The 72,089-nt window shown below is 39.0% G+C and overlaps 2 protein-coding genes across 2 annotated transcripts; one reads left to right on the top strand and one right to left on the bottom strand.

Moving 5' to 3' along the window:
- The first annotated feature begins 47,768 nt into the window (after positions 1 to 47,768).
- LOC121642800 lies at positions 47,769 to 51,539 on the top strand. Its single transcript, XM_041989751.1, has 7 exons — positions 47,769 to 48,038; positions 48,869 to 49,067; positions 49,204 to 49,249; positions 49,382 to 49,473; positions 50,466 to 50,576; positions 50,952 to 51,228; positions 51,348 to 51,539. The coding sequence occupies exons 2-7, from the start codon at positions 48,976 to 48,978 to the stop codon at positions 51,537 to 51,539; spliced, it is 810 nt and encodes a 269-aa protein (XP_041845685.1). The 5' UTR covers positions 47,769 to 48,038; positions 48,869 to 48,975.
- Positions 51,540 to 51,853: 314 nt separating this feature from the next.
- On the bottom strand, positions 51,854 to 59,024 carry LOC121642799. Its single transcript, XM_041989750.1, has 15 exons — positions 58,978 to 59,024; positions 58,171 to 58,328; positions 57,812 to 58,025; positions 57,590 to 57,665; positions 56,778 to 57,028; positions 56,353 to 56,427; positions 55,491 to 55,564; positions 54,825 to 54,934; positions 54,436 to 54,639; positions 53,654 to 53,740; positions 53,186 to 53,439; positions 52,879 to 53,007; positions 52,653 to 52,793; positions 52,396 to 52,516; positions 51,854 to 52,325 (listed from the first exon to the last, which is right to left on the bottom strand). Exons 1-15 carry the CDS (start codon positions 59,008 to 59,010, stop codon positions 52,108 to 52,110), a joined length of 2,145 nt encoding a protein of 714 aa, XP_041845684.1. The 5' UTR covers positions 59,011 to 59,024; the 3' UTR covers positions 51,854 to 52,107.
- Positions 59,025 to 72,089: the final 13,065 nt, after the last annotated feature.

Below are 72,089 nucleotides of genomic sequence, written 5' to 3'. Positions count from 1 at the left end.
GCCCCTGCTGACCAACCTGCTGTTTAACTTCACAAACAACTGCAGTGATGATGATGGTTTAAAAAAAAAAATACACACCTTGTTTCTCTCTGTGGCAAATACATGGTTGGGGTCTGTGACCGCATCTTGTCAGCCCAGCTAGTGTTTGAAAGTGTGTGTGCTTGTGAATTGTCTGCTCCTGATCAGAGTTGATCTGAGAAGGGATGAGAGATCTAATCTTCTCGGCAGGACACAAACAAGGGCAACTTTTTGACCCTTTTCACCCTGACGTGGCTGTAGCTACCGAGGTGTTCCTGGCACTTTGTCCACCAACAGTGCAGAGATGAAACAAAAATTTAAGCATGCAAACAAACTAGATTTTGTCTCGTTGAATGTGTGAAAAATATTAATAGATGTAAATAAATTGTTTGCATGCAGTCGTGACAGCTGTCGCCCTCATCTGCTGTTTGCCCACCGAAGGTTGCTCACACTGAGAGATGTGTTTGTGTGCAAGCATCTGTGCCTCTGTTTACTGTTTACTGTAGGGATGAGGAGTTTCCATAATCCAGATCACTGCTGTGGCAACACGGAAACAGAGGTTAGACCGAGGTTAATCCCATGAGGAATAAGAAGAGGTGAAACAAAAAGGTCACCTACCAGGAAGGATGCAGTAAAAAGATACAATAAAAACAAGTCAAGGAGATTTTTGACACCAAGAAGTCATGTAGAACTGAGAAAAAGGCTGCTGCTTCCACTTTATGCCTGTTACTCATATTTAAAAAAGAATGCAAAATATCTTTTTTAGATTTTACCTCTGGAAGTTTTCCTAAAAATTAAACTAGCAGCTGACCAAGATGTTTTATAAATATATATGATTCTTTTCACAGTCTTAGTCTAGCTAACAAAATATGTCCCAGTGGATAAGTTTCACTTGCCCTTACATCAACTTTTGTCAAACCAGATTTGTCTCCTGTTTGTTAAACTAATTGGCCTTCATCTTAAACTTGAAAGAAATCATGCCATGCATTCAATTATGGATCTACCCCAGTGGAAGTTCTTGTCAATAACAAAGAGAGAAAAAGAGGAGTGTGTGTTGGAGGGAACGTGGTTGTGTGGTAACGGGGGCACAGAGCAGAAACACATCATAGTTGTTGTTTAATTTGATGATGTCTCCGGCGAGAGCAATGTGGGCGTGCAGCTGGCTCAGATCTATCTTCCCTTCTCTGTTTGCCGATGTGTTTTTAACCACTAGATCATTGTAGCAATACACTGGTGGCAGCGCTCAGGCGGTGCCCTGCCTGCTGCATCGATCCTCACAGCTTCATTTACAACAATATGGATTTCTTCATCAGAAGGGAGGAGTGAAAGACAGTGACTTAGACAGAAAGAAAGCAAAATAGTTTTTTTTTTTTAGGTGAACAAGTCTTAAAATTAAATTCAAACATATGGAAATGCGTTCAGGTCAACAAGTCACAACTTTTTCTAGGACAGTGAAATTTAAAGAGTCATTTTGGATTATTCAAAATGCACTACCATTATTTAAAGGACTTGTAAGCAGTAGATAAAAAGTAGATAAAAAAAAGAATAAAATTGAAGCAGTAGAGACCCTAACAGCCATGTTTTAACATGATCTACAATAGATCACACTATCAAATCTTCCTACATTCCTCATAATACACTTCTTCTTCTTTCTCTTTGCTGTTTATTTTCCTCTCTGGTATAACTTGGAACAAATTCTTTGTGTTGAAGTGGACAATTTTACACCCAACTGCTGCACAAATCAGAAAATAATTTGAAGACAATCTGCAAAATAAAATGTGAATTAATTAGAGCTTCTGTCCACTGTTGTTATGCAAAACAAGTGACTCGCTAAATCCTAAACCACTGTGCCATCAAATTATCACAAATGAATGGCACATAACGAGATATCTGTACCAGACTAGTGCCACAATTTCACTAAGTCTTATTTTTTTCCAGCTACCAGCCAGGCACTTAAACTTAGAGTTTTTAAGCCCCAAATGTAAACTATTTAACTATTATACAACTATACTTATCATTAAGAGATTCGGCTTTTCACCCTAAGCTCTTAACAAATTCTGTCATACATGCAAGTGTGAGTTTAAAGCAAAAAGGTTCCTGTCAACAGCATCAGAAAATAAGTGTGAAGATGGAGTGTGTTTCATAATGCATGGTTAAGTGATTGTAGGGGCACCGAGCAAACGCATAATGATCACCTTGTTAAAAGGCAACCGTGTGATGAGGAATTTTAGGTCCTCACATTTATGTTACCTTTACTTTAGCTACCTACCTAAAATTCGCTCACCAAGCATACACCCACATAACAACAGCACCATAAAATTGCCTAAGAATGGCTCAAAGTAGAAACCAAAAAGCCAGAAGTGATCACCAGATTGTCTGACTCTAACTCAGTAGGATGCAAGCATCCTTCACCCCCACATTTTATTGGATGACCACCCAGAGTGTACTCTGCGTTGGCTTCAGCACCTTGGCCTCCACAGGATAAAGCTGATGGAGCTAATAAGTGGATAATCAGTTACAGTGACAAACCCACAGACAGTTATCAGCAGATTTTTCAGCTCCACAGAGCGTTTTTGTGAGCAGTTGTAATTTCTGAGACAGCCCTCGCCTGTTGTGTTCTGTCAGGCAACAAATGTATAAACAAAAGAGGAAAGATTTATTAATCTACAAGCAATCAAAGTGATAAACAGGCAGGCACATATGTGGGCAGTGCAGTGTTTTATCTGTGGACTGACAAATGGTCAACATGTGTTTAAATTAGCTGGCGACCTTAAGCCAAAAATGTCGATGACTGCTGGTCATGATTCTGGTCGGCTACAGCAGCTGTTGTAAAACCAGAAGAAGCCGAGTGGCTGCCCTCATCAATGCCACAACACTAATGTTTCATTTCACTGCCAAGACATGTTTACCAGCCTGTTTGATTGTTAAATGGAATCTCGTTAAAATTAAGTCTGAAACGAACATTTAGTCACATTTTTATCTTCCCAAATCAACAGCAGCTGCTGAGAGCAGGACAATGGAAGTCACTGTTACCAGGAATTTAATTTTACTCAGATTTTTATTAAATTACAAAGTGGTTAATGGGTCCTATCCAAAGTTATAGCCTCTAAATCCTGCTGTGTGAACTTCAGCATAGCAAACATAAGTGGCAAGCTGTGTCATTAAAGTAAATAAAACCCTTATTAATATTATTTCAGATGCATCAGTCCATACCAGCAATAAAAAACAGCAACATTTTATAAATCCATAGTGATCGTTGTCCATGCAGACACTCCCATAGACAGTTCCATCACTTCATGTTAGCTCAGTCAAGACTATTATGATGTTATTTTTCCAATCCATTAATTGACACATGCATTTAATAGGCTATATAAAAATCATCAAAACAATATGAAACATAGGGACATTAACAAGTTGCCTGCACTTGTCATTCTTTGAATACAATATTCTGAATGCATCATGAAATGTCACCAGAAGCTTTTTCATTTTAGCTTTGCAATAGCTGCACCACAATGAAAAGTACATTGAGCTCTAAAAAGTTTTTTTTTACATCATCCTGCACATATGAAGCTTGTATGCCAGCACATTTGCTTGTATATACAGTTTACAGCACTGATGGTGGACGTCAACATCATTCATGATTATGTAACCAAAATATCTGACTTTGTTCACCACGTTTAACAATTGGTCGGCTAAATAAAATAAAGCCTCTGGTCACCCTTGATTCTTGCAATCATGATTGCACTATTTTCAGAATTAAAATAATGTGTGAGAGATCATTTATTTTTACTGTTGTTTTACTGTATTTTTACATCTTTCATTCAGAAAACCCTACCTAAAGACCTTGTTACTGGAATGAGCAAGCTGGCATGCAGGTGCTTGAATTTAACATGTTTTATCTTTGCTTTGCATTCAGTGATTTTATCCCTATCAAGTTTTGTCCTTCTAAAACATTTATTAGAACCCACATGTCTTTACTGCTAAATAGTTTACTACGAGATGCTTCAATATCCAAACGCCACATAAATGTACATCATATGTTGATGATTGACCTTCCTACTTTGAAAAACCGACATCAGTCATAGAAAAACCCATCTATAAGCCATCATCATGCATTTTCATATCGATCTAAGCATGTAAGCTAATTGTGACTAACAATTTACTTTCATCTACTAACCATTCTGGGTGAGGGTGCAGTAAAAAAGTACAACAAATGTACCCCCCCATCACTCCCTTTGTCCTTGTATGTGTCTGTGGCCAAATAAATACCAGCAAGATGTGAAAACTGAACGTCATTGTGCTGAAAGACTTATATTGATGTTAGATGTTGACATGCCAATGATGAATGTTGATGTGCTAATATAGAAGCATAGCCCATAAATCATCTACAAGCACTTGAGTGTGAATGCCAGTCTGAAAACTCTGAGTGTCCCGAGACCTGGACTAAAAATGGATGGTAAACTCAATCCCTGTTGGTTTAATAAAAATTTACACACAAGTCACATCCATTGTGGCTGAGTTGCCTTATAAAAAAGCAACTACTGCTAGGTCACAATAGAAGGTAGAAATATATAATTCAGGGCAGCTGTTGAATCAAAACAACATCTCGTCATGAGAACTTCTAGGATCAAAATTCCACAAAGAGGCTCATTAAAAATACTGCTGCACACTTTTCCTGAAAAATAATGACGTCACATCAATGATTTATAGACACTTTCACATGCACAAAGTGTATATTGATGGAATTTGAGTCTTTGCATGTGAAATGGGTCTAGTTAATGTCTCCTGGGGACTTATAATTCATTCATTCTGTAATGATTGAGGGTTAGCATTGAGGATGTGCCAGGAGAAGAGAGAGACAGGAGGTCAGAGAGCAGGAAGTCAGAGGTCAATCCACTGAAGCATAATATAACACAAGCAAATGATTGAACTCACTTCTTCCCCCACACTCTGTGTGGTTTTATGAAGCTTGGAGGTATTTCTCTAATCAGGGGGATCAGCGGGACTTACAAATGTCCACTACTTTGAACAGCAAACAGCATGTGTGTGAGTAGAGGTAAGCCTTTTCTTTGACTTGCCTTGTGGGGACATGTGTGCAATTATATGACTCGTTGCCTGTTACACATTACATTGTGAATTAAAGGGACTTAGAGTAGATGTAACTTGTCCACTCACATTTGTGTATTTTAGTCTGGCAATATTTTTCATATTTTGGGCAAGGGCAGTCAGGCTATTTAGTGGATAATGTGGCTCAAGGGCAAAGCTAATTTCTCTCGGTGGAAACAAGAGGTCATGCAAACAATACTTAATATAACTGTGGAAAAGCACTTGTCACTTCAAACACTGCCTGATGTAAACAGAATGCAGTCACCTGGAATGGCTTCTATGGCTAATTGCATCAGCATTGCTTCTAGTCTTTGTTTATTATAGGGAAGTAATTAGTAGTGGTAGGAAGTAATAAATGACTTCCTCCTAGTGTCAAGTCAAGCACTTTTTTGACAGCTGAGATGGTGAATGGAGAAGAGGGAGGTGTCATTTAAAAAATGAAAACAAAATTAGAGGAAAAATGCGTCGTTTCGGAGCAGGCAAACTCTGGTTTGACAGTATTACTATCATTTAAACTCAATATATCTGTAATGCATATACTCAATACTGGACTAGATCCAACTGGATAGAACTTAGCAGTCCCATTGGTATTCTGTATATGCTTATTTCGCTTCATCTATCAATAAATACATCACATTTCATGTCCGTTGCCATCTGTTTCGTGATCCAGTAGCCAATTTGTCGCTACAGTGCTCTGGTTCCTCAATGTATACAAATGTGAAGCATAATTTCAGCCTTCTTTAGCTTCTGGTTCGGTGAATCTTGGTCATAACGAGATGAAACTTACAGTTTTGGAATCTGTGAGATGAGATGTGCTTCCAGTAAAGGAGTCATTTGTCCGTGTTCATGCAGTTGGGTGGACACGGGGATCCATAATTAGGGTTTACATTTTGTTTACCTGCTCTTTCATTAACTGTAACTGTGTCATAAAAATGGTTAAAACAAGCTTTTAGCTGAGATTCTGGACTTTCTGTGGATACCACACATGTTTATAATACTGACCGGACGTTACAACCTGTGAACCAGTTGTTAACCCTCCGCCCCTGGACCCAGGGCTCTTGGGGCAAAAGAGGTTAAGAAACGTTAGTCTCAAAACTAGTGAAACATAAACCAATTAAACTGAAGAAATACAAATGTCATTCCGATTAATTTCTCAAAGACCAACTTTGGAACTAGGCAGATTTTTTCCTATTGACTGCTAATTCAGCATCCATCTTGCATCCTACCTGTACTGTGAGCTCTTTCCAGCCAGGAAAAGCCAGACGATATTCACTCTTGTCTTAGTTCATGCTCTGTTCCTTTCTTTCTTTTCTTCTGTTCCACTGACAATGTCTTCTTGTGTTTCTTTGCTGAATCAGCCATGTTTCACATTCAGAACATTCAGAAAGCGTGTCACGTGGCATCCCAGAAGCAAAAGTTATGAAATGTAGTTCCTCAGCCTCAAGACGCTGCTGGGCTGTGACGGCTTCAGAAATGTACATAACAGACGTCACTGTGCCATCAAATGAATCATGAATGGGGAGTTTTCAGGTTTCAAGAGACATAGTGTGTCTTTACATAAAAGAACCATTTTAAGTGCTAATCACAAAGATTAGCATTTAATTTTAAGGTGAAGTTAGAGAGGTCTCACTCTGAGAGCATTAAGATTATATAATGTAAAAGACTATGTGTCCACCATATGGAGAATACTGCCAGAGAGCCAGAGAGAATGTGACATTTGACCATGAAAATGGTGGTGGTAGTTTCAAAGTTAGTTTTTTTTTTCTGTTGTATCTGTGCAAGAACAATTTATCATTATCAGAACATTGGATGGTGAATCAGAGTACGATGCCAGGACCTCTGAACTAAAATTCAACAGAAAAATAATCATGTGAGACAACAGCATCAAACACACCAGTCATTCTTCTAAATATTGCCAAAGAAAAGATTTAATGCTTTAGAATGGACAATTCTTATTTAATCTAATAGAAATAATGTGGCAGGACCTGAAATACTCAGTTTATGTGAAGAACCCTGCCAACATTAAAATGTTGAGTCTTCTGTTTGACAAAAATGAGTTAAAATTTCTACAAGAACAATGAACAATTACTAGAAATATTTGGTTGTATTGCTGGGCATTAGGTTTTACATTATTTTATCACTCACAGATATGTCACATTTTATAAGCTGATATCCATATGAAAAAGATTTTAAGGTTTTCTAATCTTTCAAGCACCACTTTATTTTCAGCTTCTAAACCATGACCAAAATGACGTGACTTATTTTATGACTGAAGCAGCGAAGAGCTCACGCCACAGACAGCCACAGGTACTTACAGTATCGGTAATGTAATCAGGTCAATGCCTCAATGTTCAGTATCCATTTTTGGAAGAATGATCCTTGTTGGAAAATAGTGTGAGGACAGAGATATCCCTGGAGCTCCTATCAGCTCCACTTCTAGCTGATAGACAGTGACACACTTGCAGGCTTGCAGACAGATACACATACCATTATCCAGAAGAATTGCCATGGGTGAGATATTAAAAAAAGGGCTTCACACTGCCTCGTTCACTGTTGCCACATCATTTAACACAGTAGATTTGTGCTAAAGTACACACATACATGTGTGTAAATACAGATGGATACAAATGCTGGACCACATAGCCCCTTAGTCTCTTTTAATGTAACTTTAGGCTTCCATGTTTAAACGTAGTATCCTTTCACACATTTCTGCAGATTTGTACCTGAGCAGATTTTTATGGAAAGAGAAAGGACATCAGAGTCAGATCAGATTGGGGAGGAGAAAAAAGAAACAGAGAAATTCAGGACCACACACTGGAGTGAAACTGCGGAGCAGCCAGAGACAACGGGAAAACAGAAGCACTATTTGATATTTAATTGGAATTGATCCTATGGAGCAAATGAAATTTTTAACAGTGTCCAAATCCATACATTTTTAGCCATGGGGCGATGGTACGTACCTGTGTGTGCTGAGATACTGAGCCTTGAAACACAAAACAAAGCTGTGTGAATCATAGATTAGAAGGAAACAGACTAGCAGAAGGTCCAGAAAATGAGTTTTTAAAAGCTGAACAGTGAATGAGAGAGAAAGAAAGCGAGAAAGAAAGCCGAGCAGGGGAGAAAGAGGGTAGGAAAACAACAGACAAGTTTTAATATGTCTGCTAAGATGATTTATTTATCCATGCTATGGCAGCACCACCTGTCTGAGCCAAACAAACCAACAAGATCTTTAATAATGCAGGCATCAGAAAGGAGGAGGCATTTAGCTTGAGTATATGTTTCTCATATATCATATTTGAGCTGTAATTTGCTTCTCTGTCTTATATGTATTATAGGATACATATTCTGCACTGAGTTAAGCTAGCTTTGCACCGCCTCTGCTGCAAAGATTCAAGTAAGCAAGGAGTCACACAAATCTGTGAGTATTATAATTTTGAAGTTATCAAATAAATGCTTGTTTCTGATGGCTGATTTCCATGTTTATCCTGTGTGAAACTTGAAAATGAAAATTTGAAATAACATGTATAAATAATGGGTTGCAATCTCACCATACAAGTATGATTGCATGCTGTTTTTAACATCTTTATAGAAAAGCTACAGTGCAAAGCTATCGTGACCAGACATAGTGGCATTAAAGGGAAGCAGAGTGAGCTGGAATTATCCTTTAACTATAAACGTGGCATGTACTGTTTATAAGAATGACTGCACTGAGCGTGAGTGTGTGTAAATCTGCAGCATTGTGAAAGAAAACTTTTCCATTTTGTGCTGACTTGTTTCTCAAAAAAAAAAAAAAAAAAACAGCTGTAATGATCCCAGATGAAAGGAAACATGAAAGGAGGAAGGATACTGCATCACCTCTGTCCTTGTCCGTGTTCTTGCATGTCGGCATATATTCACATGTGCTTAGTGACTTGGAGACACACATGCCAACACAAACAGAGTGGCACGCAAACAAAAACCCAGAGAGTCCATGCCTAAAGACAAAAGCTGCGCAGCGGAACAAAAGAAGACAAAAAAAAAAAAAAAAAAAAGCCATCAAGACACCCACAGCAGGCACCCATTGTGATTAATGAAAACAAATATTGGGAGAGAGTGGGGCACAGGCACAGAAACAGCACAAACAATGGAGCAGACAGCATAATGCATTCGGGGTTCACTGACGGCCCTCTAGTGCAGAATGAGAATAATAGGAGGAGAGAGGGTGTGGGATGGAGGGACAAGAGAGGGAGGGAGAAGAAGAGGAAGAAGAGGAAACAAGGGCACTAATGCAAAATCCATCACACACACACACATCATTGGACCAACCAGATTTCAAAACCACCAGGCTGCAGAGCGTCTGTGTTTTTTATTTATTTATTTATTTATTTTTTTTTTTTTTGGGGGGGGGGGGGTAAATTAATTGAATATCGCATGTGTGTGAGTACCACACACACATCCATTTTGACAGACAGCCTTTCATTATCTATTATTTATTTATTTATTTATTTATTTATTTATTTATGTGTTAGGATTAGGTCATTGTTAATTATTTAACAGTTTCGTACATTTGCAAAATATTTAAAGCCTCTCTCACCTGAAGATATAGATTCTTTGATTAAGTGTGTAAAGTCCTGCTCACACAAACCCTGGATGACGACTTGAGATCTTTATATGTTTGCATCTTTTGTCAAGTTGTAATCACTGTTTTTCTAAACATTCTAGAAAAAGCCTATTAGGGTAAAGATTTTCTGACTGAAATGTTTATGTGAGGGTGGGTTTTTGGTGTGCAACAACTTATCATGTGTATTGTGTACTTATCTTTCGGTTTTCCAGTTTTGGTATTACAAATGTATTCTGCTCTGCCTTTTGTTTCATTGGAAACAGTTAATTTAGTTAAGTTAGCACAGGTTCTAACCTTGCTAAATAGACACTTTACATCTTTGCACAGAAACGTGCTGCAACTCGTCAACTATATTAAGGAACAGAGGTGTCGTAACACCTTATGGAGTTCTGCTACATAAACATTCCAATGACAGAGAAGCCAATTCCAACTTCAACAGTTTGGGACCCAGTGGGGGTTCGAGTTGGTGGGACAACTTTAAAAAAAAAGCTGATTTCAAGGAAAAAATGGTGAGAAAATCTTTCTACGTCCGGGATAGTGCTGTTGCATTTGACTGAGCTGAGGGTGGAAAACTGTTATGAGAACTGTTAAACAAAGTTGCATGCACACACGATCTGTGCATTTTCATTTGGGCATTATTGGGAGTACAGAAAAGGGAAAAAACACTATTCAGCGTGATGTGTTATATGTACTACAAAATGCTATGCGTTACAAAATGTATCATTAGCAGTTAATATTGTGGCTATGGATTTCAGCTTTGAATCAGCCAGACTACTGATGAGTAGCTAATTAGCATTAATATGAGGAACTGGTGAAATTAGAAGCTCCTACAAACTGCATGGAAACATTAGCTGGAGGCTAGTAGGTGCTCACTCCCCAGACTAAGTTAGTAGGCCAAAAAAGTAAGATGCAAGCTGTGATGACTGGGCTTGGCTGAGCGAACAGGCGTTAGCCACCATCTGCCCAGACAGAGCTGAGTGGGTGGGCACTAACGACCAGCATTAGGACAACAGCTACTGGTTAACTTCCCGTCCAGTTGGGTGGAGATGTTTGGGTCTTGTTAGCATTTTCATAGATTTATTCATTAAAGGAAAAGGAAAAAAAAGTTGAAGAGTCATTCCAAGCTATTTTAAGGGCAAACGAATTAATGGCAAAAACAAGTAAATGTATATTTCTGAGAAATACTGATGAATTTTTATGAAATTAAAAATTCCTGGAGTTGGAGTTTAAATAGGATTTGCTGATGGTACAGAACTCCGTCTCTGCCCATTAACTAACTTTAAAGGTATCTAATGTACATCACATGGACCGGATTGAATTTGTTTTATTTCAAATCTCATGCAGGAGTAAAACTTAATTAAAAGTTAAAGTAACGTAACTTATTAAAAGATTTGTCTTCTTTTTTGCTTCATAAAAACTTTTTAATTCACTGTCATAAAATGTCCAGAGGTATTTAAATTTTTGTATCATGCACTGAATACAACAGGTCAATAAAAGAAATGAGAAATTAAAGGTTTATGTTGTTTTCTTTGGGTTAATAGAAAACTGCAATGTGGTCTAAAAGTCAGTAATTTGTGCCAACATAAAATTAAATCAATTTATTTATTTTTTTTACTTTTATTAGAAATAATATAAAGATATCAAATACAGACAATCTAAATAATATGTCATATGAAATTGCAAAAAAAAAAAAAAAAAAAAGTATCAGCCTCTGGTAATACTCTTCTATTATTTTGACTTTTGATGATTAGATTCCCCTCAGCAACCTTATGTTCCTTAAGCAAATGAATAATATCTATTTAACGCTTCATTGCCTCTGCTAGCCCAATATGATGTAATACTAACAATTGTCAGACATAATCGCTTAGCTCTGATGTTCCATACATAGCTTTAAACTTCCCTGCTTGAAGCGGTTTCTGTGATAAGACAAACACAGGACTTCCAGTGGCCTGATTGCCCACTGGGAATCAACACAATTCATTTTCCTTCATCGACAGTCCCTAAACAAACAGAGCCAGTGGGACGGGGATGAAGGAACAAATTTATGTTGTGGGATAAAGAGTAGCCATGGGAGGACGGATGGAGGCAATGTTTGGGCCTGGCTATCTGGCTGGAGGCTTCCTTTGGTGGGCCGTGTTATTCCCATGTGGCTTCATTACCGTCTTATCTCCAGGCGAACCATACAGCCAGCAAGAACGGGCCACAGAAGCATTGCGAGGTTGTGGACCTGACACACCTGCCACCTCAGATAAAATAAACATCAGAAAAGGATACAACTTAGGCTCCTGCTTTTTGACGTGTTTTAGTTTTGCTTTCTCTGATATGGTTTCCTTGTTGATTAATCCCTCTCTTCCACTGTTGGTCTTTGTCTTCTTCTCTCTCCCACTCTTTTAACCCTGCCTTCGCCCATTCCCACTGGTCCTAATCCTGACAGAGTTGCAGTAATGGGACAGTAAATTAAGACCATCTCTATCCTTAACATACCATCCTCTCAGCCGTTGATGTGAACCCTCACCTGTAAGGTTAAAGGCTAATGGGTGTAAAGCAGTCAGTGCCATGGCCAGAATAATCAATCACTCCCCAAGGCAATACCACGGGTGTCAGAGAGCGCTATAAACATCACAGTGAAATTGTGCTCTGCAAATACTCCTGCTGCTTTTTTTGCTCGTTTCCTTAAACAAACAACAGCATGCAGTTTTCACTGATAGTATAGAGGATTGAAGGATAGCCACACATAAAGTCATGTAATTAAAATGCATAATATACAATCTATCTGAAGATCAGTTGCTGTTACCCCACTGTCAAATATCTCTGAATGTGTAGTCAAAAACAACTCCTGAGAATGTTGACGTTTTTCTTTTCTTGCCTTTCAATTCCCCTCTTTTGTCGGGAAATCTAATCACTCTCACAGGTTTTACTTAATCACATGAAAAACAAAATCTGAACTACTGAGTCTCTTTAATCCACTTTGTGAATACACATTAGAGAACACAGCTTCCAAATTCCAAAAGGGATTAGTTCTAAACAGCAGAGACAGAAAGGCCTTTGAGAGAAGCTAAAATTACAGGTGGAGTGATCCCTTCTAAAATTATCCAACTCTTTTATATTGCGCCTCTGAAGAATTCATGCTCATGTTTAATTCCCAAGCTCTGATAACGAATGTCTCCTCCAAGCACCTGAAGATTAATAGACTTTTACCAGGTGCTCTCTGTCTTTTTATAACACACTCCAGCTATTTAAACGCTCAGCTGTCTGACTGTCAGCTTACAGGATGAGGTCATTTAGGAGAAACCATCTTGAACCAGGAGTATGGCAAATACAATCTGACACAAGTAGAAAGAAAGGCAACGAGAGGTGTACCAGCTGATGGACTAACATTAGCATCACTAGAGCTGTGCCCCAGTGTTTAATTACAATATGTTTGGCATGTTTTATTTTTAAGCAAACAATAGTAATAAGAAATATTCTCAAAAGGGTGATGATACAGGTTTAAGTAATTCTTTACATTTTTTCTAAAATGTTTTGTTTAAATGTGCAAATCAGTGCTGAAAGGCCTGGTTCTTTTAAAAAAAATCTGGCTCCCTTAGAAAATTCGACTTATGCCTCCCAAATGGCTCTTCATTTATTATCACTGAGTACCTTCTATTTTAGCACAGTTTAGTAATTATAAATGATGTGTGCTGGTAAGTAGTTTTTTTTTTTTATTTGGTGCTTTCATAAAAGCCTTATTTTTATGTAATTTTCATTACGAAATGAAACAATTGTAAAAATCCCAGAGTTACTAAAGTTTACTACACTGTGACGACACTCACATGTGACAGGTCACATGGTGTGGCCATCCAACTTAAGTCGCAATCCTGCATGAACTGTCAGTAGAACTGAGCAGGAACGGTGAAGATTTGGCTCTTCTCATTCAATACAGAACATCATCTCTTAGAGCTGGCCCCTTGACAAATGACACATCACTAGTGCAAATAAGTTTTTCTTTTTTCTTTTTTTTATATGCACAAATTTGCACATAACCTGAATATTGCAAGTACAGATGCCTTGTTAAATTATTTTTTATTAATATTAGGCCAAGGCTGCATTCACACCAGCATTTCTAAATGAAAACTTGGCCTGGAAAGTTAGTTTATTAAGGGAGGTGTGAATATGCAGCAAACTACAATGCATAACAAAGAAACAGACTCCGGTCAGTCATAAAAGCAGAGGGCCCCTCCAACCAGCATTTGTTTAATATTTTATACCTATTGTTATAACATGTTAATAATACAATCATAAAGGCTTTGTTATCATAGTGTTAAATTACACAAATGCAACTTTTAAGAATAATAATAAGAATAAGAAACATTTATTAGTCCCCTTAGTGGGGAAATGGCTTTGTTGCAACAGTACAGGTGCAGTAAGCAGAAGTACACAGGCGATATCAAACAGAAACACACACACACACACGCACAAATAATAATAATAATATGTAGAGTATATGGTCTGACAGGGCGAGTATGTAAAGTATATAAATATATACATAAACATATATATAAATATGTAAAGACTGTTTCCATGTGTTCATTGTAAAGTCTGACAGCAGCAGGGAAGAAGGACCTGCTGTATCCTGCAGGGGGACTTATGGTCCAGCTTCGATGGTAGTTTTGCCAGGAACCTTTTGTTACCTACTGTACCTTCTGCACTGAGTCCAGAGAACAGCCCAGAAAAGAGCTTGACTTCCTGATGACTTTGTCCAACTTCTTCCTCCCCCTCTCTGTGATGCTGCTGCTCCAGCAGACCACACCATTCAGGATGGCTAATGCCACCATAGAGTCATCGACAGTCCGCAGGAGTTCTTCACTCCAAAAGACCACAGTTACCTACGAAGATCGAGCCTGCTCTGACCTTTTTTGTACAGTGCGCCTATGTTGAGTGTCCAGTCCAGTTTATTGTTTAGGTCAGTGGTTCCCAACCTTTTTTTCTTTGGGGACCCCCCTCATGCATACACTAAAATGCCTTGGACCCCCTGCTCCACCCTGTGCTGGAATCATGCTGGTTTTAGGCTTTCAAAAGTGAGATTCTCGCCACATTGGCACTGCTCTTTAGAAAATCAAAGCTGGAGCAGAGCCCCAAGTGTTTGCCTGGAATGCCTGTTGGCAAGCGGCCCCTCTGCTTAAAAGCTCTTTGCAATGCGGGACTACTACTTACAGTATAATACCTGCTGAAAGGTGCCAAAGTCTCATTGACAGTTACAGGAATCGTTTGATTGCAGTGATTGCCTCAAAAGGTTGTGCAATAAAATATTAAGTTAAGGGTACCATCATTTTTGTCCAGGCCTGTTTCATGAGTTTATTTTTTTAAATAATTCTGTTGAAGCATGGTTGAAAAGCAGTGTCTGACTTTCATTGGTTAAATTTCATAGAATTTTTATTTATCATTACTTTTGTCAGATTTAAGTTATTTCTGTGACCATTGTGAGTTTTTCTTTCATTAACCGAAGGTTACCAACACTTTTGTCCACGTCTGTATATGTGCAGAAATTTCTGGTGAGGCTAGGCTAATATAAAACACATCGATGAGGCTGTAAATCAGGCAATGATAAACCACATTTTCGTGTATGTGAGCTACTGAAATGGCTACTACTGCTTCAGAAAATTTATTAAACAAGCTTTTAAAATATAGATTTTATAAATTTATACATTTAAGTTTAAAATATCACCATGAATCCATCTCTGTTAATTGAACATGTTGAGAAAATGTCTATTTTCCCAATAATTTCATAAGCTTAATGCTTAAATATGTTAATTAGGCATAATCTTATTTATATATTTATTTATTTGCATAAAAGTACAGCAAAATAAATCCGACAAAAATTAAATTAAATATTTTGGATTTTTCTTAGCAGCAACAGCTTCTCAAAACTGACGAGTGAATGAAAAAAGAAGGAAAAGAAAAGCAAATTAAGTTTTGCCTGAATGTGTTAACCTTCAAAACAGACCAAAAGTTCAAATTCCCAAGAAGTGAGCAAGTGAGAACACAAATTTGGGCCAGCCACCAACATAAGACCAAACACTCTGCTGCTGCTGCGCCTCTCTGCAATAAGTCAAGCCAAACTTTGAGTGATGAAAAAGCATATTCAGATTTCACACTCCAATAACAACAAGTAATCAAGGCCAGTGGTAGAGCCGCCCCGACGGAGGCAGCAGACCGAGGCAGAGTGACGCTGCCGCAGCCCTCAGTCACATCTAAACACCTGTCACCAAATGGACACATCAATCCCTATTTCACAGCCCGCCTAGCCTCCTACACTGACACACGTGTGATATGCATTATAGATGCGCACATGCAGAAACCATGCAGACATTTTTACATATCTGTCCTGAGCAGATGTTTTGCCTTCTTTTTTTTATAATCAACACCAGGTTAAGACTTTTGGAAAAATATATTTACAGTACTAGAACAGGGGACATGAGAAAGATGTAGGTGAGAGGAGATGGGATGGAAAAGCAGAAGAGTTAAATCAGTCTGTAGCAGTGCGGCATGCGGTAATCTCCTCAGCAGAAGGGACTGATTCACAGCCCTGGAGTGGTGAGGGATATAGGTGTGGCATGTGAGAAAATGGTCCTGGGCCGAAAAGGGGTAGTGAGAAGCACTTAGCACCTGGGATAATACCCATTCTCTCCCTTTCTCTTACTATCTCTCTTACTCACACACATACACACACAAGCACTTTGCCTAATAGAGTAGCAGTAGTAGTCAGCGTTTCCCATGGCAGGCTGTAATCGCATGGCTGGACTCGGTGATGGATTTTGGGTTAGAGGCAGCATCAGCACCATTGCAATAAACATGCACACACACACACACACACACACACACACACTCACACACACACATATACCACTCACACATGTGTATACTTAGGAGTTTGCTGAAAAGGTTTTGTACACAGGATTAATGCTGATATGTCAGAGGAACATGGAAATGGCTTATGATGTCATATACAATATACAGAAGAGGTAAATTCCACCACTGTGACAATTACTAAAACCCTACAGAAAATTGCTCTTGCAAAGTTTATCATTTCAACAGAGGAGACTTAAAATGTAAAGGAATGTGGACAAATTAAATTTCTTCATTTCACAATATATATATATATATATATATATATATATATATATATATATATATATATATATATATATAATTCCAGCCCTAGTTTTTCCAACTATCCTGTATTTAAACTAAACCAAACATGACTCTTTATTTAGCCTCTCTTTAACTGTTTTATTAATAAAGATCAATAGTATATTGATTAAGTACAGATTTTGTGGGAATTTTATAAGAAAATCTAACAATGAATAATGATTTCATCTATTTTTTTAACTGCAGTAACAAAGTCAAGAAACACTCTTATGGGTGCAGTCTTTACCAAAAGATGTGTCATGCAGAAAATGAAGAAAATAAAGAATACATCTAATTTCTATACCCCAAACAAGCATGGCCACTGAGTAGGGGTGTGTGGTATTGGAATTCATCAATGGCCATCGCACTACAGTTGTTGTACTTTGGTGCATGGTGTCATAGTGAAAATACTTTGTGTTCAGTGATAAATGTTAGAAAACAAATACAGGTTCACAATAATGATCAAAGTCTAGTTGGTGTCCTAAATTTACTCCTTTCAGATGTTTGACTGGTTTTGTTGGATGATTGATTTAAGAGTTTGCTTCATTTTAGGAAACTTTCTGTTTCTGGAAATGAGATTTGTATACAAACTTCGATTTTTCTGAATCTAGACATAGTTTGCAAAAAAGTAAATAGACTCAAGGGCAAAAGTTTCATCTTCCAGCAGTCTTTCCCTGCAGATTTGGACAAAGCCCTAACTAATTCTACCCCTATAGTTAACTGGCTACACTTAGTCTTAAAAATAGTAGATTTAAGCATATGGTCATGGTGCTACTTGCCTGTTACTGACAAATTAACTCCAGGGCCTTTGAAAAGTGCTTGGGAGTAATACAAACCATTCCTACTGGCGCATTTCTAATGTTTGTTTAATTTTTGATGAGCCAGTGAGATTAATGGGCCACTGAGGTATTCTGTGTATACAACTACCTGCAACTTGCAGCATTTCTCTCTTCTATCAGCCCAAATTCTAATTTAAAGCAGTTATTGAAATGTGTCCAGAGGTGGGAAAATAACAAGAAACAAAATAACAACAAAATAACATAAAAATATTAATAAACAGAGACAAATGTACTCTAGTAAAAGTAAAAGTGCCACATTAACCTTTTTACTTAAATAGACAATAGAGGTTAGTAAATACTTGCTTTTAAATATATTTAAAATATACATACTTGTTGAATTACTAATGCAATGGTCTACAATATCATGTGTGCTGACTGTATGTGTATGTTAATATTATGGTCTGTACCATTTTAAATTAAAGCAATACAGATGATGTCACTGGGAAAACTGGGGAAAAAAAGTCTCATCAGTTATTTGAAAGGTTATTGTTCTTTTTGTGTTTAGCCTTGTGACACAGCTCCTATTTGGACTTATGATTCTGTGAAACACAATTACGTTTTGAGGGGCAACTAGTAGAATTTTATTAAATTAACAAAGAAGACTGACTCAGTGCTGGACTGGGAAAAAAAATTAGGCTGGGAGTCATACCAGACCACGACATCTCATATACTGCACATGTATGCTCACACGCAAGTGCACACATGACATGCATGTATGCTCAGACAAACACACGGGCTAAGTAATCACCAAAGCTCATTATTCTATAGGCTGACAATCACACACGACTATAAGCCACCAGTCCTGTTCTTTTCTCTCTCTATCAAAAGACTCAATAAAACGGTCACAAGACTCTCTTATTCACATTAGATGTTAATCTAAACAACATTATATTTTTATAGGAGATCATTTAGATGCCAGTTTACCATAAGTATAATACAAACATCTATATTCGTTGCAACAATAAAAACAAAGAGTGGTCAACAGCAACTTCATCTGATATGATTAAAAAAAACATTAGTAAATGAAAAAGTCAACCAACTAACACTGATAAGAAACTGTCCAACCTTAAGAGAGTTCCCAAACTTTTCCACGCAACAGCCCACCTGTGGAGGTATGTTTGGTCCAGCTGGACCCACCAAATATTTCATGTAGCAAAATAAGTCATGTTATTACTATGTTAGCAAAAACTCATCCACAAACACACACTATATATACAAACTAAACTAAACTAAACCCTCAGGTATCAACATTTAACCACCAAGAACAAAAAGTTGCAGATTTAAAGCAAGCAGATTACATGCCCACTTTAAATGTTTTAGTGGACCACTTTCCCATCAGATAACTCATTCCATTTGATTTTGATTTGATTCCATTTTTCTGCAGTGTTCTGAGGAACAATATAATAATTAAAACTAGAACAAACAATCAAACCCACAATGTGACTGCAACAATGCAGTGGAATAGAAATATATATATATATATATATATATATATATATATATATATATATATATATATATTTGCTGTAAAATGCTGTGAAGGAAAAGTTAAAAGTATCCACATCTAAACTCTTCTGAAATACTTAAAAAAAATACCTAAAAAACAATTAAGTACAATAACAAAGTACTTGTACTTTTTTATTTTCTACCGTTGATTAATTGTATTAAGTTTTTTTTTTTTCCCCTGTGGTTGTGTAACAAATAAAAAATCTATTAAATGCATCTAATGTATACAAAAGATTCAGCACAAAGATATATTTATCACTACAGATGTCAACTGAAGATAAAGTCAAAAGTGACCATTTCTGTGAAGTGCAGTCAAAAAAACTTGGCTGAGTATCTGATTTGAAAAACAATAAGGCATTTAATGAAGTTATTAAATAAATAAAAATGGTAGAGGGATCAGGCAGAGGGTGAAAATCCTGTGAATTCTCATGTTACATTAAATGCTCTCTAAGTACAAGTCATAGTGTGTTTATCCTCAATGCACTACAATAAAAAGAGAACAGAAATGTCAAGGATCTGGTAGTACCACTCAGGCGATAAGCCATAAACCACCACAGCAGGAGATAATGATCACTTAGAAACCATAGTCCAAGACCACCTGTGGGTAACAGATACTGTTTATATGACTTTCTGAAATAGTTAGGCCATTGTATTATTTTTGACTTAAACACTCAGGGTAAGATGCCAGATGTCTTGCAAGTAGATAAAAATTAATACATTTAGTCTCTTTTTTCTGAGTTATCAGTTTCAGAGTCTCTGTGTAAGACATTAAGGTTAATAAGAGTGAATATGTAAAGAAGAACTGAGCTTTACCCACTCATGCAGCCCTGAGAGTCCCATCTTTTAACTTGTTCCTCTGCAAGAACAAGAACAACGCTCGTTCGTGCTCAATTATTTCATTCCTCACAAGAAACTTTGTCCACCGAAGGGCATGTTCTTTTGCCGCGTGTGTTGTATAGATTTTTGTAACTCCTCACCACCTTAATGATTTCAGTAACTTAATTTTGTTCTGGACCTTTAAGACCAAGTACAAATTTCTGCAGAGTACGAAATGGCTGTATGCGGTGGTGTTTGCACTCGGGTGTTGTGCTGCCGTCAATGCCATTTGGAGCCAAAGTCAATTTGCAACTACAGATTTTATAAAAGGGTTTTGCAGAATTAAACATTTTGTTAATGTAAATGGTCTGTATTTATATAGCGCTTTTACCCAAAGCTCTTTACAATATACGTCACATTCACCCATTCACACACACATTCACACACTGATGGCGGAAACTGCCATGCAAGGTGCTCAACCACGAGCCATCAGGAGCAATTTGGGGTTCGGTGTCTTGCTCAGGGACACCTCAACATTAGCTCAACATGCCAAGGATTGAACCGGCTACAAGACGACCACTCTACCCACAGAGCCCACAATGCCCCAATGTACTCAAAACTCCGATGTTAGCAGGTTATCAATGGTATTTTGAGTGGGGAAAATGGCTTCAGATACCAAAAGTAACATTTTTTTATTTGGTCTCACACCAGCAGCCTTTGGGCTACTAGTTCTTCTCTCTAACCTCCATCCAGTTACCCTCAGAGGTTCTTGTTTATCATTACTACAAGCCCACTTTAACATAGCAGGCAGACATTGACCCTGTGTGAGAACATGTTGGAGTGGGATTCTTAGGGGGGAAAAATAGAGATGTGATTAGAATCTTGTACACTGTCTGGCTTCAGGTGGAGCAAGGGACGAGATAAAACATGTTTGCTTTGAGACATCTATGGCATGCAGACTGCTAAATTATTCACAAACCAGCACAAACTAAGCCTTAACACTCAAAAAAAAAGCAGACCTTGAGCAAATAGGCAAGCAGTTCACAAACTGGTGCGCACTTACAAATATGTGTATCTGGATCTACACATAGAATACACATTTAGCATTGATAAGAACAAATGAGAACATGCTAAAGGAACCACTATTTATGAGCTGCTGAGCAATATTGAGGGGCCCATAAGAACTCCCTGAGTACTGCATGGGTCTATAAATACCGGGTGAGGGTGATGAGGTGAAAACTGTTTGGAATACAAAAAAAGAGGTCATAAAAACGACAAATAGAAACAGTCATCTCCATCTTATTCAGCCTCACTTCCATTAGTGTGACAATTTCATTAAACAAACATAATGTACAAAATCATTTCCTCGACTTGGCTGGCTCCGAGAAATTAACAGCAACATGGAAGTCATGCATAATGAATGTGAACATTTGCCATCTACAAGTCTCCCACAGTCAAACATTAATTCAGCCTCGTGCAGGGTGTGGAGAGGGAGGAGGAGGAGGACAAATGGAACACTGGGAGGTGGGGAGTGAAAGAGAAACCTTTGGAGGTGGTCTGGCTGAGAGATACACTGCTGGGCTAAAGTTCTGTGAGTCTGGATTGATTGCATCGGTGGATAAAAATATCAAAGGCAAGAAGGCACAAGTCAGCTTAGATTCTGTGGTTATATAAACATTAAGCCATCATGCTGGCATCTAAAACTTACACCACAGACACTAATGGGGGATGATACTTATTTCAAAGAGAGGAGAAAGCTGTTTGTTGTCACACCCATGCCGCTTGGTAATGTTCTGTCCAAAGCACATCAGTAAGGCGAATATCACAGGTCACACGGGATGGAAAAGACCAATGACTAATAATTAAATTCAACTTGGCAGGGAGTTAAAAGTACACATCAAGTCAAGTCACTGCTCTTTTCCTATAGATCAAAACCAGTACAGTTTGACATGACTCTCGTGACCGTGCCAGAAACACTTGGTGTCATCCAATTCTCTTTGCATAAATCTCGTAATCATTTATCTAGACACAACACAACAAAATGCTAATGGTAACATTTTAGGGAGGGGAGCAGGGAAAAAAATAGCGTCCATCTCACAAGAAGTGATTTATTACCCAGTACAGCAGGGTCACGCATTAATTTTGCTCTTTAAATAAAAGGCCTGTTATTTCTTGCATGCATAAATAAAAGTCTCAGACAAGCACACATACACACGTCAGCATGCACATTTGCAGCCTCACTCCGCTTGCATTGAGGAAAATGTCACAGTGTCGAGAGGATGTTTATCTGGAGGGGACAGAGCTGATGCCTTGACGGGGTCCCTGCAGCTCCATTAGCTTTTCCATGATGCAACGTACATCTGTGTTTCAGCGTGTGCGCGTATATGAGAATTTCTGATTGTGATGTGGGCTGTCTTTGACTGACGTAGGACTATGGGAGATGCCAACGCATGGCGCTGCGCTCCAGCAGACACACATCAGATGTGACACCTCCGAGCCAGCGGTGTGACAGGCATGTGACAGGGCAGAGCTGGTCCTAAATAACTTCTTAGGCTCCATTACCCTGCCAAAACACTGGACACGCCATCTCCTATTTCCCTGTTCCCTTCATGGTCACAGAGTCCTTCACTACTCACAAATGGAGTGCTGATTGGACCCAACCTTTTGCTCAGTATAGATTAATCACACATAGATGCAGGCTTGCATGCACACAGGATAAGATAACCCACCCTCCCCTGCTGCAAATCAAAGAGAGGAGCTGAGCGGGGTGCTGAGTGCCAAGAGCAGGCCAGCAGAGGCGGTGATTATCCTGAAGGTAGCATCAGTTGTTGGTATTTACACCACCACTCTCCCTTCTGATTTTTTGACACCGGCGGCCTTGAGAAAGCAAAAGCATTTGTCATATCCGCTTTGAGAGGGTAGAAGGTGACCGAAGATGAATGTGTCATTAGCCAAGACACAAATTAGTAAAGGGGGAGCAGAGAGGGTAAAGGAGACAGACGAGGTGAAAACGGTGACTGTACCTGTGGGACAGGACAAGACAGGATAATGTAGATGTAAAACTGACAAAGGAATTTTGCTGTCATGCAGGAAATTAAAGCTAGGATTTCATTTGCAACTAAAGTGATTCTACACACATGCTGTAACCCATAACCATGGAGGTAGCTGTGAGCACAACTCTGAAGTGACAGTGGAGAGATGTGTCCAAAGGACATACAACCTTTCATCTCTCATGATGATGGAGAAAAAATATGACCCTCACGTGTACACAGACTTTGATGTGTGCACCTGTCACATTTTATGGTTATAAGAGTTTATGATCTGATGCACTACTAGCCTTTTGCGCTTCTTATATCATAAGAGACTTTGATGTCTTGCCTATTTGCCAAGCCGAATGTTCACATTAGCCACTCCTAATGAGGATCGTGAAGTGGATGTTAAACCCTGGAGCCTGTTAGCCTGTATGTCTGACAGGGGGAGTGCTTGTCATCGTTTAGCTGGGTTTAGTTCATTCGAGTGTGGTGACATTTCTACTATTACATCCCTGACTATTCTGCTAGCTTGTAATTGCAGCCTTGTATAAAAAGCCATATCTCATTTAAACAGGGGAGAAGTAAACAAGAATATGAATTCTGCCATCAGATGCAAAGATGCATGAATCATTTATAGCACCAAAGTATTTGCAGACATGTGTTGAGGCTGGATAAGATCTTTTAGATTTGCAGGCTTGTTGACAGAACAGGACCCTTTCTCTCGATTAGCAGGTGATGTGTGATAACTAGCAAATACGGACTACAGGAGAGGAATTGATGAGAGGGGTGAAGGCAGAGATAAAGACCAGAAGGCTGAAGAAAGGGGTTGCAGTAATTTTCTAAATTGTTTTGCAGGTAATTTTGTGTTAGCTGTAGCAGAGCTCCTGGCACATTGTCTTGAATGAGCTCTGGCGATTTTGCTGTATCCTGTCCTCTGAACGCCACATGACTCTCAATAAACACTAAAGCTCTTCTCATTTCATGCTTCCCAACGTGCAGCAGCAGACAGCAACACTGCGGCAAGCAATCACAAATTCAAATGAAAAGGGAGAGGGAGAAATTTCTCCTTCACAGCCTGGTTTAATTTGCCGCCTCCTGGGCAACTGAAACATCCCTCTATCGTGCTTTTGTATGAAGGTGTGTGAGCCTCAGAGAGGAAACCTTTCAGCTATTTAGGGAGTAGAGAAAAGGGGGCAGGAGAGACAAAAAAAGAGGCAAGAAGAGGCAGAGCCAAATAAAGACAAATTGGATAAACTTGGTGGTTGGTTTCTACCTTTGAACTAAAGTTGAAGCACATGCCCACACGTGGAGACCCACACACACCGAGATGGAGCAAAGCGTTGTGTGTTAATGCCTGGAGCTCTCCAGCCGTGCAGCTGCCTCTGGGGAAACATCCTGATAAGGCAAAATAACTCTAGCTCATGGTCCCAATGGAGAAACAAACAAAAGACAAGGCTCTATCTTATTTTATCTCATTAAACAGTCTATAACTTGCCTAATTGTTTACAGTGGGATTTAGAAGAATATCCCACCCAAGGTTTATGATTTTGGTGTGTGTGAGTGCATGTGTGTTTCTGATCAGTTCAACCTCACATGTAGAGGATGCATTTGTGATTCAGTGTTGTTGAGAATTGAGATGGGTTTTAATTAAGATGAGAATGGATCTGCAACCTAATAAGATGTGGTGAGAGATTAAGAGACAAAGAGGCTTATTTTATTTTTCCTCACTTCATCCGTCATTTCTTCTTTGGAGTTGCTGCTGCAATGTTAACAGTTTTAGAAAGCCTTTCTTTTTATTTAAAGCTGATATTTTGCTTTTGCAGCCAGTACTTGGCCACCTCCTTCCCAGCTTCCTCCATCCTCTGCTTTTTCTTTTTTTTTTTTTTCTTGGCTTGTTAGATATTCAGCCAGCAGCACCCTCCTCTGCCTTCCCCGACCCCGTGCTTTTCAATCTGTCCATTGGAACACTTGAGCTTTGATCTTCTCAACCAGGCCTACTCATTACAGCCCTGCAGTCTCCTTTGCTCCCTCCTTTCTAACTCTACTCATCTTTCTTACCTCCCATATCCATCTCCATCCCTCTTATCCCTTGCTTCATTCCTCTGCCCCTCCATCATTTTTCTCACCAGCCCACTCTCCTGCACCATGGCTATGCACGTAGTATGGACTATTGCTCCCAAGGTACTTATTAGCGCAGCGCTTTTAATTACAGTTTGTACATCGATCAGTTGTTGCATTACTAGTTGGTCCCTATCGTCCGGTTAGCATAGTGATGGATCACCTGTGGGGTTCCGGGCTGGTCATCTGTGGCACTCGGATGCAGATTGCTCAAGCCCCAGGAAAGCCAAGCTCATCTATGATGTTGACAGTGCAGGTATTAGAGTATAATGAACAGCATAAAAAGGTACATGAAAAAAAAACCACTAAGCATGAGAGTGTGTGGAGGTAAGAGAGTAAGAGGGAAGGAGAGAACCTAATTTGTTAAAAGACCAAGTTATCCACGCTGCAGCAATCTCTGTTGCTGCATTCCTGTAGCTCACTTCATTTGAGACGCACTGATTTGCATTAATGAAAGATAATCTTGAAGTCTTTTAAGTGTTACCCTGTCCTCTGGGAACAAGAAAGAAGCTCATTTACACACACATATATAAGACATATCACACATCTGATGTTTCTGCTCAGCATGCAGAATAAGAGCTCCAGCACCTGTATCTCCCTGCCTGAAACCTTGCAGCAACCTTCTACTCCAATAAGATGTGGAGGAAGTGATCTTTGAGAAAAGAAACAATAATGCTTTAATGAGCCTTACAGTTCAGTAATAAAACAAGGATGTGGTGGTTGCCGTCTCGTCATCTAATTGTGTTATTTTGACTCACAGATGACAACCTGTGACAAAAAAAACTTAATGCTGGGTTCATTGACATGCAGACTCCGATGCACATAAAGACTGATGCACTGAAACTTGAAGAGTCACTTGAAGACAGAGACTGGATGAAGTTGTTACCACAGATCAAAGTATAAGCTGGTCTGATCATCACTTTTATTGAGACACGACAAGGAAGAGCCACACGTACTGAAACTAGAAGACCTTTTGTTCCAGAGAGGAGTGAGATAAGCATGAGATAAGCACTCCCACGGCATCTGCGTACAGTCAGCTACGGCGTCGCCACTGTAGACTCTGCATAGTTTCATGGAGACTTGACGTGCACCTCTTACAGACCTGACATGCACCCGTGCTTGCAGTGTGGTTATGCGGAAGTACTCCTTTGTGATTGGTCAGTTTCTGATTACATGTTTTTGGATTTTTGGAGCTTCTTCCGGCATTTGTGAGATAACCACGAAAGAGAAACTACAACAAGACACCATAACTGTACTCGAGTGCAAGAGCAGTACACCAGCATCAGCTACACTGGCTCTAATGGACTGGATCACTGTAATGGTCTTTTAACAGGACTTCCTAAAAAGAGCATTAAACATCTGCAGCTCATCCAGAACGCTGCTGCTAGAGTTTTAACCAGGACTAAGAGATCTGAACACATCACACCAGTTTTAAAATCTTTACACTGGCTTCCAGTCAGTCACAGAATAGATTTTAAAACCCTTCTGATCATTTACAAATCCCAGAATGGTTTAGGCCCAGAATACATCTGTGATATGTTCAGAGAATATAAACCTAGCAGAGCTCTTAGATCCAAAGACTCTGGTCAACTAGTCCAGGCCAGAGTCCAGACTAAACATGGAGAAGCAGCATTTAGCTGTTATGCTGCAAACAAATGGAACAAACTGCCAGTGGAGATTAAACTTTCCCCAAATGTAGACATTTTTAAATCCAGGTTAAAAACTTTTCTTTTCTCATGCGCCTATGCATGAAATCTGCACGGTAACTTTTTTTTAACTTATCTTGCTTTTAATCATTTTAATGTAATTTATTATTTTATTGTGATTATGTGTTGATTATGTGTTGATGCCTTTTACTATTCTAAATATCTGTAATGTCTTTGTTTTATGTAAAGCACTTTGAATTGTCCTGTACATGAAATGTGCTATACAAATAAACTGCCTTGCCTTGCCTTGCCTAATGTACACAGACGCCAAATGAGTAGAAATCCAGCTAAAGGCTGAAGCTGTGTGTTGTGTATAGCAAGGGTCCCCAAGTCCAGTCCGCAAAAGCTAATATGCTGCAACTTTTATTTGCATCCATTCTCCAACACACATGAATTAAGTGAATACCTCAGGCCTCTGCAGAGCTAAATGACATGTGGATGACAGAATTCAGCCATTTGATTCCGGTGTGTTGAAAGGATGCATATAAAGTTACAGGATAGTAATTCTATTCACCTATGGTCATGAGCTGTGGGTAGTGACCGAAAGAACAAGATCGCGAATACAAGCGGCCGAAATGAGTTTTCTCAGCAGGGTGGCTGGGCTCTCCCTTAGAGATAGGGTGAGAAGCTCGGTGTTTCGGCAGGGGCTCAGAGTAGAGCTGCTGCTCCTCCACATCAAGAGGAGCCAGATGAGGTGGCCTGGGCATCTGGTTAGGATGCCTCCTGGACGCCTCCCTGGTGAGGTGTTCTGGGCACGTCCCACCGGAAAGAGGCCCCGAGGAAGACCTAGGACACGCTGGATGGATTACATGTCTCGGCTGGCCTGGGAACACCTCGGGATCCCTCCGGGAGAGCTGGTGAATGTAGCCGGGGAGAGGGAAGTCTGGGTTTCCCTGCTTAGGAAGCTGCCCCAGCGACCCGAAGTGGAAGAAAATGGATGGATGGATGGATGGATAGTGATTCTTGAGGACTGGACTTAGGCACCTTTGGCGTATAGCTTGTTACCACCCACATCAGGGGTATGACTGGGTGCAACACAAAAGTACGTCGGGACAGATACAATAACAGATATAAAATACAACACATTTTATTGACATAAACACAAACACCGGATAAAACCTGGAACAAAAGTTAAACAAGTTAGTGAAACTGCTGAAAATAAATACAAAAGGTTTAACCCAGAACCAAATACACAAACCACCAAATAAAATGAAGGAGTGTCCATAACTCAGGGTGAAAACTAAACAGACAGAAAGAACAGCAGTTCCAATAAACTAAGTAAGTCCGTCACAAACAAGAGCCTAACCTAGTCCAACACAACGAAACCTATAATACAAAGAATAACAAAATGGCAGAACACAAACTAAAGTGCAGCAAAACCTGAACCAAAACTGGGTGGATAACGAAGGTGAGTCTAAACTAAACAAGACTAGAACTAAGTCCCCTAAAAGGAACACAAACAGCCAGGGGGTAACCCTACTGTGGATACAAAACAGTCTTGCACCAAAAGGACTACCATATAGCACAGCGAAAAGCCATGCCACCATACATCTGCCAAACCGAGAGAAGAGACCACCTGCGCCAATCAGCCTCTCTCATCTAAAGTGAGGGGAAGCAGACTGTGCCGTCCGCTTCTCCCTCCCAACTGAACACTGCAGCAGCCGCAATGAGTGGCACTCATAACATAGCTAGCTTATTTGAACGCCCTTCCAAAAGCTTACAAAGACAGTCTTTCAGTGCTATAGTGTGTGTGTGTGTGTGTGTGTGTGTGTGTGTGTGTGTGTGTGTGTGTGTGTGTGTGTGTGTGTGTGTGTAATCTCATTACCCGTCTTGTTGTCTAATGTAGCCCACAGTGCTATGATGTGTTGACATTACTTTGATTAAAGCAGGTAAAAGAGCTAAGTGGAGAGAGAAGAAGAGAAGGTATGGGCCAAGTTAACAAAATGTGTGTGTACCCGTGTCCATGACTTAGGCACTTATTGGTATTAAAGAGCAAACTTTGAAAGGCATCCATCTTGAGTGTGGAGCAACATTTCATTCAAAGTTATGCCAGTGTTTGACTTTGATGTGCCAGCACAAATTAACAGGAAAAAAAAATCACTGAAAGGGGGATAAAAATGCCCCTTTGGATTGAACCTAAGGTCATTAAGAAGCAAATAAATAAACACAGAAAGTTTGCATATTGGAAAACTGTCAGCTCTAGGCCAGCATGTGTTCACTTCTAGCTTGATGGAGGGCCTTCTTTCCCGGGCAGGCCCCTGGACTCAGGGCCAATGAATCAAATGGAGTGGACACATTGGCAGTTGTCATGTAATGATATTGCCTGAGCATTAGCTGTGGAAGAAACAGTTACACACATATGCTGACAACCTGTAGAGGCCCACAGAGCACACCCTTTCATTCCTAGCAGAGTTTTACCAAATACTGAAAAACTGCTGCAGATGTGGCTCACCCACACTGAACTGGATACGAAATTAGAGCCGCATAAAATACTCTATTTTTATGTAGTCAGATACCAATTATCTAATATCCTATAACATTTAAAATCACAGAGCTGTGCAGGGCACAGAGTACAAGATGATCAATGTTTTCTGTGTTGGACTCAGTTGGAATCTAATTATACTCCATGTGAGTTATTTTATAGATATATCTTATCAATCTAGAGCTTCATTAGACACATAGAGCAGTCAGCAGGTCAAAGTTTACCATATAAATTAGATTAAAATGAATACATATTAATTCACAAAACATACAATAAGGGCAGATGATAACTCAGTTTAATCATTTTATTCATACTTGTGGTTTATGATGATTATTTATTTAGGGAAATTACAGTATATTCTCATTAACTGCCACTAGTAAGTTTCACCAATTTTTAATACTCTAGACAAAACCCCCTTGTTTCCACTAGAGATGGTTAAGGAGATAAGCACCAGAGGTGTGCAATGAAAAGTCAGGTGGAAACTGTTCCTCTGATTGGCTGTTACCAGGAGGGAGGGGAAAGGAGCCTCACACGGGCACCTCCATCCTTTGCACCCTGCCTTGTTACAGGCAAAGACCTGCTGTGATGGACATGGGGGCAGGGGAGACAAGAGATACAAGTGGCGGTGGAAAGCTCAGGAGACTCAAAGTGAAATCTCATACTGAGTGACAGGGGGTGGTCATCCTTTACTCAAGATTCAAGATTCAAAGCGTTTATTGTCACATGCACAGTAAGGAAACAGGTTTCCCTGTACAGTGAAATTCTTACTTTGCCGTCCACACCGAATGCCATAAATATTCAAAGTATATAGAAAAGACTAGTTTAAGAAGAGCATGCAAAAGAGTAAACATAAATATAAACTATAGGTAAAATATAAGTAAGTAAAGTAATCTATGTACATAATGTGCAGGGTGCTACATAAACTGTGCAACATTCAGCATTAAATGAGTAATTGTGCAAAAAAAGAACTGTCATGAGGTATACGGTATGATACATGTGCAAATACCGAATAATAATAATAAGGTGCATTGATAATGTAAACAGTCAGTATGTGTAAATGTACAGTCCATTGTTACAGACTCCAGTCTGCTGTTAACTGTTAAGAAGTCTGATGGCTGAGGGAAAGAAAGAGCTTCTGAGTCTACTAGTCCTGCATTTCACACTCCTGTACCTCCGGCCTGAGGGGAGGAGAGTGAACAGTCCATGTTGAGGGTGGGTGGGGTCTTTGATGATGGAGGCAGCTCTCCTGAGGACTCTGTGCTGGTAGATGCTCTGCAGAGAGGGAAGGGGAGTCCTGGTGATCTTAGATGCAGTCTTCACCACTCTCTGCAGGCATTTGCGGTCCCTGACAGTATAGCTGCCGTACCACACAGTGATGCAGCTGGTCAGGATTGACTCAACGAGGCAGCTGTAGAAGTTGCTGAGGATCTTCGGTGACATGCCGAACTTCCTCAGCCTCCTCAGGAAGTACAGCCGCTGCTGAGCCTTCTTCACCAGGTGTGTGGTGTTAAGTGTCCAGATGAGTTCCTCACTGATGTGGACCCCCAGATATTTGAAGCTGCTCACCCTCTCCACTTCCAGCCCTCGGATAAGCAGTGGATGATGAGGGTTCCTCTCCTTTCTCATGTCCACTATCATCTCCTTGGTCTTGTCTGTGTTGAGGGTGAGATTGTTGTCTTGTCACCAGAGAGGCCACCTCCCTCCTGTAGGCTGCTTCGTCCCCACCTGTGATGCGTCCTATCACAGCGGTGTTGTCTGCAAACTTCAGGATGATGTTGTCCTTGTGGGAGGCTGCACAGTCGTGGGTGAACAGGGTGTAGAGGATGGGACTGAGAACACACCCCTGTGGTGTGCCAATGTTTGTGATGATACTGGCTGAGGTTCTGTTCCCTATCCTGACAGACTGAGGCCTGCCAGTCAGAAAGTCCAGAAGCCAGTCACAGAGGATGGGGTGTAGTCCGAGGGAGAACAGTTTGTGGGTGAGCTTGTGAGGGATGACCGTATTGAATGCAGAGCTGTAGTCAATAAAGAGCATCCTGATGTAGGAGTCTTTATTCTCCAGGTGTGAGAGGGAGATGTGCAGTGCAGCGGCAATGGCATCTGAGGTGGACCTGTTGGGCCGGTAGGCGTACTGCTGGGGGTCCAGTGTGACTGGTAGGCAGCTCTGAATGTGGGTCAGCATCACTCTCTCGAAGCACTTCATAATGATTGGAGTGAGTGCTACTGGCCTGTAGTCATTCAGGCAGGTGGGGGGGCACTTCTTGGGAAGAGGGACAATGGTGGTGGTCTTGAAGCAGGAGGGAACAGTTCTCTGGGTAAGGGAGAGGTTGAATATGGAGGTGAGAATGTCTGTCAGCTCGTTGGCACATGCTCTGAGGGCTCGTCCAGGGATGTTGTCTGGCCCCGCCGCTTTGCGTGGGTTGATCCTCCTCAGGGCTTTGTTTACCTGGGCTGGTGAGACAACTGGTGAGGGGGAGGAGGGTGTGGAGGTCCAGGTGTCTGTGTCCCTCCTCTCTGTGTGGGGGGAGGAGGTCTCAAAGAGGGTGTAGAATGTGTTGAGGTCATCAGGCAGGCTGTCTGTGGCGCTGGTTGTACTGGAACTGCTCCTGTAGTCGGTGATGTGTTGCAAACCCTGCCACATGCGCCCGGACTCAGCAGTGGAGTAGAAGCCATCCAGCTTCTCTCTGTACTGCGTCTTTGCTGCTGTGATGGCCTTTCTCAGTCCGTACCTCGCCGCTTTGTAAAGCAGTGGAGCGAGCAAGCAGCATGTGACGTACCTGACTGTTTATCCAGGGCTTCTGGTTGGGAAACTTCCTGACTTGTATCGTGGGCACGATGTTATCCACACAAGTGCTGATGTACCCAGTCACATAGTCAGCATAATCCTGTGCACTGACAGAAGAGTCCTCCAGAGTAGCTGCAGCTTTGAACACATCCCAGTCTGTAGTAGCAAAACAGTCCTGCAGTGTTCCCTCAGTCTCAGGTGACCAGAGCTTCACCTGTTTGGTGACTGGATTAGATTGTTTGAGTCTTTGTCTGTAGGCCGGGTACAGGAACAAAGAGATGTGGTCGGAGTGTCCGAAGTGGGGGCGGGGTGCGGCCCTGTATGCACCCTTTATGTTGGTGTATACATGATCCAGAGTGTTCTTATCACGGGTGGGAATGTTTACATGTTGGTGGTATTTAGGAAGTACAGTCCGTAGGTTGCACTGATTCAAATCGCCTGCAGCAATAAAAACAGCGTCAGGGTGAGCCGTCTCCAGTGAGCTGATGACGTCATGGAGTTTACCAAGTGCTGCCGTAGAGTTAGCTTGGGGAGGAATGTAAGCAGCGGCCAGAAACACGGATGTAAACTCCCTTGGTAGGTAGACAACAGTGTCTATAAACAGTCCATACATCTTCACACCAGGCATTGTTGATAAACACACACACACCGCCCCCTTTTGCCTTACCGGAGGCTGCTGTCCGGTCTCCTCGGTGGATGGAGTGAGTCTGTAGCTGAATGGCGGACTCTGGGACGTTGTGTGAAAGCCAGGTTTCAGTGAAAATTAGAGTGCAGCATTCTCTTATTTCCCGCTGTGTTGTAATCCTGGCTCTTAGCTCGTCCAGCTTGTTTTCCAGAGATCGCACATTAGCCAGCAGGAGGCTGGGTATCGGTGGTCGGCTGGCATGGGTCTTAAGCCTTGCATGGAGCCCTCCCCTCTTTCCTCTCTTGCGACGCCGTCTCCAAAGCACTCTCCTCGGGTCAGCTGGCTCGCTTGAATACGGTGTGCTGGGGCCTTCCTGGTGTTGCTGGTGGTTGCGCGGGCGCACAATGAGTTGCAGATCTGGTGGTAAAAATCCACTAAACTCAAACTTGTGCGATCTAGCAATGTCCAGTAATGCCTGCCTGTTGTAAGTTAGCAGTGCATCGGTTCTGCGCAGTGCAATAAAAACAAAAAACGCACAAAAAAGAAGAAAAAGCCGGCATTCGCGAGCGACACGAGCAAACACGTCTGCCACGGGGGGCGCCATGTTATGTAAAAAACTTCTCAACTGCCAAGGGTTTAAACAGCCTGTATGATGCTACAGAAGCTGCAACGTGATGTGAAGTTTGATCATATTTATCCTTAAAATTGGGAAATTATCTGTTTTTGAAACCACATCAAACCTGTTAACTAATTAATCTGTTAAAGTTTTGGTGACAAAAGTGTTCAGTTCATCAGAGGCACATTTATTTTGGTGTTAAGGTGTTATGGTCACAAAGATCCATACATTTTCTTAAATGACTTCTCAACACAGTAAATTAACTTGATGAAAATTGGGACATTACATTTGCAGAAAGCCATTGAAGAAGCATTATTTCTTGGCTTTTTGTTTTACATAAATTCTGTTGCATGTATTAATCTCAGTCGGGGAAAAAAATCACTTATTTTAGTCATATTATTGCTAAGATCAAAGTAAATAAAAAAAAATTTAAAAGAACTCATTTTGCATAATTCCTTGTGTTTTTAAGGAGGAAAACATAAATCGGCCAATATCTAAAAAGCAGCTGAAAGGAGGTGAAGCAATTTTTGCATGGCCCCTAGGCTCATTTTGAGTACTCATTTTAATTATGGCTGTATGGACATAGACCTTGTTAACTTGTCATACCTTTAATCACAACTGAATGCTGTTCTGACACTAATAGTACAGTAAATCCTCTCTTGTGCCTATGCTATCTTTTAAAATAATATGCAAGATGTGTTCAGTTGACAGCTCAATCTCCACTCTAAATAAGATTATGCAAATTACTTTGACTATGTCGATGTTGTTAAAAAATGAAGTAGTAATCTGAAAAATAAAAGCTAATTTTCCACTTGTTCCACAGCTCTGACAGTTTAAATCACAAATAACTGTGTTATACTTCAGCATGACCCTACTGGAAATTGCCACATTGCCATGTTTTTGTGAAAGAAGCTGAAATCTACTTCTTTCTTTTCACTATGATTGTACTGATCTAACTGACCATAGTAATAATAATAATAATAATAACTTTATTTGTATAGCACTTTTCGAAACAAAGTTACAAAGTGCTTCACAGCATTTAAGAACACATACACAAAGGTAAAACAATAAAACATGAATTCAAAAGAGACAATAAAATTATTAAAAACAAATTCACAATAAGAAAGCCATTCTATAAAAGTAAGTTTTTAATTTAGTTTTAAAAGTGCTTAAAGTGTTGGCTACCCTGAGGTCCTCAGGCAGAGAGTTCCAAAGTTTAGGAGCTCTGACTGAGAAGGCCCGGTCTCCTCTAGTGAGGAGACGGGAGGGGGGCACAGTCAGGAGGCTCTGACCTGAGGAGCGCAGGCACCGACCCGGGACATAGGGGGAGAGCATGTCACAAATATAGGTGGGGGCTACACCATGGAGGGCTTTAAAAGTAATTAATAAGATTTTAAAATCAATTCTAAAATTGACCGGTAACCAATGTAGGGAAGCTAAGATAGGGGTGATGTGTTCATGTTTTTTAGTGCCTGTTAAAAGTCTTGCTGCAGAGTTTTGGACCAGCTGGAGACGACTGAGCAACTTCAGACCTAAACCTGCGTATAGTGCATTGCAATAGTCCAACCGGGAAGAAATTAGTGCGTGTATCACCTTTTCCAGGTCAGACTGGGAAATAAAATGTTTGATCTTGGCTATGTTACGAATCTGATAAAAACAAGATTGGACAACCTTTGTAATCTGAGGGCTAAAATCAAATTGTGAATCTAAAATAACCCCCAGGTTACGGGCAGATGGTTTTACCAGATTGGATAAACTATCAAGAGAAGAGAGATTTTGAGTGACTTGAGGTGGACCGAATAGAATTATTTCTGTTTTTGATTCATTGAGTTCTAAAAAATTTTGGGACATCCAGACCTTTATGTCAGAAAGACAGTTAAAAATGGGAGTGAATGATTCAGGGTCGTTCATAGCCAGCGGGACGTATAGTTGTGTGTCGTCTGCATATAGATGGAAATTTATATTGTGGTTTTGAATGATTTGACCTATGGGAAGCATGTAAATGGAAAATAAAATAGGTCCAAGGATGGAACCTTGTGGAACACCGTATGATAGGGGGGCAGAGGAAGATGAAAACTCTCCAAGTACTACAGAGAATGACCGGGATGAGAGGTAAGAGGAAAACCAAGATAATGCAGAGTCAGTAATGCCAATAAAATTTCTGAGACGCTTTAACAGAGTGGCGTGGTCAACTGTATCGAATGCTGAACTTAAATCAAGTAAAATTAAAATTGAACATAGACCAGTATCAGCGGCTAAGAGCAGGTCATTGGTGACTTTTATAAGGGCAGTTTCGGTACTGTGGTGTGAGCGAAAGCCGGATTGAAACTTTTCAAACATATTGTTATTTTTCATGTGCTCAGTCAGCTGGGTGGCAACAGTCTTTTCTAAAAGTTTGGCTAAAAAAGGCAGATTTGATATAGGTCTGAAATTGTTCAGGTCCAGAGGATTAAGTGAGGGTTTCTTTAGAATCGGTCGAACTACAGCACTCTTGAGACCAGGGGGGACACAACCAGACGACAATGAACTGTTAATAATAGAGAGGATGTGGGGACCCACGGTGTCGAAGATGCCCCTCAAAAATCTAGTGGGCAGAATATCTAATTTGCAGGTAGTAGGATTTGCATGCTGAATAAGATCCTTTAAGTTGGATAAAGAAATTTGTTTAAAATGTGTCAGTGAGGACCCAGTTTGGTTCGGGATATCAAAGTTGCCAGGGGCAGGTGGAATGTTATTCCTAATGTTGGCAATTTTATTAACAAAATGAATGAGAAACTGCTCACATTTTGCAGCAGAAGCATCGATAGGAGGGGTAGGAGGGCAAGTAACTAAGTTTATTGTTTTAAATAATATTCTAGAGTTGTTGCTGTTTGAGATTAACTCTGAGAAATACAATTTGCGTGCTTCTTCCACTGCCAATTGGTAGGCAAGCATATGGTGTCTAAGGTTTTCTAAAGATACCACAAGTTTATCTTTTTTCCATTTGCGTTCTGCTTTTCTGCATTGTTGTTTTAACTGCCTCGTATGATGATTAAGTCAGGGTAGGAAATTCCTTTTGATAGGTTTTGTTTTATACGGGGCAATAATATCTAGAATTTCCTGGCATGTATTATTGAAATTGTCCAGGAGTTCAATTACTGATGACACATTTGTTTGCAAATTGCTAATCGGTGCAGCCAGAAACATGGTGCTAAAACTGTTTGTTGACTTGGGTTTGAAACTGCGAGTACAGCTGCTTGATGTAAGCTTTTGTATGGTAGAATGCAAATTAGTTTTGAATGAGACACCCTTATGGTCAGAAACACAGAAATCCAAGAGGTTTACATTATCAGTGTCAACTCTGAGGGAGAGGACAAGGTCAAGAGTATGTCCTCTGTTATGGGTTGGATTTTTTACATGTTGGACTAAGTTAAAAGAATCTATAAGACTAATAAAATCAGTGGTAAAACTAGAAGAACTGGGACAACACACATGTATGTTAAAATCACCAACAATGATCACCCTATCATATTTGGCAACAGTGCACACAAGAAAATCTGAGAATTCTTCAATGAATTCATTGGTGGCTTTAGGTGGCCTATAGATAACTGCACAGAATGTTGGTGGTGGGCCACAGAGAAGAAAGACCAGGGATTCAAATGAAGAAAACGTATCATTAGGGAGGGCAGAGCATTTGTAATCAGATTTATAGATCACCGCAATTCCACCTCCACGACCAGACAATCTTGGGTGATTAAAGCTAGAGTACTCAGGTGGACAGGCTTCAGTTAAGGGGATAGTACAGCCAGGTGTAAGCCACGACTCAGTAATAAATAAAAAATCAATATTATTTGACATGATGAACTCTTGGCAGAGAAAGGACTTATTTGTTAGGTACGGAAGCGTATTGCTGTCATGGAAGAAAATAAATTTTCGAGCACTATCACGTTATAACGTGATACGTATATTGTACAAACGTGTTACCTATATTGTACAAACGTGATATTATATTGTACAAACGTGATAATATATTGTACGAACGTGATAATTATATTGTACGAACGTGATAATATATTGTACAAACGTGATAATTATATTGTACGAACGTGATAATTATATTGTACGAACGTGATAATTATATTGTACAAACGTGATAATATATTGTACAAACGTGATAATTATATTGTACAAACGTGATAATATATTGTACAAACGTGATAATTATATTGTACAAACGTGATAATATATTGTACAAACGTGATAATTATATTGTACAAACGTGATATTATATTGTACAAACGTGATAATTATATTGTATAAACGTGAAATTATAAACTTGATCGTAGATGATTGCGGTTGCGGATGTATGCTTTGCGCTTGTTTGCTTTCAGTGAAGCCTTGCACAATGGCTAATTTACATATATATATATGTGTGTGTGTGTGTGTGTGTGTGTCTATGTATATGTACAATGCACATATACATGGTACATGTTTGTATGAAATGTCACGGGAGCATGCTAGTAAAAGCATCCGGTGGTGTCTAGCTGTCTAAATGAATCCGATCTGTGGTTGCAGGACATCCAGCGTATGAAATACACCAGGCTGATCCAGACTGGGCATCATCCTTGCATCTGGGGCACACATCAGTTCAACCCACCAACACTCTGCGCTACCTGGCTATCTTTGTGGCATTATTCCACTTCTTGCTTCCTCTCATGCCCAGTTAAAACAATATTCTCATTCCCTTTCAGATGCTTCTTATAACCTTTATGCACCTGCAGTTGGATCTGCCTGCGCAACACTCAGCTCACTTGTTTCCCCAACACCGTGTTTAGAACATCCAATGAGATGGTGCCTTTTTTGTATGCAAATCTGAGTATAAGGTCTTAATAGCAACCATCCCTGTAAACATGATTATTCCTTGTGAAGGTGAAGAAGCTGCAGTGCTGGATAAATTCGGTACTGTATGTGTGCCTTACTGTTGTTTAGACAAGATATGATGAATTGAGTATGAGCAGTTACACTAGTGATTCACACAGTCAAGCCTTTTCAGAAGGCATAGGAATGCCTTTTACACTTAGGATTGTCTTCAGTTGCCTTACTTTTTGTAAAACCCAAGGTTTTAAAAGTTTTTGAACATGTTTAAAATGTTTAATGTGGCTGTTCTGTGCAAAAGTAACTTCAAAAGTTCCAAAAAGGGCACTATTGGGCAGGTTTCGTACGCATCAATCAAATCCATTTTCCATGAGGTTCCATTCAGGTTAAAAAGATGTTTATTTTTTGCGCAGCAAGCAAGCAAACATTTTACGTGCCTCTTTATGCTATGCCACGCTATCCAATGATGATGTTGATGATGGTAAAAACCTTGTGCCACCCCAGTGTATGCCGGTCACCCCAGGTGACCTATTTATAAACTTTCATTTGCCTGTGGCTGTGATTAAACAGAAAAAACAAATAAATATTGCTATATAATCAAAAATATTTTCTCAAAAATAAATAACAAAAATAACCTAAACTAAATTAGCCAAAAAGTTTAACTAATACTGTGTTGTAATAAATAGCTCCTACATTGTGCTTAATAAAATGAATCTATGATGTTCATCTCGCACATTAGGCACCAGTAATAGGAAATGTGTGCTAACAAAACAGGCATGACAGTTTAATTTAAATGGGTTGGTTTGTCTTTTTTTTTACACTGAAAGTGACAATGAAAAGACAGCAACAACACAAAAAATACATAGTAGTCAATCAACACTGGAACATGGAGAGCAGTTTCAACAGTCCTCTGTAGTCGTATCATGCTGTAGACCAGGGCTTCATTGGTGCGTCACTCAGACGTCGGGAGTGCAAAACCTTTAGGCAGAAATGAACACATTAGCATAAAGAAAACAAAAATGAACATGTTTGTTTGATTTGTTAAGACTGTCTACACCGGTTTCTGATTTACAGAGGTGGAAAAGGACTGAGAATTTCGAACGAAGTGAGAGTATCTTTACTTAGATTCTACTCAAGTTAAAGTACCCATCTAAGCGCTTCTCAATTACACACACCAGGGGCCTCATTTATCGACAGTGCGTACGCACGGAACTGTGCTAAAAGCGTGCGTACGAGCATTTCTCAGCAAAGTATGGGATTTATCAACTTGTACTTGTGCATTGAAAAATGTGTTAATTGAAGCACATGCTAAGATCTTCGTAGCGTTAAGAAACGAATAAGCACATTTTCCATGCGTAAGCACAAAACCTAGCAGTAGAACAGGGAAACAGCATCTTTTCTGCAGGTTCTGCTGCATCTGTCAGTCATTATTTTTGTCCCACTACTGGGACAGGGTCCCTGTCCATCACGGAGCTGTGTTACATAATCAATAACTGATGCATCTTTTCACTGGACTGAAACACGCTTTTCAGTCTGGAATTATATGACAGCAGCGCGGCTATAATGCAAGAAATGATGCTGGGAATAATGGTGAAATATGTGTGCAAGTCTCTATAAACATCTAAAACCAGCCGATCGTCATGATAATAAAACATTCAGGAGGAAGTTTTCTTGGTTCTGTCTGACAGCAGCATATACGGCTCGTTTTAAAAGTGCTGTGGGTTTTAAAAGATTTATATTTTTCTTAATCCTATTTCATTCCTTGAATGGGGCAACAAAGCATTTTCTTTTTTTCTTTTTCTTAAATGACAAAGAATCTCCTCTTCATCCAGACGTAGTTAGTGCTCAAATTTCTCTCTGCAGCGTTTATTTACTTTTTTTCACGTTTATTTTAATGAGATCTTTGGCAGCAATTCCTTCTTTCTTTCTCTCCACCACTTCGAGGAGAAACGAAAGCGATTTCTCTTTCACTTCTAAAGCGAAGTGTTGTCTCTATATATGGTTAAATGAGGGCTTTTCTGATTGCAAATGACCATGCTTGGGTACGGGCATGGTGATTTAGAACAGAGAGTACTTACAGCTGTGTGCACCCACGTTTGATAAATCCGGATTTTTTTTGTACTCAGGACAACATTAAAAATTTTAGTCCTACTCAAAAATTTGGAACCTTATGTAGAAATTTGGAACCTTTTGTACACATGGTTGATAAATGAGGCCCCAGGGGTCACCTTTAGGTCACACTACATCGACTGTTTTGGGAAGCTGTTTTCTAGCATGATCATGATGAGACTGTTGATGTGTGTAGTGAGTTTCTATACTGTATAACAGTGGAGTTATTGATCAATATTGGTATTATTATTGAAATCGCAATAAAAAAAATTATACAAAAGCATATTTTCCCAGAACTGCTGTTGTAGTCTAATCATGAGGAGATCATTGATGTGTGTAGTGAGTTGTTACTTCCTCACTCTGCTGCTGACTGTTCTCTTCACTCGGGTCAGATGGATTCTCCGTCTGTAGCTCTCTGATGTCTGCCTCTTTCTGCATCTGCTCCCGTCTGCCTTGTCTTGCAGGGCGCACAGTGTTGGTGGGTCGAACTGATGGGTGCCTCCGATGCAAGGATGATGTCCAGTCTGGATCAGGCTGGTGCACTTCATATGCTGGTTTTCCTGCAACCACAAGATCGGTTTCATTTGGACAGCTAGTCACCACCGAATATATATATATATATATATATATATATATATATATATATATATATATATATATGAGCTTTAGACTACTAAATAGACAAACAGTATATTGTTGGCCTGCTTTACTACCATCTGCTCTCTCAAATCACAAGTGGAAATCGCATACATAAAACTTTGTGTCATATTATGCTTACTTCTTACCTTTAGTTTTATAATAATTCGCTCAGCAATGTTTTTCTTTGGAATAAAAAACACCTATGAAACGATCTCTACCGACCTCCCTCTTTGTTTACAAGAGAGGCTAGTTAGGAAGCTAACTAAGGTTAGCTAAAAGGGAGACAGTGACTTTAAGAAGCAAACGATAGCATATTCAGCATCACTATTATAAACTACAACAACAAGAACCTTACGTACCTGTATGGAAATCCCAGGAGCAAGCACATGAAGGGGGATGCAATGGGAAAAGTGATGTCCTTCCATCTCAATGCTGCGACCGAGGCTATTCGACGCCTCTTTGTTATTTCCTCAACCTGCTGTCCATGTTTTCTTTTCCGGGTGGGAAACATCGAATATTGTTGTCATATTCATTTCCCCTTTTGTCATTTGACTTTGTATGTGTTGCCTAGCTCAGCAAGCTAAGACGTTGAGTCGACCAGAGTTTTTCTCCCGGATACACTCGGGACCACAATGCATTGGGAACTAGCGGAGGCGCTACGTCACCTGACAAAGACCCATTATCACGTTTGTACAATATAATTATCACGTTTGTACAATATAATTATCACGTTTGTACAATATAATTATCACGTTTGTACAATATATTATCACGTTTGTACAATATAATTATCACGTTTGTACAATATATTATCACGTTCGTACAATATAATTATCACGTTTGTACAATATAATATCACGTTTGTACAATATAATTATCACGTTTGTACAATATAATATCACGTTCGTACAATATAATTATCACGTTTGTACAATATAATTATCATGTTTGTACAATATAATTATCACGTTTATACAATATAATATCACGTTTGTACAATATAATTATCACGTTTGTACAATATATTATCACGTTTGTACAATATAATTATCACGTTTGTACAATATATTATCACGTTCGTACAATATAATTATCACGTTCGTACAATATAATTATCACGTTCGTACAATATATTATCACGTTTGTACAATATATTATCACGTTTGTACAATATAATATCACGTTCGTACAATATAATTATCACGTTTGTACAATATAGGTATCACGTTTGTACAATATATTATCACGTTTGTACAATATAATATCACGTTTGTACAATATAGGTAACACGTTTGTACAATATACGTATCACGTTATAACGTGATAGTGCTCGAAAATTTATTTTCTTCCATGACAGCAATACGCTTCCGTAGTTAGGGACCTCACATTGAGAAGACAAAAATTAGTTTTGCGTGGGGTAAGAAAAGGAGTAGTAATTTTAACCTGAATTAGGTTTTTTCTAAGGCAAAAAGGAACAAATGATTTTGATTTTGACCCAATGGCACCATGGATTCTCTCCCGTACAACTGTTCCAATGGGAAATACCTGCAGTGGCCAGCAGGGGGCGACCTCAGCGGCGGTGGAATGTGCAGTCATCGGAGAAGAAGAGGCTGAGGTCACAGTGGGGGTGTTTGATGTAAATGTAAACAGTCATGCACGTGTGCAAGTTTGCACCTCGTGTTGCATATTAGCCGCAAGTATGCGGCAACCCGACCTGTTCGGATGAAGGCCATCTCCACAAAACAGTGAGGCCCGGTTCCAAAATAAATTAAAATTGTCAATAAAACTAACATTATGGGAACTGAAGATTGAGTGGAGCCAAGTATTAAGTCCAAGTATTCTGCTGAACCGGCCAGCGCCGCGGGACAACGTGGGAATGGGGCCTGAAATGAAGACACTCAGTCTTACAGAGTCGAGGAAAGTGAGAAGCTCAATGAAGTGTTTTTTAGTGATTTCCGAATGCTCGTGTGCTGTATCATTAGTCCCCACGTGAATTATGAGCCTGTGGACTGTGACAGGAGCTGACTGCAGGATGACCGGGAGTTTCCTTAAAATATCGGAGACTGAAGCACCAGGAAAACAGTGCGTAACTGCATTGAAAAATCGGATGTGTTTTATGATTGAATCTCCAACTATCACCGTAGTAGGAGAGAAGAGTGGCCTTGGTGGGGATGAATGTAGGATGTCCTGGGGTTGTGAAGAGATTTCAACTGGATTGTATTTTCTCATGTCGGAGACAGGCTGTGGGACAACAGACTCGAGTCCCGCGCATTGCGTTGCCAGAGGTGGTGTGGAAGAAGGAAAAACACCCCCGGAGCGCCGGAGCACAGCCTCTTTGAGGAGCCTACGTCGGCGGGAGGCCGAAGTCATAGGCCGGGATGTGGAACGCTGAGGGATCCGGTGGTGTCGGGTGTGTTCGGACACTGGGCCAGAAGATGGACGAGTCTCCGGCTCCACCAGAACAGGAGCAGCATCAGCCGGACCATCACACAGCAAAGCAGCACAATCTGGGGTACTCCTCCGGAGCGCAGGGAAGTCAAGAGAGGACTCCAGGTCTGGAGGGACCTGTGCCGTTCTGCTAGTACGAAGGGGCGCCGGGGAGTCGATAGCCAGGGCCGCGTATCTGTTCGATAGGCTCAGGGGCGGCGATCGGGACGTATTTTCTGATATCCTCGTTGGCCCGCGGACAAATACCTCTTCATCTGATATCAACCCTGGCCTGGGAGTTGAACAGAAAGAGGGCCGTGGGCAGGTGGATGGATCCCACGGAGCAGTGTCCTGAAGAGCAACGCTGAGTGAGGCAAGACGCTTGGATTGTCCACAAGCCACGTCCATAAGTTTGTGGAGGAGTACTTCTTTTTTCTTCAGCTCAGCTTTGAGACGCCGATTGTCCTCCTCAAGGTCAGTAATAATACCAGCAGCTTTTTTAAGAAGTTCTGTATCATTGGTACTGTTATTTGTAGCATTTACTTTGCATGATGTGCTGAGACCAAGTGACACGTCTGAGCTGGGTGACGCCATCTTGTCCTCATCCATGTTATGGATTTTAAAGCCCTAAGGAGACTAAGGAGATAGTAGCATACCCCTGCAGCAAGAAATAATTAATAAATAACCAAAACATTTAATGTTATCTTTATTGAATTTCAGATCACAATGGAAATGCAAACAACTGTGGTTTGAAGGAGCCCTTTCATTACCTTAGATGAATTCCCTATAGGATGGAAATTACAGCATATTCAGTTGTTAATAAATATGGTTTCTCCTGAGAAAACCCCATTCAAGAGCACTTATAATTAGTATGCTGGAAAGTTTTCATTTGGTTTAAAATAATAAGCTAGCTTGTGTTATTTTAGTTGATTGGTATCACAACTGTAACTATATAGCTAAGTAAGCTAGTCCTAGCAATGGAATCATCAAAGACTTTGAACATTTTAAAACTGCAGAATGAAATCTATTTGTCTTTAAATGCAATTATTGGAGATACCGGCTCTGAAATGATTTAATCCCTTTTAATTTTCTATTGTTTTTCATTAAAAGTCTGCACCATTAACATACCTGAGATGTAAACTGAGATGATATACAAATACGCCACAAATATCAAGCTAAAATTAATTTCAGTAATTTGACTTAGACAGGTAAACCATTATATAGATTCATTATGCAAAGTGAGATATTTCAAGCATTTATTTGTTATGATCCAGATGATTATGGCTTACAGCTTATGAAAACCCAAAAATCTAAATCTCAGAAAATAGAATAGTGTGAAAAGGTTCAACGTTGTAGCCTCTAAGTGCCACACTCTAATCAGCTAATCAATCACCTGCAAAGGACTCCTGAGCATTTAAATGGTCTCTCAGGCTATTTCAGTAAAATTCACAATCATGGGGAAGGTTGCTGACCTGACAGTTGTGCAGAAAGCATCACTGACACCCTCCACAAGGAGGGAAAGCCTCAAAAGGTCATTACAAAAGAAGTTGGATGCTCCCAAAGTGCTGCATCAAGTGCTACATCAATAAAATGTTTGTGTGGAAGGGAAACGAAAAGGTGGAACAACCGGCAGGGATGACCACAGCCTGGAGAGGATCTTCAGGAAAAGGCCATTCAAAAATTTGGGGGAGCTTCACAAAGGACTGGACTGATGCTGGAGTTAGTGCTTCGAGGGCCACCACACACAGACGTGTCCTGGACAGGTGCTTCAAATGTTGTATTCCTCTTGTCAAGCTGCTCCAACACAACGTTGGAAGCATCTTACCTGGGCTAAAGAAACATGAACTGATCTATTGAGCAGTGGTCCAAAGTGGAAATCAAGGTCCCAGAGTCTGGAGGAAGAATGGAAAAGCACACAGTCCAAGACACTGTGAAGTTTCCACAGTCTGTGTTGATCTGGAAAGCCATGTCATCTGCCAGTGTTGGTCCACTGTGCTTTATTAAGTCCAGAGTCAATGCAGCCATCTACCAGGAGATTTTAGAGCACTTTGTGCTTGCTTCAGCAGAAAAGCTTTTTGGAGATGCTGATTTAATTTTCCAGCAGGACTTGGCACCTGCCCACACTGCCAAAAGAACCAAAACCTGGTTCAATGACCAAGGGATCACTGCGCTTAACTGGCCAGTAAATTTTCCTGACCCAACCCAATAGAAGATCTATGGGGCTTTGCCAAGAGAAAAATGAGACACATGAGATTGAGCAATGCAGGAGAGTTGAAGGCTGCTATTGAAGTATCCTGGTCTTCCATTACACCTTAGCAGGCCCAAAGGCTCATAGAATTCCATGTCACGCCACACTGAGGCAGTAATTCATGCAAAAGGGGCTTAAACCAAGTACAGAGTTCATATGCATGACTATACTCTTCATATGGTCAACATTTCTGTATTAAAAATGTTTTAATTGATTTCATATAATATTCTAATTTTCTGAGATTATGATTTTTGGGTTTTTTATAGCTGTAAAAACTCAAAAAACTATATGAAATATCATACCAAATAAATGCTTGAAATATCTCACTTTGCATGTAATGAGTCTACATAATGTATTATAAGTTGAATTACTAACAGTTTTGTGTGATATTCAAATTTTTTGCGTTTCTTCTTTATATAACAAAACCGTTAACTGTTTGTTGCCTTTGTATATGGAAATGTCTGCACACAAGCATGTTTATGGCAACCTTGAAACCACAAAACCTTTCTAAATGACTTCTCGACACACCCCTTGATTAATCTTTTCCATGGAAAAATACAGTCTGCGCCACTAATCATTAGAAGTGGCAATGAAAACAACAGCTAAGATGAATTTCACTGAATTTAAAACTAAAACAGTCACATTTAAAGGTCCGGAATCAAAAAGAGCTAAATCTATTGAATAAAAGATAGTAGCAGAAAATAAAATTATTTAAATACCAACACAGAGTCATGAAACAAAGCTGGAGCCATTCTTTTATGCTACCACAACTTGAGGAGTTTTGTTCACACTCAGTTATTCAGAACACAATTTTAAAAGGATAATTGTAAAAATTCAGTATGCAAGTGTGTTAAAGGTAAGAACAGAGAATTAAATTCATTTAATAAGAAAAGATTAAACACTATACTTCGTCATACCTCAAATGAATAGATTAACAACCATGTTGAGGATTATGCAGACACACGTATGGGCTCAATATTAAGTCATAAAGATTTTGCAGTTGTAAATGAATGCTTGCACATAATCTCAGAGTTTGCGTCTGTAAATCAAGCTTGTCACCCTGTAAAAACAATCTGCCTGTAAAATTAAGTGTGCAAATGTGCAGAAAAGGTGTTTGGGTGGTTGTAAAAAAGATTTGTATTTGTGGGGGGAAAAATAAAGTTCTTTTGCGAAAACCCTGTTCATAGATGCAAAGCACCAAACTGCGTGCGAGCCTCTGAAGTTGCGGTTGCGAATTATGTCTCTATCTTTACACTTCTATCTGATTGGATGGTGACAAATCGAACTGTCCAATCAGAGCGCAGATGGCTTCCTGTCCTTCCGCACCGCTGTAGACTCTTAAAGGGGAGTAGAGTGTCAACAATGGACGAAGGCGCGAGTACGTCTGTTACACCGGTGAGTTCTAATTTTAAATATTGCTGGAATAAAAGTTCGTATTTTATGTCACAACTTTATTGAAGCATTCAGTTGTTTTAGTATCGCTCCAACCAAGTTGTCCTTGTGTCTCTTCTTAGTTAAGAATTGCGGCCTATATATTTTTTTTCTCAAATGAAGATCAGCTTTTCCGGTTTATATTAGCCTCACGATGTGCTAGCTGACAAATCAGCAATTACTAAATCCAGTCGTCTACGGTCGTTTTCTGCAGGTTATGGAATTTTATTTCAGTCAAAGGGTCATTACGGGGTTTGTGTATAATTTGATAACAAGCTATTGGTAAACCATATAATTAGGATCAGGATCGTGTCCCAGAAAGCGGGATTCAGACAGTAACGAGATCTGCTCTGTCTGTATGTATCCCAGTACAGAGGCTTCTCCTTATTATCCTCTTCCTGCTCCTCCTGTGAGGAAGTATTACATTGTCAGAATACATTACACAGGACAGACATGCACTTGTTTATTGTTTGGCTTCATAGGTGACTGTAGACCCAGCGGAATCTGGTGTGTTTCTATCCAATATAGATGCCTCCTCTGACTCCTTGGTAAGTTGATTTAAGTTGTTTGCACATGTAAATTATACTGGTCTCAGTTTATCTTTTTTTTTTTCTTTTTTAGTAAACTGTTGTATATCTAGTAAACCATGAATATACTAATATCTGTGTAATTTGTAATTGCACTTGTACAGTTCAAGCTGCATGCAACATATTTCCCGTTATATCAGTAGATTAATAACTGCATTTTCTATTTATCAGGTGGATTTAGGAAAACAGGTCCTAGAACAATTACAAAACAGACTGGAACAGGCTTGCCAGCAACAGCCGTTGGACCTTGACAATGTGGAGTTTATCACTACAAGTGCAATGACTCTGATACTCTCCCTTTCAGCTCATCTAAACTTTCCACTATCGGTGGGTTAACTGAACTTAATTAATTGTGGTACCACTTGTAATATACAATATGTGTTTCTTTACTAACATTTTGTTCACAAAAATTAATATACAGTAAACATCCATATCCCAAATATTCCATATTCCCAAATTTCCCTGAGGGCTCTCTGAAGGGATTAATAAAGTATTTCTATTCTGTTCTATTCTATATCCAAATATCCATTATGTAACAGGGATAAATTGCTAAGGAATTTTTAAATAAATTTATTTTTCGTATATGATTGTTTTTTTATAGGTACTTGAAGGTCTGGAACAGCTTATTGCCCTCATTCAATCTGAAATGGACAGGAGGCGGCCAGCTATTATAGTCGACAGGATAGCTAGTGCACGGGGACGCCCCAGGCTGAGCATTTCTAACGACCATCTTCAAGACCTAATTGAGATGGACCTTTCTGTGTCTTGTATCTCCAAGATTCTTGGTGTGTCAGTGAAAACGATCCACCGTAGAATGAGAGAATGGGGTCTTTCAATAAGAGATACCTACAGCTCAGTGTCAGATGATGAGCTTGACAGCTTGGTGTCAACAATCAAGCAACAATCAAGAAATCTGGGTCAGTTTGAGAAGTTAACTTGTTCATGATGTTACAGCTTTTCCTGGTTTTTTTTAATCACGTTATTCTTAATACAGTGACAAAGGGTTAAGGCTTTTTCTAAGCTGCACCATGTAATAGTGTTGAAATTTGTCTCAATAAAAGTGTGTCATATTGTTTGACTTAAACACTGCACTGTCAATTTACATAAATTTCAGATGTATTGTTCTGCCATGATATTTAAAATATGTCTTCCTGTAGGTCACAGAATGGTGAAAGGACGTCTGAGGGCACTGGGCCACAGAGTGCAGTGGACCAGAGTATGGGACTCCATGCACCGGGTAGACAGTGTATGAATACTTGAGAGAATGGCAAATCTTGGTTGCGTTGTCAGAAGGACATACAGTGTTCCTGGTCCTCTGTCTCTTATACACATCGACACGAACCACAAGTTAATCAGGTGAGCTTAATATACAGTAGAAGTCAAAATCTAGAACACACTGATGCAGTCCTGTGTACCTCTGTGCATATACCAAATGGATTACAATGTTAACAGTCCTCTGTCTGTCTATCTGTGTTTGTCTATAACTGTACAGATATGGGATTGTAATGTTTGGTGGTGTTGATGGCTTTTCAAGAAAGGTTTGTGTCCTCTTTCATTTCTTTAGTTGTTGTTATTCTTCAAGTCACTGAAATTTAGTTTAAGCAGGAATGGAAACAGTTTTAACATGGAACCAACTTCAGTATCTGTAAATTCAAAATGTGTCCTTGTAGATCCTGTACCTGAACACAGCTAACAACAACAAGGCATCTACAGCTCTGGAGTTCTTCCTTAAAGCTGTAGAGAATTACGGCTGTCCATCTCGGTATGGTGCTGACTTTTGTGTGTGTGTGTTTTACCATTCACATTAGAGCCAAAGATAAATGCAACTTGAAAGTGTTTACTTAACAAACTTTTTTGTATTTAACACCTTCATAATTGTTACTCATTCATATTGCCTTAGGGCTGCATATTTCCTACTCACTTCATTTACAGTGTGCTGTTTTCCATGTTAATTTTCCATGAGTACAAATTTTTAGTATACTTAACACCTGGTCACCTTTCAAATATTGGTAAAATGGTGCATTAGGATTTCATACATATTTGACACATATTTACAAATATACTTGTAGAAGATGACGCATTGGCTTGTTTTTATTGCTGCTGACCATTCACTCAGACACAAGCCTTAAGTCTCTCAAACTGTATTCTTCGTCAGTTAGTGAATAATTCCGTCAGGTTATGGAGGTGTCCACGTGTATCTCTGGGAGGTTCTCACAGCAGTGCAAGCAGATATGTATTAAAGTGCCAAAGCAGGGATCTCGAACTCCAACACACCTGATTTAAATAAAATGGATCCAATAGTGTCAGGTTCTGCACAATGAACCATTAGTCAGAGTCAGGTGTGTTGGAGCAGGGAAACATCTAAACCCTGAAGGACAATGACCTTTGACGACCAGAGTTTGAGATCCCTGGGCTAGATAAAGCCAAACTTCACTGTCACATTATCGTACCTGCTTTGTCTAAATGGATGTGGACCTGTCGGGAAAATGGTGGCATTGAGCTGCTGCAGTAAGCCCACTCCCATCTGGAAACCTGCACAACATTTTAGACCTACATTAGAGAGTGCTCTCACCTCTACCGGACATGTCATTCAGCTCATTCTGATGAGAGACATTTATATCCTATAAGTTCCTGCTACATAAACAAATGAGTATTTAGAAAAAGAAAACATTTTGTAATTTTAGGTTGTACAGTTTTTTTTATTAAGTATATTTGAAAGATTCTTCGTTTGTGTGTTTTTATGGCTGTTATTAGTGTGAGAGGAGATCAAGGAGTTGAGAATGTGGACGTTGCTCGATACATGTTTGATGTTCGAGGCTGTGGAAGAGGCAGCTTTATGTCTGGAAAAAGTGTCCACAACCAAAGGTAATTATTTAAAGTTTAAGTGAGCTGTTGCATTTGCTGGCTTTATTGGTTTGTTTGTCTCAATGGAAAATCCACGAGCTTTATAATTGTTGCAGTTTCTCATTTGAATGAATCAGTTAATTTATAACTGATTGAAACTACCACTGTATTTCTGTTCCAGGAGATTAAGAAATTGTAGTTTAAAATCTATCATTAAAGAAGTACTTCTGACTTTTTCCCTCATTTTAGTACTTCTGATATGCCATTTCTACACATTTTCAATTCTATTTTTCTATATCATTTGTTTATTATACCCCCCCTTTTTCTTTGCATTCTTAAATTGTGTTTTTCAATAAACACAGGTTTCTGAAAAATATGTAAAATGTCTTTTTCCAGGATTGAGCGGCTGTGGCGGGATGTTTGGAATGTTGTGTCAAGCATCTACTACGATGTCCTTCATGGCCTCGAGGAGGATGGACTGCTGGATCCATCAAACTGCACAAACCTTTTTTGTGCACAGTATGTGTTTTTACCCCGTATCCAAGGAGATCTGGATGCATTCACAGAGGGTTGGAACAACCATTCGCTACGGACTGAGCAGAACTACACCCCAAATCAGCTCTGGGAAATTGGGAAGACTCAGAGTCCAGTCAGTCCTCCTGAAAATCTTGATGTAAGATTGAAAGCTTACAGAATTCTTATTTTAGTAAAAATGCATGCTTGCCATCTTTTAATGTAATTATTCTCTTAAATTCATTTCAAAGCCCACAGTTACTCAGTGTTTCATTTCAGGCCAGGTTTCTAGATGGAGACGTTGCAGACATGGACCATGCTGGCATTCAGATCCCAGAGCTGGTGTCGCCCCTTAACCCTGAGCAGCTGGAAATGCTGAGTCAGCTGTTCGACCCCATGGCTCCGTCTTCTTGTTTTGGGGCAGACATCTACAGCTCTGTTGTCCAGTATGTAGAAAGTGTTGAATCATAATACTCCTAAAAAATTAAAAAGTTAACACTTAAAAGTCTCCTCATTTGCTGCCACCTCTGATCGCCATCACTTGTGTTGTCAAGTTTCTCAGGATAGGTAGTGTGTAACTATGTGGTAAATTGTGACTGATACTTGTAAGCAAAGCTGTTAATAGTCTAAATATTGATTAAATGGCATTAAAACTGAAAATGCAATAAAAGCCAAGACAACCCAATCATTTAAAACACTAACAGCTTTAATATTAAACCAATCAGTGTACATGTTGAACATATTTTCAGTCATTTTAAAACACATTTTAAATATTTCGAGTTATGCTGTTCTCTGTAATTCTTTGAAGAGACGCATTAACAAGTGATTTAACAAAAAATCTTTTCCAAAGACCATTTGATTGAAGACAAACTTCAGGATATGGTAGGCTTGAATCTTATTTTTAACATTTCAAAACTGACTCAGCTTGAACCTTTTGTAACACGAGCCATATTTGGATCAACAATGGGGATGGGCAGGGGGCCAGCACGGGAAACAGCCATGCAGCCATGCAATAGGCAATGTTGTGAACCAAAAGGGTTTAAATTAGGCCAAAACCTGTAGCATAAGTTCCTATGCAGCTATCCACATGTTTGGAGAAAACACTGTACTCATGGAAGTGCCCAGGAACACGCAATGTAGCAAAGCATGTGGAGGATGACAGATAGTCTGCCTTGACTACCTCGACTTTCATCTGGCCAGTAGGGATTTCCCACCCGACCCAAAACTTCACCAGCTGGCTGAGCTGGAGTGGAGTGGCTGCAAGATATAATAACAATAATAATAAATATGACGTCAAATTTAACTTAAAACTAAATAATAAACTTGCCTGTTTCAATAAAAGTTCTCAAGAATCCTGCTATCTCATTCTGGACCCTCAGTGTGTAGGGAGCATCATCATCATCATCATCACTGTCATCCCCTGGCCAAACAATGTGACTGAGAACTGCCTTAAAAGGAAGAAAATGCAGAAACAATGTCAGATTACTTTACAAACCTACCAAATACTGAAGTTACAGACATTTGCTTCAATTAAACATGGACTTGTGTACATTGACACTGATCCCAGTTAAGGCTGGGCTGTACCTGGACAGTGAGAATGCTTTCAGCATGCCGGGGGAAGATGATCGGAGCAGTTTCAGGCCTGTCTTGGAGCAGATTCCACAGTCTGGTGTCCTTTAGTCCCTTCCTAATTTGCTTTGTTTGCCTAATGGTTCGTCCAATCACCTAAAGAATTTGACAATAGTTTTAATGGAGACTTTGGGTCATTTAATACCAAGTTTAGAAAAAGAAAGAAATGAACAAATCTCACTGCATGATGGAGTAACTGTTGGAGCAGCCATTTACGATTTTCTGTGTTAACAGGTGGCAAGTCCCAGGAAATTGCAAGAGTGTTAACTTCATTCTTCTGCTCCTCAGACAGGGGTTTGTCTCCATCAAGCTTAATTAAAATAAAAAAATAAATAAAAATCACAGTTGCTAGTTTAAATGTTTGCCTTAATTTTGATCATATTTGCAGGGTTTTATTGTCCCAGCAAAAAGAGAGGACTAAACTAACATCCATGAACAGTCATGTGAGAAACGCTGACCAAGGCTTTCAATAAGTCAGTATCATTTACCATTTGGATTGTTGTTCGTATGTCAAGATCTGGCACATCTTCAAGCTTTACAGTGACAGTATCTCTGTTAGCATGCAGAAGCATGTGAACAATTGCATCACTGAGCCCATGAAGACGAGGTCCATCGTTCAGGAATGAATGCCCAATCATTCTTCCCGCCACCAGAAAGAGGTCACTGTCAACCAAAATCCGAGATGTACAGGGGATAAGGTGGTCCTGTTGTCCCTCAAAAAGAAGGGTTGTGTCAGCTACACCTGTGAAATAGCAAAAAATCTAATAAATAAACTGTTTGGGAGTTACAAATTTCAGGAGTCAAACAGCTCTTAAAATATAAAAGACTTTTAAAAATGCATCATTTATAGATCACTATAATTCTGTTCTGTTACAGTCATGAATTTGCAATTGTGTCAGAAAACAGAAGTAAGTAAGGAAGAAAGAAAGAAAGAAAGTTAGTTTATGGAAGCATACCACTGTTTATGTTAAAACCATGCTGCAATTTTAGCATGGCTAAACTGAGAAAATGTCTTTGGACACCAATGCCAACAGCTGTGTCACCTATAATATGCAGCAGAGAAAAAACAAAAAGGAAAACAAAGTCATTATCCTTAACGCAAGATTCACAACTAGATACTTAATTTAAGATCAACAGTTTACAATTAATTTGATTAAAAAAAAAGTATTTAAGTAAAGGCCACAGCTATGCTAATTTCATAATTACATGAATTACAAGAATGTTAAAGGTTCCATATTATGCAAAATTCACTTTCTAAAGGTTTTCTAACGCTCATGTGTGTCCTCATAGCCTGTGTATGATGCCAAAAGATTAGAAAATTCTGTATCCTCTCTCGCTTGCTCCACTTGTTCGCGAATGTGTGCTTAAACAGGCAAGTCTTAGATCTTTCTCTTTTTTCCTCACAAAGGAAAATGACCACTGTATCTGGTAGTGGATACTGCCTTTTATTCCTGGGGATACCCTCTAAAATCACAAAGTGGGCACCAGCAAAACCCAGATCTTCTCCCAGAGAGGGGCGTGGACAGGCACCACTCATGAACATTTAATGATTCAGACACAGAAACAGCCTGCTCTCAGTAGAGCTCACTAGAGCCACTTTTGGAACAACTGAAATTAAGGACCAGGGCTGAATTTGGGGTAATGCACTTTGAAAAAACTGTTGTTGGACCTCTGACACACATGTAAAATTGTTGAAAAAATGTATAATATGGGACCTTTAAAACACAAAAAGTATTACCTTGTAATAAACAGTGAAATGGTCTGGTCCAGTCAATCTTTGGCCTTTTGTAGAAGGCAAGGATGTCACGACTTTGGGAAGTTTGATCATCACGGATGTCAATGCTTGCCATGATCGGGGGTTCGTTCTCCTTTTCTCGCATTAGGTACTTTTTAAACAGTGTAGCAGCTTCTTGGGGAGAACTAACATTTTTCCAAAGTTCAACTGAAGAAATATACAGGAGACAATTGCAAATAGACAACATTCCTGTTAGATATTTTATATTAAGTCAAAATGTCAAATTCTTGTACATTTTAATATATTAATATATTGTAAGATATTAAACAATATCTTAAACACATTTTAATCAGATGCTAGTAAGCCAGATGTCCAGCTTATTTATCGAGCACCTTCATGGCCGGTGACTTCACACAATGATGCAGCACTGAGGTCGTCTCCATCGCTGCTCAGTGCAGCTCCACCTTGTGGCCTTGATGTTGTTGGCAAGTCTTCCATTACACTTTAGTACAATGGAAAGAACAATTAGTAAATATAAATGTATTGCTAAATGAGTATTGGATAGCGAGGTGGTGGTGCATGCTCAATAAGTAATCAAAGCAATTCACTCACATATTGGAGACTTTGACACTGATTAAATGAGAGTGCACATTAGAGATGCGAGATATAGAAGATCCCATAAGATGGGAAAGATTAGGATGAGTAAATCTGTGTGAAATCCTAAATTCAAAAGCTACTAAAACATTTTACAAGGTGAGATTCAGATGGTTTGGGTATATTGAAAAATGAAATTATATATATATATATATATATATATATATATATATATAGATAGATATATAGATATATATATATATATATATATATATATATGTGTGTGTGTGTGTGTGTGTGCTGCCAGGCAAAGAAACAGAAATGAAAATATGGAATAGATGATCCATTGTCATCCAGTTTTAACCCTTTATAGGGTAAAAAAAAAAAATAAAAAATAAAAACACATGCATGTATCACCTGTGTTTGATCTGTTTATTTCCACTTGTACAGTAAAATGAACTTACCTTTCACCACATGTACTGGCATGCAACATTAACACCTCTCTGGAAAATTGCTTGCCACAAACAGGACAGGAAGGCTGAGGAGAAAACCAAAATTCAAATTAGTCTTCTTTAATAACTTGAAGTATGCAAAGTGGAGTTGATTCATATGTTAGACAAATCAACACAATAGCGGATTCTGTGAAGTAAAGGCTGGAAAACACCAGCCTTGAACGACACAAATCCAAAATTATTTTGCATTAAAATCTCCTTTACCGCCAGGTTTATAAATATTACCTTAACACGGGCCTATTTGTTCTGAAGTCAACAAATATTTAAAGCCATAATGACAGACAGTTCTGATATTACAAAAAAAATACCACCTGGTCATTCACTGGTCAACAGACTGGTAGTGTAGTACACAGAATTTTTACTTTCTGAATTTTGCTGAAATTTTTTCATGTTAAACATTAAAATTATACATTATGATTTTAATTAGGATAAGAAAATTACAAGTCCCAGGTTAAATTCCACAGTATCGTACAACCATGCTCCCTGCTGATAGACAGCAGGATGGACCCACATTGCACACTTTTTAAAATGTAAGATTACAATCCCTTTGAGCTCTGTTGGAAAACAGTTGGCATACGCTAACATGGTATACACTAGCCTGGTATATGCTAGCCTGCCTGCTATTTTCTGGACATGATCTCAATTATCAAAAAAGACATTGCAGCACCAAGCTTTCTACTGGTGCTAGGAAGGGTACGCAAAGTCTGGAGTGATCCCACACTTTTATTTTTCCGGATTAAGTGATTAATGATTTTCATTTGATTCAAGACGAATGTGCAGATATATTCCAATATTAAATTTTGAATGAATTTACCTGGACTTGAACTTCTGTAGAAATAACAGGTTCTATGTGTGGTGCCTGTTCAGGGATGTCATCAAAGTCAGATTCCTGAAAAATGACAATTTTGTGAAAACTTTTCCATAACATGTACTGTTTACCACAAGGTTTGTACATTTTGTAGTGTCTTTATCAAGCTTATACACAAATCACAACTACATATACAAATATAGTATAAACACCCTTTTGTAAAGTCTAAAAAATTACCACATATTAGAACATTTTTCTGAAACAGCATAAGAAATAAGTTAATTTTAAACACTTCTATGTTTTAATATGTCCTTTATTTAACCAGAAAGGTGTTGTATAAATACAAGATCCCTTCCTTCTGGTCATTTACTGCATAGTATAGTTATGTTACAGCCATACTTAGTGGTCTATATTTTTCTCCGTGAACTTACCTGTCCACAGCTTTCAATGTGATTAACAAGTAGTTGAAGAGGCATATTCAATCCACAGTTCTTGCACTGGGACTTGGGCATTTTCCTGAACTCTGCAGCATCATGAGGAAGAGGTGTAGTATCAATTTCTTCCTGGAGCGGAACAATGTAAAGCATGTGCTTCCCATTGCTGGTGGCCATCTTCAGCATCTTTGACGTGTAGCCCTGCGATCCCTGAGCCACAACAGACAAGTTCCTCTGTCCATTACCACCTTGGATGTAGAAAACAGACACGAAATTAAACCCATAACACACAAAAGCAGTAAACATGCAGTCAATATTGTAAATTGCATTAATTAGAAACATCGATCTGGGTAGCGACCATAGATGGTATATAAAAGATGGACAGAGCCTCCGTGACGTCACCCATAGGTTTCTGAAGAGCAAAAGTGAAGCTCATTGGGCGTTCCAACCGTCGCCATCTTAGTAGCATCAAGTGTCTCCTTAATCCAGGAAAATCCAAAATTGGGCAAAGAGGTGGAGCTGAGAGGGAGACTGTGAAGGTGGGGTGGATGATTGACACCCCATCAAACTCTGAGCTGCCTGTAGCTAAGAGACAGCCCCTAGCGGATGAAGGGGGAAGTGCAATTTTTTGCACATCCGCATAGGCTTCACATTTTACCAGCGGAGGTTGCCGCTTGATAGCAACACTACAAATTGAGATATTTTTTACAAAGCATTGCATTCATATAAGCATTTCTGCAGTATAATTTTACAAAACTTAAATTTAGTCTCCTTTATAAGTCATCTAGTACAATTAAAATGGTTGTTACCTGCAGATTTATACAAAAGCCATCCTCCGGTTAGGGTCTTCATTTTGGGATATTCACCATGAAGAGCTTTGGTGATCTAGGTTAAGAAAAAATACATAAAGACTAATGTGATAATCCAAAGATCTGTCTGATAAAATCCAAAGATCTCACTAGGGTATTCCAGGAGATGCAATTTCCAATTCCTGTCAACAGACACCAAGAATCTAAGACCAAGAAAATTACCTGTTCATGATCAGCATTATCAGCTATGCCAATTGTCCGTCTTCCCAGTCCAGCTTGAAGGAGCTTTATTTCGTTTTTGGGAGTTTTTGTTGTTGAACCAGGCAAAAGACAGAAACTGAGCTCTACATGGCGAGCTGCTGGTATGACAACGCTTGGTGCTGGAAAAGGTCGCTTTCCTCTGTTCTGTCTTCTTTGAAACATTGCTGGAAATGACCTAACATTCATTCAGTAATTTATTAATAAATATACAAATGGGGAGAAAAAAAACAACAAAAAAACTAAAATCAATCACAATATTTAAAAAAAAATAGAGCCAAATGGGCATTAATAAACTTGCAGTTCAACAAGTTGGCACATACCTTTGCATTTCCCTCAGTGTGTTCTCTCTGGTGGTCTGTGGGCCGGCTGGTGGCTGACTACTCTGTCTACTTACAGTTTCACCCCCCACTTCTGACCGGACATTAGATAGAACATCAACAAAGCTGCGTATAGCTCTCTCTACAGCAGATTTTTGTTCCTGTCGAAAATACACATACATCTACATAAATACTAGCATGAAAACACCATCTGAAACTAAACCAGGTGGGAAAACATCAAACCCTGACCTTTATTCAGTGTTCAGCAGATTGTAACTGTCTAAGTTATTAATAATTAGTGTTTCTGCATCATAACGATAACTCACTTCTGTCAGTTGATCGTGGTGAGGATGTTCCTCTATATTGTGTTTTCAGACATGTTTTAACATAACTTTACTCGGGAGAAACCTGAAAGGGCACATGAAAACAGTAGCTGGGGCTCTATTAACATGGCCGACCAAGCCCCGGTGACGTTAGGTGTTCAAGAGGCTACGGTGCTAGGAGAGGCCACTTCTTAGCTAATTGTAAACTAATATTTAAACACACTTTGTTGGATAAATTAAAAATGAACGGTAAACTTAATAATCGTTATCACGCTCTTCATTTAACGGGACTATTCACAGGAGTTTAAAAAACATCTTCAGCCTGCTTTGGAAAATCGGTTTTGGCTACAGTCTTTTCTGCAATTGATCTTAAAAACTGTACAAGGACAACTTGGTTGGAGCGATACTAAAACAACTGAATGCTTCAATAAAGTTGTGACATAAAATACGAACTTTTATTCCAGCAATATTTAAAATTAGAACTCACCGGTGTAACAGACGTACTCGCGCCTTCGTCCATTGTTGACACTCTACTCCCCTTTAAGAGTCTACAGCGGTGCGGAAGGACAGGAAGCCATCTGCGCTCTGATTGGACAGTTCGATTTGTCACCATCCAATCAGATAGAAGTGTAAAGATAGAGACATAATTCGCAACCGCAACTTCAGAGGCTCGCACGCAGTTTGGTGCTTTGCATCTATGAACAGGGTTTTCGCAAAAGAACTTTATTTTTCCCCCCACAAATACAAATCTTTTTTACAACCACCCAAACACCTTTTCTGCACATTTGCACACTTAATTTTACAGGCAGATTGTTTTTACAGGGTGACAAGCTTGATTTACAGACGCAAACTCTGAGATTATGTGCAAGCATTCATTTACAACTGCAAAATCTTTATGACTTAATATTGAGCCCATACACACGGTCTCAAACTACACATTCATCTTTTGAAATTGTGAGAAAATACAGAAATTCTGAGATAGTATTCATTCATTCAGTATTCATGGTACCTCAGTCTTGTTATTTTTTCTGCTTATGACATTTGTAAAAAACTGTGCATGATTTTCTTTGCAGCAGAAAGAAATGTCTTTAACAAGAACTGTCTCAAAACTGAATCCCCAAGCCTCAAACAATGAACATAAGGCAAAGCCAAGGTAATTTATTTATTTAGCAAAGGGACCAAATATGGCCAATGTGTAATCTCTCATTATAACAGTATGCAGAATACCATCTCTGAAACACTACATGAAGCGTAAAGCAGATAGGCTACATCAGCAGAATACCATACTGGGTGCCACTCCAGTCAGCAAATTAGACAATAGAAGATTGGAAAATGTTGCCAAGTCTGACAAGTCTGGATGTCAGCTGCAACATTCAGATGGTAGGGTCAAAATTTGGTGTAGAAACAACAAAGGATCCACCCTGCTTTGTGTTGAGACTAGGTGTACCTAATAAAGTGACATTAGTAACTTTTCTTGCTTTAGGACTGCTGTTTCTCTTTAAGGTTAAATTCTGTCACCCTTTCATTCTGTTTTCACTTCTCCATATTAAACTGGACAAACTGAAGTAATGTGCATCTACTAATAATCTGAAGGCTCTATAAGGTTCACACACCCTTCCTTTAATAATACTGATTTGTGTGCAAGAAAAGGTGTTTACATTTTTCCCTGGTATAATATTGACAAAGCAGTTGCTTGGTTTGCTGTGTTTCCTGTAACACATGCTGTTTAATGTCAGCAAACTCAACAAGGCTGAAATCTTTAGGGTTTGAATTATAAATGATGCTCTACCACATGCTCTGTCATTGATATGCTTAAAATTCTTGAGCTATATATATATATCCAATTATATTCAAGCTACACTTGGATGTTATCCAGTATATGACACATTTTTATTTGCACATGTAAATTCTGCATATCAATGGAATGCTCAATGGAATCCTTCATTTTCAAATGAAGTAGTTTTAATACTCTCTACTCACATACTCATCAGCATTTCACACTTATGAAGGCAAGCAATTTATTCCTTACCGTTCATTAAGTTAAATGCAATTTTACGAAACCGGGTAGCATATTGACAGCTGACGGTGATCTCATTTCCATCTGCTTTCTGTTTTTACTTACTTGATCTTATATTATTACGTACCATCACAAAACGTGTTCCATTTAGTTAGTCTAAGAGCGATGATGGTGCAGCCCCAAGCATTCGGTCCCTCTAGAAAATGGGGCACCTAGATGTATGCATAAGCACATCGGTGTGTGTTAACACACACACACACACACACACACACACACACACACACACACACACACACACACACACACACACACACACATTTAGAGCAGTGATCTGTCCTTTTCTATTAAGTCTTGTCTAGAGCTGTTATGATGACCAATTTCTGACGGACATCACATCCAATATTATTCCAGTTCTCTGACAGGATGCATTATAAATGAGAACATAGTATGCACCGACTCCCACACTTTCCTTTAGTCTAAAATTATTCTTCTGCCCTATGAAAAGTGGGTAAAAAGAAAGACAAGAAACCACAAATAAAACCAAACCACACCTTAGCAGAGATGCAGAAGGATCACAGATGTGTAAGGTACAGCCCAGGAGCCCCTTTCTAGGCTGAACTTAACACTGAATCGTCAGTCTCTTTTCAAGGCAGTGACTGTGGGGATATTTGACAGGGTTGGTTTATTCATCATATTAATTGATAGCATTTGGTAAATATATGAAGAGCATACTTCAATCAACCATAACATTATTACTATCCTAACATTAAGTGGGTCTGACCAGTCAGGGTATGGACAAAGGACAAGTAAAAGTGTGCTGCAGTGTCTGGTAGCAGGCCATTAGCTGGCAATACTAGTCTCTGAGACTGTGGTCAACACTAGCAATTACCATGGCAACAGACACTTTGGGTTATGGCCCTAAAACTAGTTTGTATGGTTCAGTAAAATATTGTGGTTTGGTTTAAAATATTCAGATCCATATTTTCAACTTAATATGTTGGGTAAGGATGTGAAAAAAACACAAATTTAAAATTTGTACCTTTTGTGTTGAAAAATTAACCTGAAAGACCTCCTCTCTTTTTTAAGGCATACAATTAGTATGTGACACCTTCTGACTGGGAACAGGCTTGTTTTTCCTTAGTTGAAGGTGTGAACAAAAGCTCCAGTGATGAATGAAAGACCTCAGTGGCACAGCCATTGTTATAAGGGCCCTGACTTGCAGAATTAAAGGAACAGCCTCTCATTTAAAGCTTTCTCATGCGTTGATTAACTAAACATGCTCAAATTGAAGCTGCCAGAGGTGCAGCCCTCAGACGTCTTTAGGTATATTTTGGTAAATTGACAAGGAATTGACCATGCTGTTTTTAATAGTCAGCTCAGGTTTGATGGAGTGCTGTGAATTTGAAATTAGTTCAATGTGAGTAAAGAGCTTAATGCATTTAAAAACCAAACACAAGGATGTATGGCTTAGCCATTTATCATGTGTGTTTGTGTGTGTGCGCTTTTCTGTATGTGTGTGACAGGTATGTGTGAAAGGGACAGAGAGAGTTCATGAAAATGCGTTAACCTACAGGCAGTCTAAGAGCACGCCGGTGAGCATGTGCATGCGCACACACTTACACATGCACTTTCGTTCAGTACACCAATATATCATTGCACTCACAGACCAAATGAGGCAATCGCTCAAAATTATTTGCATATAAACTAATGAAATATTACTGGGTAAAACTCAGTTGAATGTTAATTACAAAGGTAATGCACTATTTGCTGATTAATGGATCGTCTCTCTTTTGGGCAAGAGATGCTGCAAGCAAGTAGATGATCAGTATGGGGGTGGAAAAATAAAGATTCCAGTCAGTGAAGGTAAGCAGGTGTGAGGAATATGCTTCGCTAGGAAAAGAGAAAACAGAGGAGGGAGAGGAGATCCACTGTTGGGAGTCAAACAGTTGTTTTAAGTTGAGTGGACATGGTCACACGCCACAAATTCTTGTTTCACTGGAGTGGGCGGAATGAAAATGCATTATTCATTTATAGGTCATTAATTATGAATCCACCAAAGCAGGATTGGGAGGTGTGAAATGTTTGAGTCAAAGCATTTTTGCTGAGGATACACATTACATATTTTATCTCACTGTATGACCTCAGAGTTTGTAAAAGCTTCTTGTGATTCCAAAGAGTTATGACAGTCATAACATTTTGATTATGGAACCACATTCATTTGTAAAGAATGAATCAACTGACATGAGAACAGGGTTGAATTACACAGGGTAAGTTTTAAATGGGGGAAGTCATGTGTACACAATTATATATTAGTGCACAGCAACAAAGTCTAAAACAGGGTTAGTCCCAAAATTACTTTGCTACTGCTGTATGTACAGCTTATACAATCAGAAACATCTCAGGGATGGAAAGTTGTCGCTATTTGGGCGGCTCACAGCACACAAGAACAATGCTGCTGTCCACAGAGCTGAAAGGAACATAACGGGTCACCTGCGTAGATAGAAAAAAATTATGTATTAAAATATTAAACACGCAACACTAACACATTAATGTCATTCTTTTCACTTAAGAATCATCATAAACCGTATAAAAAATAAAACTGGCTCAATAAATATAAACTGCTGGAGCAAATAGCCTCCACATCATAGGTGGGGAGCCTTGTTAATCAACGGCCACAGTCCTGCAGGTTTTTTAGATGTTTCCCTGCTCCAACACACCTGATTCAAATCAAATGGATCCAACAGTGTTAATCCTAGAAACGCCTACATCTTAAAGGTGGATTATGTAATTGGGCTTAAAAAATTATCACCACAAGGGGGCAGAGTTTTACCAGATAAGGTGTTTTTATCCCCTTTTCAGGTGTTTTTATTCCTTTTTAGGACTGTTTATGCCAATTTTAAAAGACAATAAAAGTTTGACAAGTGTTTTTTCAGCCTTCTAGATGGGAGAGAGAGAGAAAGAGAGAGAGAGAGAGAAACTTCATTAGCTCTACCGTCTGCTGATTAGTACTGATTCCTTCCTAAAAATAATCAGGGCAAAAGACCATCTAATTATTAAGATGAGCATGAGCTAAGTTTGATGTGTACAGTTTTAAATGTGTACAGTTTATATTCTACAATTAGCTTTTTTTTTTTTTGTTTTATCACAAAACAGTATCAGACATCCACACTGTAGCTTTTTTCACATATTCTGTCTCATTAGCACAACAAAGATGTCCTTGGTAACCCATCTTCCTTCTGTTTTTGTAAATCAGTCATACCTAAAGAGAAATGACTCAGCACAACCTTAGATGCACACATCCGGTTGCTAGTATTAGCTAAGGACGGTTATGGCTACAATATCAGCTGTGCACAATATCTACAATACAAGCTTTTTACTTATTTCAGAAAAATAAAGATGCAGGTTCAGCATCAGATTTTAGTGCAATAACTGTCTAAAAGTGGTTTCTAGTAAAGCAAAGCATCACCAATATTTCTTCTTAGATTGACTTTTTTTCTTCTTTTTTTCATTTCTTTAATATTCAATTTCAGGTTCTTCTACCGTTGTTGTAACTAAAAGAATTTAGTGAAAATCACACTAATCTGATTTGTTTTGTTTTTTTTTTTTTTTTGCTTATTATTTTTATGATTTTGACTTTTTTGACTATTGGAATTTTTAAATTGGGTTGGTCTTGGCCAAACTCATTTACCTCCTTATTTCTCAAAGTGAAAGAGGATTTTTCTTAAAGAAATTATGGAATTTTCTTTTAATTCTTTTGAAGCTAGTATTTTCTGCTCAGGTTTGCCTGCTCATGTGGGTTTGTCCATCAACCGCTCATCATTTGCACCTTTGACAAGAATCAATCCTATTGGCTAAATAAGAAGAACGTTTTGAAATCACTGCATTGGCTCCCTGTATGTTTCAGAATCAATTTTAAGGTTATTTTAGTTGTTTATAAATGTCTTAATGGTCTTGGGCCTTCTTATATATCAGCCCACGAGGACCAGGGTTCCCCACAGCTGTTTTAGATTCTAGTAAAGCTATACGCCTTTCTTAAATCTAAATGAAGCCTAATTAACAAATATATATTAAGAACATGATTGCTGTTTAATTTAGCCAATTGCCTACACAATGAGTTGTCTTTTATCATCAGAAATAAAAAACCTGATTGGTTCGTCCGCATATCTAATATGTAGTAGTTTCACAGTCCACGCTTTGAAAAACAAGCTCCATGACAACATTTTACTTGGCACTTGTTTTGTGTCAGTTGACTGGAACCAGTCGGCATTAACCTTGGTAATCCACAGGAATTTAGAATTCTGTAAGTATAACTATGTATGTCTGAACACATAGACCTAACTATGCACTTTGAACACCCAATTGTTAAGACTGAAGGTAAAACACAACCAGGCACCGTCATATTTATTTTCCCAGGAGTAAGATTGTTGACGTTACATCACCCTGTTGTAACAGAAAATCATCAGTATCACCACATGAGCTGCTTTGCTGCAATTTTTTACACTTTACTGTAAAAATATTGTGTATTTTTCCATGGACCAACATACTGTATGTGTTTTACATCTGTCATGAGATTATGAGGTGAGTATAAAGTGGCAGAAGGAACATGGTTAAGGAATTGGCTATACGGATAATAATGAACACAATAAGCTATCGAGCATCAAATGCTGATAGTTGGATCAAACTGTTATAGTTACTGAAGTGAAGAAAAACAAAATAACTTCCTGCCAGTCCATAATATACAAATGCATCAGTATTAATTTAATCCACACTTGGGGGAAAAAAAAGATGACATACTGAAAATTAATCATTCAAGCAGCTAACTTTTACCAATTAGTCACTTATTCAAAACACATTTACAAGAAAACATACAAGAAACCTTGAAGCTTTCCAGCTAAACAGCTGACAGTGACATGCATCAGCCAAGCCAAAAAAATTAATTTAGAGTCGCAAATGTTACAACACCTTCTGAAGAAAGACAACTTAAGATTTTTAATAAATATTTAACAGATGATATATATATATATATATATATATATATATATATATATATATATATATTTGAAGAACCACATTTTTAGTTCTATTTTTAGGTTTTAAAATAAAGAAAAACACAAAACATTTGCAATAAGAGACTAGACAGACTTTCTTCTATGGGATGTAGATATTTGTGGGAACATGATGGGGAAAAAACAATGCATAGTTTCCAACCTAGTGACGAGAAAAATTATTGCTGGTACTTTTAGTGACATAATGTTGTGAATATTTAATGCAATTATTTCATGAAACAAACTGAAAAATTGCTAAATACCTACATTATTTATCTCTATATTTAAAAAACATTAGTTAGTTCTTTAGCACCTTTAGCAATGTATTAAGAGCCATTGTGAAAGGTCCAGAGAGCCACTTGCAGCTCCGGAGCCGCAGGTTGCATGGTCTGGACAGAGAAACCGAAAAACAGAAAAATCCACCAATGGCTGGCTGTCAAGAAGCCAAGACAGCTGCTAGTCACCCCATCAGATAGCTAAACTCAGTCATGCAGCCTGAATGTGGCATTGGGCATCACCAAAACCTTAATGTTTCATAAATGTACACAAATATATGCATATAAAATGAGCTGTTTGTCTCCCTATTCAGACTAACAGACTATGCATAATGCATGGACCCATGACAGGCCTGGGGGAGTGACTGAAAAGTTGATTGATTGATGGACTGATTGATTGATGATGACAGTTATGACTAATTCATTAGAAGTGAAAGCTTTCTGTGCATGTCATTCATTTGGGTTGAGGGGGTCCAATAGCCATACATAGCCTGTGTGTGTTTGTGTGTGTACTGAAGCATAAAGTGGTAAAGAGTTAGAGGGGGCAAACTGTTTCGTACTGCACCACCACACCACTCCTGTCTGATACTGGTACAGAAACATGCACACAGGCCAAAATGTAATTCACGAATGATCTGTAATCCCACTGAAAAGATGTTTTAAAAAATCCACAGCAGGATAACTGCTGCCATGAATATGCAACCAAGTGTGCTGCATATTTACTCTGTGGGGCTCAAAATGACATCTCCACAAAAAGAAACAAGACAACACACAAGCAAAGCAAATGTTTTCACCCCTTAGAGATCAGGTGTATCCTTGCTATGTACATGCAAAGAGTAGCAGACACACATTTGAGCAGGGCTGTGCATGTGTGTCGTTATACACAATATAATAGGGGAGCTGTGTGTATAAAGTGGAACCATACAGTTCTATTGTAAGCACATATTGCATCAGACTACAAAAAAGAACCACTATCATATTTTATTCTGTCTGCACTATCTACCAGTAGCAACACAATGTAAAAAAAGAGCGTGAAACAATGTTGAGTTATGTCCAATTCCATAATTTATGTGTCAACAGGATCCTGTGAAGCTGAGCAGATCACAGGATTTGTGAAGAATTATGCGCTGAAAGAAAAGTCATGGAGTGATAGAGGAAAAATGGGGAGAAATTCTGATAGGGCAGGGTAAAAACTGGTAAAAGAAGGGAAAGTGTATCAAACAAACTAAAGGTTTGGATGACAAGAGAAGATTAAATGAATAATTTGCTTGGCAGCCATTTCCCTCTTATTGCAATGCCAAGCGAAATCAGCCAGCTTCTGGCATTTGTTTAAAGGATATGTGTTTTCTTTGTGTGTGCGTGTGTGTGTTTGTGTGTGTGAAGCACATGAGTGGTTATTGTCTTACCTGCAGTAGATAGCAGTCAGATCATTCATTTTGGAGAGTCAGGGAGGAACACTGAAGGGGTAGGTTAGCTAGCAGCTGTTCAAAATGTGAGGCCCAGACAGGGACGGACTGGCCATTGGGCATACCGGGCAATTTCCCAGTGGGTTGATGTGTGTCTTTGGGCCATAACAGTTTATTTATTTATCTGACTGGTCCATAAAACTCGGGGTGGCACACTGGACTGACTCACTCAAATTTTTAACTGTGATGGCAGCACTTACAGCCATGCAGTTAAAGGCGGTAACCCCATACACCAACACATTTCAGTTACGTTAGCTTATCATTCAAAACTATTTTGTTTACATATTTGGTTTAAACTTAGTTGAAATGTTTCAGTTCCTTTTTGTTAGCGCCAGGGGAGCCGTGTGAAAGCTCGGGGGCAGAAGTGAGCTCAACAATGTCAAAGCCAAAGAACAGGAAGTGCCTTGGGCCTGTACCAAGACAACTTCTTCCAAAGGGGAGATCATTTGCTCATTCTTTAAATATTTATAATAGGTTTTGATTTTGAGTAGTTTGATTTCTTATTTCTTATTTGGTAGTTCTTTTTGTAATAAGTAAGTAAACTAACTTTGTTTAGTTTATTTGTTAAGTTCCCCTTTGTTTCCTGTTGTTAGGTCAGTTTAGTTCTTTCTTATGTTCGCTTGGTCTATGCTGTGTTACATGTTAAGCAGTTGTTTTTAAGTTACTGTTATGCCTTTGGTTTTGTTTTGTTCATTTAACATCTTTGATGTTTTGTGTGAGTTTTTTTTTTTTTTTTTTTGCGGGGGGGTGAATAAATCCCATTTTTTTTTAAGCCACCTGTGTTCCTTGTTCTTCATCAGCTTCGTCAATCACAAACACCTTCCCCTTTTTGCACCCGGTGTCTGAGTAATTCATTCATTCAAAAAATCAGCACAGAACTCTTTTTCCTGACCACCGACTCATGAAACATGTTGCGTATCAGAACTGGGGAAACGGGAAAGAAGCCAAGACAAGCTGCAACATTTCATTTATTTATTTTTTGACATGTTTGCCACAGCAGGGCCCTCACCAGCTGCTCTGGATGATGATGATGATAGTAGAAGCTGCCCTGCTTTCACATCAGTGATGTTCTGTTCTGAGTAAAGAAACCCAATAAACCCAGTAAGTCAGATTTATACGACTCAGTTAGCGGTGGATACGCTAGCTCTTTACAAAGTAATAATGTAAAGAAAAGTTTGTCTTATTGCATTTATGAAATTAATTGATATTAGAGTTTCAAGCAGTATGGTCAACTGGTTGTCCTCACTGATTAAAACTGCAGATCCTAAAACAGCAGATCCCAAATTTAGTTATTTTATGTCTTCCTGAACTAAATCAACCTTTTGAATGTAAGATCAGGATTTTTAACTATAACTCATCAACATTAACAGCAGCTTTCTGATTTTCTTTAACAGACTTTAGTTATTGGTTGTGAGCTGAATATCTGATACTTTTGGTTCCAAATGCATTTGAGATAACTTCTGTGTAGGTCTTTATGCACAATATTTAGGAATTCTTTTTATTTATATTTTTATCAAGTTGGCAACACTGAGCCAAACCACTTCCGTGGCACCAAGTTAGTCTTTCCTCTCTTATCAACTATTTTGTCTGCTTTCTCCTCGCTTGTAGAAGCTTGTTCAGTCATATTTGCATTACAGTCATGAGCACTCATTTTGTAGCCAAAACTTGCCGCGCTAGAGCTTGGCGAAGCTTAGCCTTCTACCTCGCGCTGTGCTCAGCAAACTGCTACTGGGCTTGGTCGGGCTCATAGGTCGGGCTCCGTGTCTGTGGTGTACGTCATCACTTATGTAGCCAATGTTGGGGCTCTTTCTGTTCGGCTTGAATCACTGACTGGCTTGAACGTCAGTCAGTGAAGCGTTATAATCATATATTGTATATATATCAAAATATCGGAAATGTGTTCAAAACTCATATCACCGTTATTGAATAAAAGTATATTGTTACATATATTAATATAGAATTATAGTCCAACCATAGGTTTTACTCTATATCAACGGAAGGCAAGTTCAGTCCTAGAGAGCAGCAGTCCTGCAAGATATAAATGTTTCAACACACCTGATTCAAATGAATGGGTCACTGAGCAGAACTTCGTAAGTTGTTATGGATGATTCCAGTGTTCGATTAACCTAAATTAGCTGATCTGAACTTTTATTTTCAAAAGGCAACCTACCATCTTCATCTGTGGAAGACCAGGCGAAGGAGACTGTACTTGGTCGGCTTCTTTGATTTTAGCAGCGGCTGTCCAGTAGCTGAAAAGATGGACATGTAACACCACATCCAGTTCCTCTTAAGTCCAGCATGCCATCTTCACCTTCTGACGGTTATTGAATATTTGGTATTGAGTATTGTTCTGGTTTCAGTTTGTGTTTTTTTTTTTTTTTTTTTTTCTTTAGCTTAGCATTTACCTGTTACCTACATAATGGCACAATTTGAAATTGAGAATTACTATTTTTGGATGTATGTGGGAACCCATTTTTCAAGTTTTTAACCTTTTTTTTTTTCCTGTTAAAAACACCCTTCATTAAGGATCAGCAACTCTGATCCTTGAGGGCTGGAGTCCCACAGGTTTTGGATAGTTTCCCAGCTGAAACACAGCTGATACAAATTAAATGGTTTACCAAAAGTTTGTTATCAAGTTCTGCAAAAGATTTTTTTCTTGTGGAGCAGGGAAACATTTAAAACCTTCAGGAGATCAGCTCTCGTGAGCCAGAATTGCTGGTCCCTTCTCAATGGGGCCCTCAGCTGAGCTCAGGTGAGTTCATTAGATGTTATGCCAGGCTTGATGGAGAATTTACTTCTGAGAATGACTTTTACAAAAAATCTGAAGATAGTATTTTTGCTTTTCAAGGATTTTTCATTTATCTTCAGGATCTTTCAGTTAGTATTTTGGGATTAGACTGAAAAAAACAGATTCATAGTTTATCATTGGCAAAATATGTTGGTCAGCCACCCCAATGAATAAATAGAAATCTGATTTAATGTGGAAATCCCCTCATCAAACTGTCAGGGTTTGGTTACTTGGTTTAGGGAAATCATGAGTTTCACTTTTTGTTAAAAAAAAATAAAAGTAAGCCAATTATAGCTACTGTATATGTTACCGTCACGTAACTTGTCCAGTATGCAATCTCTATGAAAGCTTTTCCAAATCTTTCAGTCTCTACAGACAAATTTAAAATAAAATTTCCATTGCTGCGAGCATCTGAAGTGCTTTAAAAACAAAAGAACAGGCCTGCCATGGAAGACTTTGGAGTCACGGTTACTGTTAACTTTCAATGACTTATGCAGATTATGTAAATTTTATCAAGCTGCAAAAGCTCAGCAGCTAACACAAAATAACAGACACAAACCCAAAAAACACACTTTGAGTTGCAAGGATGACAACATGTATGTTTCCAGGGGAGAAATGTTAAGCTTTGTGTCTGATAAAGCCACTGAAGTCCTTCAATAACCTCAAAAGTCACATAACATTGTACAACAAACGTGTCCCAGCTGCATTCATTATGTCTGTGTCCCCTGTGAACATATTCATTTCTGAGCTGCCTGTAGCTTTTCAACTCAGTTGTTTTGAGATTTGTTTCAGGACATCTGTCTATTTAGTTGCTTTGTGAATCTGTTTTCATGCGTTTCATTAAGTGGGACTGTGTTAACTTTTTAAGCTTCTGTAAATTCAATTATTTTATGTGAATAAAAAAAGATAATACAAGTAGAATTGTTTCCATCATAACATATTTGCTGTTGAAGATTCAAACACGCAAACATAAAATTGTTGAAGGGTTATTATATGGCTCACCAGTGATGTAGCTTTGAACCAAAAGCCAGTTTAAAAATTAGATGTGTGACCAACAGCCAACTTCTTTGTCATTCTCTTTGTGTGGGGCTAAACCAGTCATACATGCAGTCTTCACAAGCACACAAAAACTCTGTTTGTGTCTGCAGACTCCTAACTAGCTCAGCTGTTTGCCTGTAACTAAAAGTGTGTTTTTGTCAGCTGGATAGTTAGACATTTAAACACCCCTACAATTACTGAGCTTGTAACAGGATCCCTTTAGGGTAAAAGTATCAACTGGTCTGCATCTGTTGCAATTTGAAATTCCCTTTAAACACAAAAACACATCTGCATTAAAGAGGAATGTGCTTGTTTATGTGCATGCGGGCTTGTACATTTGCATGTAAAGATCTTTTTCTGTCTTAAAAGGAGGAAACGCAACAGGACACCTAAAGGGAGCAAAAAAAAGCTGCAATGTAACAGCCCTTCAAGCTTGCTCTGGATGTGTCCAACGGTAACAATATGTATGCATTCCCACATTCAAAGAGACCAGTGAATATTTGAATAAATTGCTAACTGACAGGCCATGCTTTAGAGAATCAGAATGAATAATGAGCAAAGAATTTATTTCTTGATAAGTTGAGCTGGTTCTATAATATTTGTCTGTAAAATGGGAAGAAAAGCTTATGCAAGTAAAATATTGTAGCAAGCGGAAAATGTGTAAAAACATACAGGAATTAGAGATGGTTTGAAACCAAAAAAGTCAAACACACACAATTATATGACAGAATGGCCTTGATTAAAGTTGCTATAATAATTTAACTAATGCTTAAATATAAGGAAATACAATGATCAGATGTAACATTAACCCATGAGCCCTCCTCAAATTTAGTACACGCTGGTGACCTTTGTGGTCATACGTATCCACACACAAAAACTGTAAAACATCAATATCTTTGTTTTTCTCCTTTTTTATAGATCATTTCAACAACTGCTGTCCTGCTCAAAATAGCAAACTTTTTTTTTAATT

This window comes from Melanotaenia boesemani, chromosome 7 (assembly GCF_017639745.1).
Source record: "Melanotaenia boesemani isolate fMelBoe1 chromosome 7, fMelBoe1.pri, whole genome shotgun sequence".
NCBI classification, from domain to species: domain Eukaryota; kingdom Metazoa; phylum Chordata; class Actinopteri; order Atheriniformes; family Melanotaeniidae; genus Melanotaenia; species Melanotaenia boesemani.
This window is presented reverse-complemented; position numbering and strand designations above follow the sequence as displayed.

What these genes read in the sequence shown, in the direction of transcription:
- LOC121642800 (XM_041989751.1), top strand. Translation starts at nt 48,976, where the DNA reads ATGGCAAATCTTGGTTGCGTTGTCAGAAGGACATACAGTGTTCCTGGT. An exon ending in AAAAGTGTCCACAACCAAAG is followed by an intron (nt 50,577 to 50,951) that starts GTAATTATTTAA and finishes GTCTTTTTCCAG; the next exon opens with GATTGAGCGGCTGTGGCGGG. An exon ending in GTCCTCCTGAAAATCTTGAT is followed by an intron (nt 51,229 to 51,347) that starts GTAAGATTGAAA and finishes GTTTCATTTCAG; the next exon opens with GCCAGGTTTCTAGATGGAGA.
- LOC121642799 (XM_041989750.1), bottom strand. Translation starts at nt 59,010, where the DNA reads ATGGACGAAGGCGCGAGTACGTCTGTTACACCG. An exon ending in CTACAGAAGTTCAAGTCCAG is followed by an intron (nt 55,565 to 56,352) that starts GTAAATTCATTC and finishes TTTTCTCCTCAG; the next exon opens with CCTTCCTGTCCTGTTTGTGG. An exon ending in GCCAGTACATGTGGTGAAAG is followed by an intron (nt 54,935 to 55,490) that starts GTAAGTTCATTT and finishes ATTGTACTAAAG; the next exon opens with TGTAATGGAAGACTTGCCAA.